The sequence below is a fragment of the Azolla caroliniana genome, unplaced genomic scaffold (genome assembly GCF_043228905.1).
Source record: "Azolla caroliniana isolate FFs.n. ecotype wild unplaced genomic scaffold, voAzoCaro1.0.p SCAF_9, whole genome shotgun sequence".
NCBI classification, from domain to species: Eukaryota; Viridiplantae; Streptophyta; class Polypodiopsida; order Salviniales; family Salviniaceae; genus Azolla; species Azolla caroliniana.
In genome coordinates this window covers 1,743,782-1,814,930 of record NW_028230444.1, presented here as the reverse complement: position 1 = coordinate 1,814,930, position 71,149 = coordinate 1,743,782, and the positions used below count along the sequence as shown (strand labels likewise).

At 35.9% G+C, this 71,149-nt stretch overlaps 7 protein-coding genes and 1 long non-coding RNA gene across 10 annotated transcripts; 3 read left to right on the top strand and 5 right to left on the bottom strand.

The window, feature by feature from the left end:
• The first annotated feature begins 8,663 nt into the window (after positions 1-8,663).
• LOC147859797 (Mo25 family protein) lies at positions 8,664-15,720 on the top strand. Its single transcript, XM_087324999.1, has 11 exons — positions 8,664-8,818; positions 10,695-10,859; positions 10,957-11,075; positions 12,762-12,836; positions 12,938-13,031; positions 13,129-13,188; positions 13,269-13,334; positions 13,609-13,707; positions 13,785-13,829; positions 15,064-15,166; positions 15,378-15,720. Exons 1-11 carry the CDS (start codon positions 8,684-8,686, stop codon positions 15,443-15,445), a joined length of 1,029 nt encoding a protein of 342 aa, XP_087181125.1. The 5' UTR covers positions 8,664-8,683; the 3' UTR covers positions 15,446-15,720.
• An 8,059-nt stretch (positions 15,721-23,779) lies between these two features.
• Positions 23,780-24,488, top strand: LOC147859796 (CDP-diacylglycerol-glycerol-3-phosphate 3-phosphatidyltransferase). The gene has a single exon (XM_087324191.1). The coding sequence runs from the start codon at positions 23,879-23,881 to the stop codon at positions 24,173-24,175; it is 297 nt and encodes a 98-aa protein (XP_087180317.1). The 5' UTR covers positions 23,780-23,878; the 3' UTR covers positions 24,176-24,488.
• Positions 24,489-29,449: 4,961 nt separating this feature from the next.
• LOC147859794 (uncharacterized) lies at positions 29,450-37,496 on the bottom strand. Its single transcript, XM_087324139.1, has 8 exons — positions 35,880-37,496; positions 35,604-35,763; positions 34,604-34,894; positions 34,457-34,518; positions 32,023-34,266; positions 30,759-30,897; positions 30,440-30,655; positions 29,450-30,159 (listed from the first exon to the last, which is right to left on the bottom strand). The coding sequence occupies exons 1-8, from the start codon at positions 37,424-37,426 to the stop codon at positions 29,734-29,736; spliced, it is 5,085 nt and encodes a 1,694-aa protein (XP_087180265.1). The 5' UTR covers positions 37,427-37,496; the 3' UTR covers positions 29,450-29,733.
• On the top strand, positions 34,893-35,523 carry LOC147859795 (uncharacterized). Its single transcript, XR_015530202.1, has 2 exons — positions 34,893-35,149; positions 35,195-35,523. It is a non-coding gene; the product is annotated as an uncharacterized LOC147859795 (long non-coding RNA).
• A 10,541-nt stretch (positions 37,497-48,037) lies between the features above and the next one.
• On the bottom strand, positions 48,038-49,997 carry LOC147859793 (uncharacterized). Its single transcript, XM_087324699.1, has 3 exons — positions 49,842-49,997; positions 48,637-48,706; positions 48,038-48,524 (listed from the first exon to the last, which is right to left on the bottom strand). The coding sequence occupies exons 1-3, from the start codon at positions 49,926-49,928 to the stop codon at positions 48,307-48,309; spliced, it is 375 nt and encodes a 124-aa protein (XP_087180825.1). The 5' UTR covers positions 49,929-49,997; the 3' UTR covers positions 48,038-48,306.
• A 1,455-nt stretch (positions 49,998-51,452) lies between these two features.
• On the bottom strand, positions 51,453-53,803 carry LOC147859792 (Tetratricopeptide repeat (TPR)-like superfamily protein). Its single transcript, XM_087325025.1, has 3 exons — positions 53,373-53,803; positions 52,397-52,549; positions 51,453-52,037 (listed from the first exon to the last, which is right to left on the bottom strand). Exons 1-3 carry the CDS (start codon positions 53,769-53,771, stop codon positions 51,648-51,650), a joined length of 942 nt encoding a protein of 313 aa, XP_087181151.1. The 5' UTR covers positions 53,772-53,803; the 3' UTR covers positions 51,453-51,647.
• A 4,541-nt stretch (positions 53,804-58,344) lies between these two features.
• LOC147859791 (uncharacterized) lies at positions 58,345-60,350 on the bottom strand. The gene is made up of 3 exons (XM_087324934.1): positions 60,250-60,350; positions 58,925-59,093; positions 58,345-58,791 (listed from the first exon to the last, which is right to left on the bottom strand). The coding sequence occupies exons 1-3, from the start codon at positions 60,287-60,289 to the stop codon at positions 58,569-58,571; spliced, it is 432 nt and encodes a 143-aa protein (XP_087181060.1). The 5' UTR covers positions 60,290-60,350; the 3' UTR covers positions 58,345-58,568.
• A 5,016-nt stretch (positions 60,351-65,366) lies between these two features.
• LOC147859790 (CBL-interacting protein kinase 23-like) lies at positions 65,367-70,236 on the bottom strand. Of its 3 annotated transcripts, none has more exons than XM_087324302.1 (14): positions 69,640-70,236; positions 68,821-68,883; positions 68,470-68,562; positions 68,032-68,139; positions 67,848-67,928; positions 67,691-67,744; positions 67,415-67,540; positions 67,206-67,295; positions 66,895-67,023; positions 66,593-66,703; positions 66,376-66,489; positions 66,220-66,276; positions 65,754-65,828; positions 65,367-65,654 (listed from the first exon to the last, which is right to left on the bottom strand). In XM_087324302.1, the coding sequence occupies exons 1-14, from the start codon at positions 69,823-69,825 to the stop codon at positions 65,571-65,573; spliced, it is 1,371 nt and encodes a 456-aa protein (XP_087180428.1). In that variant the 5' UTR covers positions 69,826-70,236; the 3' UTR covers positions 65,367-65,570. The 3 variants fall into 3 exon arrangements, with proteins under 3 accessions (XP_087180428.1, XP_087180429.1, XP_087180430.1); XM_087324303.1 differs by having other exon boundaries at positions 68,491-68,562; XM_087324304.1 differs by lacking the exon at positions 68,032-68,139 and having other exon boundaries at positions 68,491-68,562.
• Positions 70,237-71,149: the final 913 nt, after the last annotated feature.

Genomic DNA, 71,149 nt, shown 5'->3' with positions numbered 1-71,149 from the left:
CCACATACATGGGTGTGTAAGCGTGATAAAGCAAAACCTAACTTGATAGTGCTAAGTTTACAATCCAAAGAGAGTGGATTGTTGCAATTGCTACTAATATTGCACTTGGGTGTAAATTTGAGGGTGAGATAAATACAATTGGGTTGTGGCCATTGAAGCAACTATGAATGAGTTGAGCACTTGTGGGGTCAAATTCCAATGTTGAAGAAGAATATATGAATAAAAGAGTATTTGGAGAAATGTGAACATGACACTCATTCGTCAAAAAGAGGAGTATTATTAAGTATTGGGTTGCTTGTTTGAATATAAAAATAATGTATAATGTATGTGATTTTATAATATTTATAGAGTGAACTCTTGAGGAGACCTAGAGCATACCTATAAAGGTGGGGTAGAGTGGGACACTCAAGGGTTGCCAATCTCATGTTAATATGTAACACTAGGAACTTTGTTGGTGAGGCCTAACATTCTAACTAACTTGAGTGCAATGGGTGGCAAGGGGTTGTGCAGTCAGATCCATGCGTGTTCTATATGTTTAGTTGAACACTACATGCAGTTGCAAGGGAACACGAGGTATCTCCAATATATGAAAATTTCTAGACGTTTTGTGGATGTCATAGAATTCTCGTCATTAGGTGAATAGTCCACACCCAAAGGATATTAAAGCCATGATTGGCTCGTACTTTTTGTCATGGTTTGAGTTTGCTTCCTTCATTTTTGAACGTCTCAAGCTAGACTAATCGCGGATTGGTTCATACATCCAAGTTGGTTTGTTCCCCCACCACATTCTTCTATACGTGCCTTTTCAATGGGGTTATGTTTCAACTTTAGTGTATGTTTGTCTTTCCTTGACTCGATGGCCACTTAGCTCACATCTTGAACAATTTTGGAAACTTGAGTTCAAACATGAATGTTCCTTGAAGAGGCAAATATCCACTCTGAGTTCAATTTAAAAAAGAATATGAATGTCAAACATTTCGGAATAATTTAAAACTAGAAATTCATTCATATTTTGGATTTGTTCAACTATGTTGAGCCCATGACTTTTATGACATCTCAAAACATGGGCAATTATGGTACACGCTACTACTGTTCATGCCGGTTAATCGTGCACAATTATCAACAATAAACGTATTTCATGTGAAGTCACACAATACACTCAATCTATAAGTACAATGTATCCTCCATATATATAAAGATATACATCTAGACTTGAATATTCTGGAATATCCAATGCCATACACATAAATTGAGGCCCTTCCAAAATATCTTTCTCGCCACTTGTGCATTAACAATCGAGATATTTGTCACTAGTTTCTTCAATTATATGCAAAATCCAAGTGATGAACCCAGTAGGTTCTACTATAGAATGTTTGCTCTAGACCTAATGCTCGTTTATTCTTATAGCATAGAATTGCTCTAGAAAATTCTTGTTTATATTTCTTACCTAGAGGGAAGAATGCTATATTTTACTTTTGCATTTGGACCAACTCTAATATGTGCATATGTTATGAGGTGTACCCTACACTAATGCTTATCTGTTCTCCTTTATTAGGAATGGAGGTTAACATTTAACTTTCACTTTAGACCAAGTCTACTATGTGCCTGTATTCCTAACCTTAGTTACAAGTTACAACTTGGGACAATGACGAAATGGTATGGTGCAATATGATTATTCTACATCTTAATAGGAGTTGGAGTTGGCTAATTCGAGATGGCAAGTCGTTTGAAATATTGTACTAAAAATTAAGTCTGAAATAGTAAGTGATGAACTTGAATAGAACATATAGTGCACATATATTTAAGATATTCGAGTTCATTGACTTTACAAGGCACAACTTTATAGGCATTCCCAACCATTTTTGTATAATATAAAGGAGGCGGAAAGGAAGCTTCAAGGAAAAACACCACGTTTCACATGTTGAAAAAGTTCAGTGGTCTAGGTTTTTTTGTTTGTTGAGGTATCCTTTCTTGAATGACAAGCTTGAGATGGTAAAATGAGAAACTCATTAACACAAACGATAGCACATGCATGAGAAGCTAAATTTATAAAGTGAAAAGGCAAGTTTAAAAAGATGGGAGATGAGAGAAGGAGCATTAACACTACGTTTTTCATCAGTAGCTTATGTTGAAAGAGTCCTCAAACATAGTAGTATAATAGAGTGGAGGCATCTCATGAGGCTTTCAAATGGTTTAACATGACCTATTGTACCTCCTCGTCTTTTATCTTTACTTAGAATTCATTAGTTTTCATTGCTTGAACATGAGAACAAGTTGTAAGATTTTAACATTTCTTTGGTCTCATAGCCTATAGGTCACATTGGCCTCTTTAGAGACATTCATACATATTGTCTTTGTTTCCTCCTTTTTGACACAACATACACATATCCTTATTTTCTAGTATAATAGAAATATTTAAGAGACCACTAACACTCAACTATTTTTCTTTGATTCCTCGGGTGGAAGATAATAAGTAAAGTCTCTTTCACTCCTTTTTGTAAAAGATGATGAATTATATAATGCTAACCCATTACAATTCTATGGTCACATGATCTCCACAATATGCTGCCAAGAGTCTTTGAATATAAAACATATATTGAATTATCAGTCAAGAAGTGGAATTCATCTATTGCAAAGAATCACAAGATTGCCTACAATAATATTGTTTGGTTGGAGAGTTGAGCCAATTGCATTAATACAATTTGCTAAGCAATGAAGAGTCAAAAATGGTGAATGAGCCCAAATTTACCCTAATTAACACAAAGTGACACATTTGTCGATCATGCGGAACACAAATTGACACATTCATTTGAGAAGCTATCAAAACCTCCCCTTTATGAGCATCCGTTGGTACAAAGAAGGCCTCAATCTCTAGTCTCTCTTTAACGGACACACGTGCGCACTCTAAATCGACCATCTAGACTCTTTCACACGCACACACACATGTATGTAAATCCACCCCTGTTGAGACATACTCAAATGTACAAAATGCATCACTTTAGAGACAACATGTATGATGAAAATTGTAAGCTACTACATATTTCACCTGAAAACATCAATTACATTGATTTCCTCAACATCTCACAAGCAACTATATTATTCATAAAGTGTTGTTTAAGAACAGTATAAAGTCATTAGGAAAGCATTTAAGCATGCATTCCCTAGAATGTTAAGACGTATATTAAACGATTTCACCAATTATTTATGTGTGGGCTTGTTTTACCTACACATATGCTTGTTACGTATATTTCTTTGCGTGTGGTTTTTAAACAATGTCACAAGGCAAGAGGTTATCATTAAGCAAAATATATTATGCATGCTCTTTGCATTGGTTGGGAAAGATTAATTAATGTATGCAATTGACGTGTAACAAACACATATACACTTTGTTGACTAGCCTTGATTACCCATTTTTACGTAATCTCCATGTGAAAATCGTGATGTTTAGAAATGTAGTGATATTTTATATTAGTAAACAATATAATTCTTTACATTTACAAATCCTAGTCAATTTCTAGCTAGAGTCATTTTGTCCGGTTAGAATGCTAATTAGCGTAATAGTAATTAAAAAACTAATCAAAGAATTGTCTTTCATACTCCATCCTTCTTTGCTACTTATTGAAGCACAAAAACCACATCATCTTGATTCTTAAGATTGCACATAAGAGCGTCAATAGATGCATATGCAAACATACCATTTTATAATCATATGTTGGATTTGATTATAGCCGAATCTCAATCTATCTAGGTAAAGCATAATGGCTTTTTTAACCTTTTCAAGCAAACTATGAATGCAAAGAACCATATATTGCTCATAGTTCAAATATTGTAATCAATACATGTTCGAAAGTTATCGTTCCGTTTTTCTTTCAACATGAGGAGCTAGGTTCCCAAAAGACGGTTTGTTTGGTCGAAGACATGAATCCAACATCTTCTTAGATGGTATGCTTAGCAAGGAGATATTTAAAGAAAATCCAAGGATACATGAAATAGGAAAATATTTGAGGTTTTTGACAAGTTGAAATTGAATCGCAAAGTCATCATAACATCGTATGCAATTTGGTTTTTACAAAGCTTAGAAGAGGTTGTACAGATTTGATTTCATTAACATGAACAAATAAGGATTTGTCCCTCTCCTTCAAAGCACTCTAGGCATCATTATTTTTGCATGTGTGTAACTAACTCCATCCCATTGTCTATGATCAACTTCTAGGTTTTATTTCTCCTCGGGGTTCAAAATATTTTCATAGGCCAAGGAGACAATTAAATATGTTTCGTTGTTCTTAGTGGAAGCAAAGCATTTGTGTTATCTTTTGTACACAATGTGAATTGCCTACAAAAACAAGCACATTCTCCCATTTCACATTATAATGGATTTTATGGAAAAACTCATACTTGATTTTGTAATACGTCAAAAACTACCAAGCACATAGTTAATCTTTAGTGTTTGGTAACTTCAAGGGAAAGAAAATTATATCAATTCTTAGCTTGTTCGGTTAAAGTATATGATTGTCAACCTAAAGGTTACAACTTATGAATCTAATCCCCACCTAGGCTAAAATCGCGAAAAATACTTTTTGTAAACATATGATTGCAAAAGATGACTAGATATTGCGAGTTGAGCGTCCATGCACAATTAAAATGCATTCTAAGTGTAGCTAAGATTATAAACATATATTCTTTCACATGTAGGCAATTATATCACTTTTCACATCCATTGCCTATTGCCTACCATCTTAATCCTCTATTCTTGTTCAATTCTTATACCCTACTTGCTTTCATTGACTTCCATCTATCTCTTAGTCAAGAACCATGTAGGTTCCACCCACACATGTATCTATTTGTTGCCAATCATCACAACTACATGTTATGTTGAATGCAAAGCAATGTGGCCATGAAAGTTTCTAACAAAACTTAGGGTGCCAATCAAGATGGAGCCAATGTGAGTAGCATGTGATAACCATAATTGTCACAAACAATCAAGGGGTTCATCATAAAGGTTGTGTTAGTATGTAGGTTGAGAGATTGTATTGTATTCTAAGGTTGAGAAATTCTACTACATTTTAAGATGGAGAGAGTGTATTCTATTGCAAAGTTTATTTTGATCATGTTGTAGAGTTTTGACCCTTGCCTTGTTGTAAAGGCCCAGAGGTTGCAAACATAGTTGATGCATTGTTATCTATAATGTATAAATTGGGGAGTTCTCTCCCGATATGAAGTAGATCAATGTTAATCATGGGCTATTGATTCATTGCCTTCTTGTTATTTTGCTAATATTTGTTTTTTTTTCTCCAAAAAAACACTACTTTGCATTAGTTAGCAAACAAAGTACATCAAAGACCAACAAATTTCAGCAAAAAACTCACTCTAGCCTTCTCAGTTTCATTTCTTTACTTTCTTCTCTTCTATCCCTTGCATTCCTCTTATTACTTGCCTGAACCCCTCAAATTTTTATGGCATTGCTTTTTTTATCTTCATTTCATTCTTGGTTAGGTTGCATTTAATGAGCCTTTTTGTTCTCTATACCTCAATTTTGTCTCCAACATCTCTCGCCATATTTATCCTTTAACGCATAACTATGGAAAATCATAGTCAACTTTGTTTTTGAATGTGACGACACAAAACTCTCTTGTGCAATTTTAAAACTTTACCCACTCTTTCTTGGAAGCCATCTATCTAAAAATGCCTCAAATACACTTGTTCATTGATCAATCATGTTGCATGTTTTACAATGATCTATCCGTTCTACATATCAATAGAAATTCCTTTGAAAATCTAGGACACAATATTTTTTATTATGATCATATGCATATTCCATCATAAATTTATGTGAGACCATAGTTTCATATTGTAAAATTACTCTAAGTTGCACTTATGTAATCTTTATAACAATGTTATGCATGCATTTTTTTATTGCTCAAAAGTTTATGTATAAGTAATGCTTTGAAAGCCCTTCACGACATTTAAAACTCAATTATGGAACATTGGTTACATAAGAAGATGTTGAATACGAATATTTTTTCGCCTAATGAAGTCTGAATACATTTATCTTTCAATTAAAAAACAAAATAAGGCTTGAATGTCAATCTTTGACAAAATCAATGGGGGTCCAAATACTAGTGGATGTTCTGAGACACTCAAATTGGCAAGCACATTTGGTTGGCTAAAGGTAATTAGTGGTCAATCCCTATGTTTAATCGTCAATCAAGGGATAATAAGCTATTTGTCATGGTAGTCCTTGTGCACAATAACCCTCCGTCTCTTACAACATAGAGATATAGTTGGGTTCTCTACAATGGGATGACTCTACAAGTAAATCTCATTCCTTCACAGAAAGAGATAATTTTCCACCACAAAGAACTAATCGTCCTTCATTATTCGTGGACTCTCGCCCTTAGGCTACCAACCAACTCATTCTCTCATTTTATGTGCCACTTGTATCACACATATCTTATATCCTCTCACATATCTTTATGGCCTTATATACACATGACTCGTGACTACGTTAGATTTTTAGTAACAAATGATGGCACTGAAGTTGGAAATATAGAGTTATTCACTACCTTTTGGTGAGTGGTATTAAAAATCTCCAAGTGTACAAAAAAATGGGAATCTATAAGTGGTATTACGCCCATCTCACGTCGTTGCTAGGGGGCGGTTAGTGGTTTGGCACCCGTCTTTCCTTTCTTTGGTCTATAATTCCTTATGTTTTGCTTAATTAATTAGTTAGACTCTAACAATTCCCATTAGTGAGATCCTTGAATGCCCATATCCCCATGCTTTTATTATAAACGGGGTGTTCTCCCACTCTCAAGATGATGGTCCCCTCATGCTGCCTAACGAGTCAGGTTCTTCGTTGTCCTCAACAATAGATTCAATGAAGTTTTTCGCATATCTTCCCATCTCCTTTTTGCGAAAAAGAACTTTCACAATCCAAAACATTTTGTTCCAATATTTAGTTTTGAACAAATTTAATCGATATTTCGAACACAAAACATAGCTTGTTTCAATACAAATATTGGCAAAATAACAATTATCATTTGAAATGAGCTTGTTACAACACTTTGGAAAGAGCCTCCAAGATTATGCATACCTTGAAGGAAAAAATCTATAACTAGTTTTAATGGGTTAAGCATAAGATAGTTGGGAAGCCAATTCTCCTCGGGATTGGAATGTAAACATAAGGACCTATGGAACTTGGGAATGGATGGTGGTGTAATAGCCTATGTGTTGGGGTATATAAAGGGAACACCTTTAATTACTACATATTGAGACATTGTCCACACTCTATTGGTAAGGCAATGCTCTCTTCATTGGATATGTTATTCAACTACCAAGGGGTGCATCCACCATCATGATCTTGACAGCCAATGGATGCCACGTTTTAAAAAAGAAAAACATATATTCAAGGGACCTAACAATAAGCATTGATATGAGGCCTAGCTACCCTCATAAGACACATTATGTCGGAAGGTTGAAGTCATGAAACACCAATAGTCTGGACTAGGCTTCCATCGCAATGATCATGTTACCTCTTCAAAGCTACTAGTTATCCTAATATCTGTTGGTATGGGATGTTGGTGGTAGGTTGGTTATGTCTTAATCACAACTTGGGAGTGGTTTGGAGGATTGAGTTCTTGTGTCTAATATTTTCACCTTTCTTTACTTAATTTGGTTTAGGGTTTAGTAAGAGATTCTCAACATGTATATGGGTTGAAAGGAAATTTTATTTGGTAGTCTTTGCAACTAAGCTTTGTAAATACTTGGTCTTTAGAGAAGTTTCATTACATGAAGTAGTCTTACAAGGCCTTAGAGTGTTTACCTTGCCATAAGATCCTCACTGTTGTGCTAGGGACAATACCGGTTTTTTGTATTGTTGTGTTGTTTTAATATTACACACTTTTATATGAGAGTGACAGAGAAAGAGGGAGACCAATTGCCTTCATCGAAGCCTAAATGTGTCTTATGAGACTGAATCCTAGGAAAAACATAAGCATTTTTAGGTGACGTTATAATGCATCAATACTGTCATTATGAGGGAATGTTAATTCATGGGAAAGAGGACTTATGAGCAGGTGTAAGTGAATGTCCCCATAATGATAAAGTGGACCAAAGAAAAATGTTTGAAAACTTACATTTCTCAAGGCCATCTTATAAATCAAAGGACATTAGTAAGATTGGAACCCGAGAGCCATAGATTTATGTGACTATTACCACAAAGCTCAAAAACATAAGAAGAAAGAAAAGGTAAGAAGCAAAGAAGCAAAAGGGCGATATGCGTTTTGGCTTAACATGCCCTTTGTGTGGAACAAAATCCCGGTAATAGGAGAAGCTCATGATATCCCTCTCCACAAAGTTTTCGTGTTCTGAAACCCGGCCTAGATAGTCATCGAGCCATGATCCAGGGAGAAGGTATTGGTGCCTCGTTAAAGAAGTGCGAGAGCATATCCTACTCTCGTGAGACCTACCCCCACCAAAATTATTAAAGGAGTACCATCCATTGTTTTTGAAAGGCCAAAATGCAAAAGGCAAAAGGCAAAAGGCAAAAGGCAAAAGGCAAAAGGCAAAAGGCAAAAAGCAAAAAGCAAAAAGCAAAAGGCAAAAAGCAAAAAGCAAGTAATTAAGGAAATATGAATGCTTCTTCTTCTGAGTTTCATGCTCCTTCTTCAGGGAGATATTAGCCATGTCCATGTCGTCCTTCTCCTTCTTCAGCAAGCCCTCCAAGACCAAGTCTGCTTCAGAAATCGTGAAGGCCACCCGCTTTTCTCTGCTCTCTCTCCGATCCTCCTCCGCCATCGCTGCCTCCTCTTCTGAAAAGGTTCGTCTCTCTCTCTCTCTCTCTCTCTCTCTCTCTCTCTCTCTCTCTCTCTCTCTCTCTCTCTCTCTCTCTCCAATTTCAATTCTCTGCGGGTCTATATTTGTCTATATAGGCGTAGGTATCTGTTCGTATGTATGTATTACCGAATCTTTTTTTTTAAGGTACACATTTCCTTACATTGTTGTATCATGGATTCATCATTTCCTTTCAAATTTTATCACCAGAAAATGTATGGGGTTTGATTTTTGTTGTCTTGCTGAAGATCTCTCTTTTTTTTTTTTTGCCATTTCTTCTTTGCGTTTGAATGCACCTTTTTTCTTTTTCATTACCACAAATCAATAGTTTCTGATCGGATTATCTTTCAAATCTTACTTTTCAACCATAATTCTCATAATTTGATTGTTGACTTACCATTTCTGTTTATCCTATTCATCTACATACACCCCAACATACATTTACACTATCCTGCCAGATGCACTATTCATGGCATAGACATGTTTCTAAATCGTATACCCTGATTATGCTTCAGCCACAAATAATACTGACCCTTTGGGCTCTTATCAAGGAAGAAAGGGCCTATTAAAGGAGTATCTAGATTTCGGAAGGCCTTTGACATTGTACCAGGTGCTTGGCTCATGCACCAACTAGAAGCCCGCTGACTCCTAGTAGATATGAAATGGGGAATCTGTGGACCATATAATGTGTTGTTAGAGGTAGTGAGCAACATGATTGGAGTGAAACAAGGATGCTCACTTTCATATATTGATTGGGTGGCTCAGGGGCATGCTGGGCAGAGATAGCCATATAGATATTACTATATGCTATTGACATTGTGCTGATTTCTGACTTGCCGGAGGAACTACAAAGATATCGAGATGCTTCAAAGTTGTTTTTACTGATAAAACTTTGTTGATAAATCTTTATGAAACTAAAGTGATGGTCAAGCATAGGCTGCAAGATCAGAAACAGAATTCTTATTGGGATAGGAAAAGACGGCACTCTTGATCCTAAAAATACTGAGAAGTAACATTTTCAAGCTTTCGAGACATGGGAAGAATCCCAATAGTGATAGAGGCACTATTCCAATCGGTGGCTTGTATCTATTGGCTTTGGAAGCTCCCAAAGGTAGTATTTTCAAAACATAAGATAGAAAAGGGAGGCACTCATTGTTGGTATGCTGACCACAAGGTAATGGAGTATGAAGACCAAAGATACTTAGTATTGTTCTTGTTAGAAATTAAGAGACATGGAGAGAAGTTGAAAGTTAAACAACACAGACACAAAAACTCATTGGGAAAGAACTGTCATAACCTTTTTTAGCACAATTACTCATACAACAAGCCAATCAAAGGTTACACAATTAGTGTCACGACCTTAGCCTTTGAAATGAGTAATCGATCAGACACTAGCAATTTATTGCATATGTCTGATATATCCATTTGGACCACCACCATGTCTCCCTTGTTATTGACTAATCAAGGTCATTATCACCAGACACTGACGGTGCTTTCCTTCCTTTGCAGACCTTTCCATCTTGGGTTGCCCTATGTTGGAGTTCTCCCAAAGGCATAAGTTATTAGTCCATCTAACCTCAGAATTTTATGTGCCTCAGAATTTTATGTGCTAAGAATAACATTCAGTACCTTAGGTAGTTTAATAGTTTATCCATATTTAAGTTTGATATTCTTCTTCTTAGAATGGCATTGCTTTTTTCAAATCCCTGGCTTCCGCTCTTTAAAATAACATATTCTTTCTTTTCTGACTCAGATCTTTTTATGGTTTCTCTCACAAATATTATATGTTATTACTTTACACCATCTAATGTTCTTTAACATATTGCTGTGGTTTGACTAGTTTTAAGTTATTTTTCTTTTAGGTCCTTGAGGAGGTAGAAAAAAACCTTGTTGTTATCAAGCAGATGCTACTTGGTGATGCCGATACTGAACCAAACAATGAACAAATAACTCAGATTGTACTGGAAGTTTGTAAAGAAGATTTCATAGAATTGCTCATTCTGAACCTCCCAATGCTGTCTTGGGACGTAAGTAGATTCTAAACAATTTCGTTCAAATTTCCAGGAATATACACACTTTATATGCTAAAACATTGTCATTATGTTGCTTGTTATTTTTTAATAGGCCAGGAAAGATTCTGTTAATATCTGGGGCACATTGCTGAGACAGAAGGTGGGCTCCAGTAACTGCTGTCTTGAGTATATTGAGAATCATACACATTTGCTTGAATTTCTTGTATTATGGTAAGCTTTACTATATCTTTTGCACTTTGTAAATATTTATTGAAATAATTAAAACAATCCTTAGGGGCCAATATGGCTTCATTTCATGAACCTGAAAATATAGTGGTGACCTAATCGATTGCAACATCATGTCATGCCAAAATGATTTTGGCATCAATATTTCTTGTTTTCTTCTTGAGTTTCATAGTTTTATAATTATATCCCCTGATGTTGGTATTTGATAACCTATTTTTTGCTCTTGACTACATGAGCTTGTATTATGTATAAGAAGATGATTGGACCCATATAAGCTTGAGGAGTACTGCTGAATTAAATGATTATAGAATGTATTTGATAATGGGAAGGTCTTGCATTCCACTTGGAGTCATGGATAGAACTATAAAAAAGCAAGCAATACGTTGCATTGTTATATAGTTAGAAAGAAAGAACTAAAGTAGATATTATTGTTATAAAAGGCTAATTGATCAATGAGGCCAAAGTATCTTTATAAAAGAGTATAAACTGATATAATTATATCTCATCATAAATGTGATAGATAGTGTATAAATAAATTATAAGGAAATACTGAGTGTGTCCTCCTGCGACTCCTAGGTTGGGATGTGATGGCATTTATCTGTTTGAAATAGCGAGCTTCTGGACTAGGTTCCTGAGGTCGTTGCTGTTTCTATAGGTGTCTCTAAGTTGAAGCCTCTAGGATGTGTTCTATTGTGTATTGAGCTCTGGGGGACACACATGGGTGGAGCTGTGGCTAAGAAGAAGTTGGTGATGGTTCCTTTGGCTATGAAGAAATTATTGATGGTCCTGTGGCCATGAAGAAGGGTTACAGTAAAGTGATTAATAAATTTTTATTAACTAAAGGAAGGGGGGGAGCAAGTCTGGGCAGTGTAAGTTGTAAAAGGATTAGATGTCATAATATGGGATGTGAAGAGGCACACCAATGATGAAAGTTGTTGACAAGTAATTGTCATCACATGAGCACTCAAAATGATAAGAGAACAAAAAACCATATTTTAACTTCTTTAAAGTACACAATGCCCCGTGAGAGAAGAAAGCCAGAACATGCTACTCAAAGAATAGAGTTATCCAAGGACTATGTATCCTGATTATTAAAGTTCCTGTCTCTTGTGACAGAGGTTATTTATTTTCATTAAATTATACCTGCGTCTGTGCATGATAATGATCCCTTAAGTGGGAAATAATCATAAAGTCAAGATTTATCATGTTTCTATTGTAAATGTTGGAAATTTTTATTGGAGGATCTTTCCAATGAATTTGAATGCTCTCTGTTTGAGAATTGTGTTGATTCTTGGATTATTTCTAGATTGATCCACTAAAGTATTTCATCCATATTTAAAAGTGATCATCTGGGTTTGTTTGATGTGACAGCTTACATGCTGTACCATCATTTCAATTAAGCATTGGGGCGCTGTTTACTTGGCTATCCTAATGGAATGAATTTATCAGTTGGGAAGTTTAATTAGATAAATATTGGGCGTGGAAAAGTTCCTTGCATTAAATTTCTGTTGATTGCGAACCATGGTGTAATAATTATGTACCACTAGTGTAAACAGTTCATTTGTTCTTGTACATGAGATGTGTTTTTGCATCATCTTTCCAAAAGTTCCGTCTTTTTGTAAAGCTCATACATCAAGGATAAAGGCCAGATTCCTCCATTGTTTATTGCAGTTACCAAAATAAGGAGGTGGCTTTAAATGCCGGCAACATTTTGAGGGATTGTGCTCGATATCCAACTATTACAAAGTAATGCCATTTTTTGAGTTTGATATTCCTTCAAAGTAGATTTTTCTTTAGAAATTCCTTTTTTTAGCAAGTGTTTGTCCTGAACTTGTTTTTATTTGCAGATTTTTGCTTGAATCTTCTAGTTTTGACTTATTTTTTGACTATGTTGAACTCTCAAACTTTGATATTGCTTCAGATGCATTCATGACATTTAAGGTTGGTAATTTATATTTGTTTTCATTTTAATATAAATGGAATGATTTAATTTGACACATTCAACGTAACAAAACTTTCTTGAATGGTTTGATTTTAGGATCTCTTGACAAGGCACGAAGTATTGGTAGCTGAGTATCTTAGTTCCCATTATGTCAAGGTGATAGGCATTTGTACTCTCTCTTTGTGTCCTTTTTGCAAGATATCTAACTAAATTAATGATGATCTTAATGGTCACAGTTTTTCAGTATGTACGAGCGGCTTCTCACTTCAGTGAACTATGTTACAAGACGGCAATCTCTTAAAGTAATTAATAGTGCATCTACACTCCAAGAAAATATATATTTTTTCATTTGAGAGAGGAAAGCAATTATTCACTCAATTAAGAGTTTTCTTCTTTAATGCAACTGTCATGTGAGTGATTGATTTTCTTATGGCCACAGCATTTGGGTGGTGATATCATATTAGAAAAGTCATAGGGACAATGTTTTTCTCAGGGAGTGTAATTGTTTAAACTTTTAAGGGTTTTTTCTTTGATGCAGCATCTGTAATATGTGTGAGTGGTTTTCTTATCCCACAGCTTTTGGGTGATATCCTACTAGAAAAGCCACATGCTAACGTCATGATGCAGTATATCTCAGAAGTTCGAAATCTTAGGACGATAATGATGTTGCTCAAGGTGACATACCTATTTATTTTTTAATTTTGGCTTTTATAGTTGAATATAGAAAATTTTGGACTCTTTGACTGATGCAGGACACGAGCAAAAATATTCAGTTGCTGGCCTTTCATATGTTCAAGGTTTGGTTTTATTCTCTGCTGATCCTAAATGAAAGATGACCATAGGTGTTTCCATGTTACTTCCATGATTGGGGGCTACTTACAAGGTGGTATAGTGCACATATAGAAAGCAAAGCTGTAAGAAAGCATGATGTCATATGACCACAAAATAAGGATTTAATATGTCTCATAGTAAATCACCGAAATAGAGCTTCTATTTATACCAAGAATATTTTCAACCTAAAATAAACGGCAGAATTATATCCATAGGACGAGGAAACAGCATGTTGTGTTAAATGCCAATAATGGCTGAGTGTGTAGTCCATATCTTGCATATAGCACAAAACTAATGGATTTTACCCACTGAATGTATCTTCACATGATATTTTTAGTCATTAAAATGAAAACTTGACAATATTCTACTTTCATAACCATATAATTATCCATAGGGCAATCACCTCTATACATTTCTGTGGCATAATGTCATACTGCCTTGAGAAAACCTTACTGTTCTGTGTCCTAGGAGTAGGCCCACATAGCTTCAGAATTATCTCTACAGTAGGAAGATTTACTTACTGGCATCATAGTAAACATTTACTGCTCTTTCTCAGTTAATTGACATTTTCACATCGTTTTTGTTAAGACTTAATCATTCATCAATCAAGGACGGGAATGGAGAGTGAGGAACTAGGGAAGGGTGGAATGGATGGATAGGTTCAGTAAGATCGGCATTAAAATGATTAGGCTCAGATTGGAATTAAATGATTGGTATCTAAGTTCCCTACTTAGAGAGAAATATATAGCTTTAACTAAGGAGAATTTTTGCAAACTTGGCCTATTTATTACTTTGCAAGTATGTAGAATTAGTTGATGTTTGAATTCATGATGCATCTGACATCACAAACATTGCACATTTAGAGTTAAGTGTTTTGGGTTGTTTTCTGTTTATTTCTCTGAATGCCCCTAGGTGACTCCTTAAAAGAGAGAAACAAGAGATATATGACCATATACTGATCCGAATAGCAGATGTAATTCAAAAGAGGGGATGAATTGACCATATAAATACTCAAATGGGTATTCAAAAAATCAAGAGTATTTTAGGTTTTTCCCTTTATCATTTCTGTATCGATGCAAATGTTTACCTTCAGGGGGAAGGTAGGAAATTAATTCGCAACATCACTAATCTTTGAAGTATGAGTCTTGTGTACTAATCCATTTGCAGAATCTGAATGTTCACTTTTGTGTTCTAATCTAGGTCTTTGTTGCCAATCCCCGAAAGCCATCCTCTATAGTAAAAATCTTATTACAAAATCGCAATAAGCTGTTGGCCTTTTTGGAGGAATTTCATCTTGATAAAGGTGCTCTCCCTTTCTTTTTCTCATCATTTATCTACTTCTTTAAACTTCAGGTATTTAGCTGTGATCTTATATTTGCATGCTACTTAGAATTTAGGGTTTAGGTGTCATGAAACAACTGTGAAAGTGTCATGCATGGATCTATTTATGTTTGACTTTATGTTAAGTAAATCATATATAAGATAGGCATGAAGTTATGCTGTTTGCATTACAGAAGATGAGCAATTTCATGAAGAGAAGGAACTTTTGATCAAAGAATTAGAAGGATTGACTGAATTGTAAGGGGTCCTTTCAGTGTGATTTTGCTGACAAGCCTATACCTGTAATTTGAATATAGACTGTTTGCTGTATAAATGTGTATTAGTCTTTGTATTGCTGGGAAATTCTTGCCTTGTGATTCCTAGTTTGTTTGTTCTGATTGAGAGGTTTCGTTTCAGTCACCTTGGGATATCTTGTCCTTCAGTATTCATGATCACTTTCACTAATATCTAAATTGGGCGTCAATATTGTACAGTCATTATTTGGTCCAATCACTGTATTTTATATTCTTGGTTTCACATGCTGGTGAAAGTCTCTTCGGGGTATGAGATAAGGGAGCATCTGTACACTAGAAAGGTATAGTTTTTTGATTAACTGTAGTTTTCTGTTAGTCATATTTTTAGAGAGATGTAAGCAATTAGGGAGGACTGATTTTGATCGATTTCTAATTTATCTGCCTCTCTTCCCATCCCAACCAATTTATTAGAAGTGGCCAGACATTATCTCCTGTTTGTATGTAGTGGATGATGGTTTATGCTTATAAAGTATCCCAAGCAAATGAGGCTTGATACTAGAAGAAATCAGATGAAGCGATGTTTGTATCCAATGAATGATGAGTCATGGTGGTTATGTGAGTTAACTAGATGTGCAAACCATCAAAAACTTTAGCATGCAGACGTGGTTCACTGCAATATACAGTAGCAAATTTTGATATTTGTTATTTTTTAATCTTATTCCGTTTGATAAGGTTGTCTATGATTCTCTTTGAAATATGTGGTGCTTTCATATCAAGCGACCAATGGTGTGAAGTTCTATACAGGTTAGTATAGTGTCTTGGCCATAATGATGATGATGATGTATGATTCTTTTAAGAATTTCCAATAAGATATTGATGACTAATGTTGACCTAGATTATGTAAAAATGTAGGGATCCATTCTTTCCTTGTAAATTACATCATAGATTGGCATCTATCATCATCGTTTTATGAGGTATAATGTATCTTTCTCATCGGTTGCATTTTGTGTGCTCACTTTGTACTCTCATGAATCACTTATTTTGTACATTATTGTTAGCATTTAGGATTCTCAAGATAGAAATTTCATGTCTATACACCATTAGGAATCTAAGCAATTGCGAACTAAGATAGGCAACTTGATTGAAGGGCTCGAATCTCACCTTATACTATATGTAGAATGTGACGTGTGTGCTCCCTATTTCATCATAAGAGTGATCTTTAAAATACATGAATAACAACTACATAAGAGATTGTTTCATCATGCTTTTTTTGTGTCCCATACCTGTGGTTTTGGCCTTTTAAGGATCTTAAAATATCACCACCATGTCATTAATTTGCTGCTATTTGACACCCTCCAGCATTAGCATTGTGAATACATGGAATTGTAAACAAATGTCAAATTTATCTATTAGAGGCAAAATCACTGACAATTTTTAAATATGCGCACATGTGATTTAAAACTCATTGCTTAAGAAAGTTGGGAGTCATTACCTTATCACTGCTAAGCTGAGGTTTAACCATCACACTGTGATGTGTGTGTGTGTATATATATATATGGGTTTTAGAATTTCCATAATCTCAGCAGGAAACCTATGAGCAATAATATTTGCACATATCTAAGTCTATAATGTTAGTATGAAGACATTGCTTTCATACTTTGTTTTACCAAGTAATTTTTGATGATGGTATCAATACTTTTGTATCATGAATATAGAAGTCTAAGTTTGTAGATTGAAGGGCTGAGGTTGAGGACAGAATTTGAGCTTAAGCTTCATATACTAGCACATAAGTGTGGTATCTCCTTTGATTGAATGGGCGTTTTGGCCATGAAGAAAATGATAGTAATTATAGCAAATCCAAATGGTTTGGAGTAGCCCAAACTATGTCATCAAAGTAGGTCTTGATCTTAAAATTCCTTACAATTGGAGAACCTTCGATGAAGTCACTTATTTCAACATTCCTTACCACCTTCAAAGCCATCATTCATAGTAAAAAAATGAATATTGAATAAAACATATCGATTACTCATATGGTAAGCACATACACATTAAACATATGACTATCCAATTATATCATTAACATTTACGAAGCAATTTATAACCTATTGTCAAAAATCTGTTGTTCTATGTCAAAATAGAGAAATTATATTTATTTACTTGTGGTTATGGTGAGGTTCATGGAGGCTATAAAGTTTCATAGTCATATGGTTCATTCTTCCATTTCCTTGTCTTCATTTATATAAATTAAAAGTGCACCCAAATGAGTCTCATGTCACGTGTGCAAGACAACCAATGGTATATAATGACCTCTGACTTCACATCAAGTACGAGAGAAATATCATGAGAGTACTATGAGTTAGTTGCTAAGTACCTAGTGTATGTGTTATTTCCCATATCTTTCCAATGAAGGGACAAGTCTAGAGACAAAAAATGTGGGGCAACAGACAAAAAGGAAGAGACAAAGATATTGTGGCCACCAATGTTGCCTTTTCACGGCTAACATTGCCTGTCATGAGAACGGTATTCCAAAAAAATTGCCCATCAAATGACGGTTTGTCAAAAATATTGCCCTTCAAAAAGTAAATACATTGAATATTCGTACTAAACAATATATTATACCCTTATCCTTTGCATCTTTCCAAATTTCATATAGACAATCCCATTGTATTTCTTCAATGTGTGGTCCATTCAATGAGACTCACATTAAATCATCTAAGTGTTATATATTCAATGGATTTCTTTTCATCTCTTTGATGAGATTTTGCTTAGAGAACCCTCTCTCACACGAAATTGTGCTAGATGGAATAACCAAAGTAGCGTGCCATAATTTCATCAAATGAGGGAAACTATCTTGTCAATCCTTCATTTTGCAAAACATACGCCAAGCTTCATGCATAGTATAGCCTTCACAATTTGAACGTAAAGTGTCAACAAACCTATAGAGTTCCATTTCACAAGCCTTTGCATCATGTAAAATTTGAAGACATGCATTGAAATTTGACATCAATGATCAATTATAACTTGTGTGTGTGAGAGAGGGTGGGAAAGAAAGAAAGAACAAAGTACAACTTGATCAAAGCAAAGAGCTTGAGAAAGAAAGAAAGAATTACAACTTGATCAAATCAAGGGAGAGAGTGAGAGAGAGATCAAGAAATAAGTAGAAGCAAATGGAGTGGATGTAGCTCAGTTGGTAAGGTTGCCCAATGGAGACTAGGTGGTCATGGGTTCAACCCCTACATTCCACAATGGCATCTAGAGAAATAGAGATATATATGAAGTATATAATAGAGAGGTGAGGAAATTGGGTTTTGAACCCAAGACACAATGCTTGTAGTGTTATTGACTTACCACTAGGGTAAGCTAATTACAAGAGAGAGAGAAAGAAAGAATGCAAGAAACAAACAAACAAAAGAGAGGAATGGGCTAAAAATAAAACATGCCCTAAGTTTATTTTCACACTATGCATATGTCCGGGCACGTCTTCTCCTTTATCATATCACATAACATATGTTTACACATTTACCCTTCTCAAATAAAACTATATGCTATAGCCTATGAATTGTAATTTGTAACTACTAATACATGTACTATTGTTTTGGTCTTAGCAAATTTTGACGGTATTAACAAATTTTAAACCCTTATTTTTACGTTTTTATAAAATATATGCCCGTCAAGATTGACGGTTTTATTTTCAAATTAACCTTCATATAAAGTTAAATTTGCCGAAAACGGTCAAAACGGTCGTCTAAAGGCAACACTTGCGGCCTCTATAGTGTAAAAGGGCTAAATGGTATGAAAGACTTTCACTTTTAAACTTCTTGATACATTTGTCTCTTTCTTTTATCACTTCTTTAGATGTTGGCTTCATGATTTACATTGTAGCATCAAAGCTCATAAAATTGGAACGGAAGTTCAATCATTGTGATGGGCTTGGCCCCACCTCTTAGAAATTGCAATAAAATTTTCATGGATGGTATCACCACCACATAGGTAGTGGCACATGTTGAATCGCCAATGGGATGGATGAACACTTAAATAACAATGTGACAAAACTTGCCAAATCTTAGAGATGCAACCAATCTTTCGAGCAATCGAACTTTGTCTGAAACAATGAGTACTATCTTCTATTTGAAAAATGCAAAATAAACAATTTCCTATTGCTATTCCACATCTCTTTAGAGTTAATCACAAAGGCAAACCCCCAGTCAAGACTCTTCAAACGAAGGCCTTTGCCATAAGTGACAATTTAGAATGCAAATATGTTTCAAGATTTGCTACCATTCATAATTGGAGTTACATACATTCCATTCTTGTTCAACCTTAGACGTCACACACACACACACATGAAGCTTTAACACTCATCCAAATCAAACCCCAAGTTTTTATCTTATATTTTTGAGCTTCATTTTGTGTTGAGCATGGTAAGCCTCAATTCTTGAATAAGACAATGTGGTGGTTATGGAGGTCTAGTACTTTTTAAGTTTTGAGAACATAGGTTAAGTCTATTCATTGATAGATTTAATTGATTATTTAAGAGATTAAAGTGTAAGAGGATGGTTCACTATACTTTGTTGACATGCTCAAGACTTAAAGTGATATTATAAAAGGAAAAATTGCACAACATAAATTTGCATGAAAAGGTAAAATGCCAACAACTAGTAACAGTCAAGAAGATACATATAATGATAACAAGAATGCATCAAGTGCAACCGCATTTTAAAATGTGAAAGATATGTGCTACAATGATTCAAGGTGTTCTAATTACACATTTGGAAATAATGATTTATGATTGTACGCAAGTATATATTGTAAGTATGGGAAACAATGTGTTGGGCTAACAATAGAGTGGTGATGTCGAATGGGGTAGTTAAGAACTTGAAGTATGTGTGGATTATAGTTGGAGTCAACAAACATTTGTTATTAGTTGGTCAACTTGTCGAGAAACAATTTAATGTGGTGTTCACAAATGATGGTTGTGAAATGGTTTGTGCCAAAAGTCGGTCGCATGGTTTTTGGGGGAGAATGATTAACAAAAGCATTTGGTTGCATCTAAGCAAAGCGATTTTTAGGTGTGAAATAAAAAGATTTGACCATGCAAATGAGCGAAGATTAATCAAATTGATTGTAAACGACATTGTGAGAACTTTGTTTAGGTTTCAGATGAAGTCAAAATTATCAATGTGTAAGTCGTGTTATAAAAGCCAAAATCACAAGTATAGAGTCAATAAGAGACACGTTGTTTGAGGTTCCTCTTGAATGTTTGCGTGCATGTGTGGACCATCATAATTAAAGTAGCCTATCCTTTGAATATTTGAATATGGCAGCACTTCTAGAAATTCTAGAAAGAACCTGTCAACAATTATAGGTGGGCATAAACTTATATTCGAACACCTCACATGTGGAAATTTTCTTAGCACGAATACAATTTTAATTCTCAACAACTGACAACTCACAGCTTATATCATATCTTCAAAAAAATAAAATTCAAACAAGTTCAATTGTATCTCTCAAAAATGGAGTGCCACGACACGATCCTCATTTCTTAATCCCAAAGCAATTTATGAGCACTAACTCTTGAAGGGGCAACCTATCAACAAAGTTGAAAAGTCTATTCTAAAGTACTAACGTAGTGTTATCTAGAAACACATGCTCTTGAATTAGTTGAAATGGATGGACCTATTTGAGAACGATACGAGTATTTCTTTGTTGGTTATATTTCTTCTATTCATTGTGCAACATCATCTCCCACTCAAAGATGACCATATGTCATGTCATGGGCTTTGTTGTAAACACGCATGATGCAATTTTTTATTTATTTATAAAAAAATACTTCCCATTAGTTAGGTAGAGTGTCTTTACACTCCAATATGTACAACAAACATGTAATCATAGACATTCAACCGCATTACCCCAATATATGTTTATCATCCTACACATGATATAGTTAACATCGACAATCATAGTGAAGAGATACAATGTATGTGAGTAATGAATTAATTATCGTGCAAAGATTAACAATATATTTATTTTGGTGATGCTTTGGGATGCTAAGTTTTTGATATAATATTATGTGGTATCCTCATTGTGGATGAATCCCGCGCAGAGATGAATTTGTGGTTCACTAAGAGGGTGCACATTCCTAGATAAAAAGAATGCATGTGTGGGGCGTCAAGTTTCCAAGTGTATTCTAAATGAGCCTTACTATTCATGCTAAAGAAAACAAAGTATTCAATAACCACATGGGCACGAAAATTAGGAGTGCGTTGTGCAATATAGAATAACTCCAAAATAAAAATAGCAATAATTCCATTTACCATAAGCTTTCCACATAGTGGTCTCATGGACAGGATAATAAATTCAATAAAATTGAAAGTCTTAACATTAGTATACCTTAACGTTATTGGAAATTGACAAATGAAGATCGTGTGAATAACAAAGCACTCGATGATTCGAATATTTTAGCATAGACCAATCTTGACCATCTTATTTAATCCCAATATCGATAATCCTCAATGCGTTTTCAAGCCAGATTGTATGATCGCATGTTAAAGGGCCATGCTATCACTCCACTCTTTTTGCTAAGTTTTTGGTAGTGCCGCGTGCATGTAGTATAGAAACAAAGTGCCAAACATGAAATGATGTCACAATACTCTTGTGATCTTTCTTATTTCCCACCCACCTAATTGAATCACTATAACCAAGCAAACGTGTGGTCACTGTCATAATGTCGATAGAGTATGTAGGGCAAAGCATAAATCTTTGAACCTCTTCGCCTTCTCCAAAATTAGATGCTTACCACACTACAACAGATGTATTTCATTGAGTTAGGTTCATGACATCTTGATGGTATGCTAAAAAGGGAAGAGAGAACATGAGCAACTACATTGGAAACCCTTCCCATGAAATGGAGCAAACATAGATCTAAATTTGAATACTATTGCAATCACATTATCCATGCTTACCCAAAACAACAAGGGTGTACTATCACATTAATGTGCACATAGTCACACCTTCAAAATTGCCTAACTGAATGGTTGGCTAAATATTGAGGACGAAACAAATAGCATATTTAATATAGTAGATGGCTTCATTGTTATTAGGGCTAATAAACTAGTGTATTATGTGAACCTTAGATGCACTCGTTCACTTAGTAATTGAGTTGAGGCTATATCAGCTTACTAACGAGCACATGAGCTAGAGCTCCCATCATTGTAAGCGTGGTTCGATGGTATGCCCTATTGTGATATAAAACTCTATATTCTCTCCATTGTGTTTCTATATCGATTAAACATGGAATCTCTATATTTCCGCACGACGCAAATAACACATGATACAAGAGTTGTAGAGGGCTAGTTACTGAAAGAGAGATTTTGATACACTAGAGTCGAGAATGATTGCGTAGCAGACACACTAGTGTTTTGCAAAGAATGGGAGGGTTCAAAATGGAACACTTGGTGAGGGCAAAAAAGGCCACATGACCTAAGAGTGAAGAAGCCGAAAAGGGATGGATGGGGGGTGGGGGTAAGCTGCTTGACAACAAGAAGTAGTATAAGACAATAGGAGGCTACGATAAAAGATGGTGAGGCATCAACGAGACTCTCAAGAAACTCTTTCGCTCTCTAACTCTCTTTCTCTTTGTCAGTTTGTTTGTCTGCTTCTATCTATCTATCTATCTATTAATATATCTTGGGTTGTCTCATAGATCGTAATCTATCTCCCGTGGACGTTAAATTAGATATCTACGTATGTCTCCCAAAGAGGAGATATAGATGTCCAAAAGGAACCCGCCCCCCCGCCCAAATGTGCCCCCTCCCCCCCCCCCCCCCCCCCACACGCACACCAAACACATCTTTTCTTCTTTTCTTTCTTTGAAGTTCCATAGTACGTAATATACTCGAATGCATTGGCAAACATTTTTCTCATACGAATGAAACCGAATGCGTATGTTATCAAAACATTCTTATCTGTTTATTTATTTATTTATTACACTTTTTACCTTAACTTTCTTACCTGAAATATTTTTTTTAACCTTAGAATAAATAATGGAATTATGAATACAAAAGGGTGTTTACCATACTCGAAATGATTGGAAACATTCGCGAATGGGAATGCACGTATGGTTCATACTATGGTTCAGCCTTTGAACACACTTTGGATTGGAGAAGAAGGTAAGACTAAAAAGAAAGAAAAGAACATGTCTTCTTCTTCTTTAAGGATACTCTGTTTCTCTCTGTGTATATATATATATATATATATATATATATATATATATATATATATCTGTGTATTTTAGGGTTTCTCTGCGTTTTTCGACATTAATCAGGTCCTCCCCATCCTCCTGCAGAATTTCTGAGCTTTCTCTAGGGTTTTCATCTCTTCCTTCCTTCCCCTTCCCTCTTTTCTCATCGTTATCATCACCGCTCATCAGAAATCCCGACCCTATGGCTTCTCCCTTCGAGAGCAAGGATGGATTGTCGTGGGCCGATCAGTGGGACTACAAATCAGACGTTTCCTCAGATCAGAAGAGAAACGGGAAATCTAATGACTCGGAGCAGCAGAAGAAGGACAGCAAGATCAATCTCTCCGAGTATAACCAGAAATTCAAGTCTGCCGCAAACACAGGTATGGATAAAGCCAAAGTTGTGGCTTCCTCTGGAGCTAAGAAGGTGAAATCAGGTACTGCTTCCGGTTTCCAGTGGATTAAAGAACAGTATAACAAGACGAAGACACAGAAATGACCATACGTTTCTTTCTTTTTCCCTCCCTCTCTTTCTATTGGGAGGGATTTGTCACTTTATCTTTAATTAGTGATTCTTTCTAGATATGGCGTACAATAGATTAAATGGCAGTAGGATCACAGAAAGAATAATCGTTTCCTTCTTCTGCTTATTTGATGTCTCACACTGTTTCCTCGAAAGGCTTACTTTCTACCGTAGCTTTTCTTCTTCTTTTGAATCTACCCTTTTTTTCTACACTGCTGGTGTTGTATAATTGATTATTGTTGACCCTTGCGTTTGGGGGTTGATGGAATAGAAATATTCATTCTTTTGTACTGATTCGTTGGTGTTGTAACTCAATTCTTTTTGTGCTAATGTTAGTTTTTCTTCTGATGATTCTTTTGTATTGATATTCATTCTTCTTCCTAGCAATCCATTGAGATGATATTCTGTACTACCTCTCTGATTGAGATGATTATTTTTTAGTATTTCTTTTAAGTGGCTCATCTTGATATGAATTCAGCATCAAAAAATCATCTTAAACTATGGTTTTGAATCAATGATGTGTTTGTTGCCATTCAATTTACAATCTGAATCATGCCATGAATTATGTCCTTTATTTTTCATTCAAGGCAAGATTGACAGAGAATTTTTTGTGATCCAGCGAATTATTATGCTTTTTTCCTCAGCATAATTTGTCGTCTGGAAACATTGAATGTTTTGTTTTTGGGTAGTCTGTGTCATCCATTTCTAGGTATATGTAACTGATCTTCCGGAACATTATTGATGAGTTGGATAATTGTGATGCATTCAATATGCATCAATTTGTCTGAAACAAATTCCCAATTCTCATTTTACAATATATATATATATATATATATATATGAAATTATAAATCTTTGCTATGGGTTATGACATAAAGGGTTCTCTTTATTTCTGAACCTGTGATTGTCCCCATGATTCCATTTCAAATCAGTGAAATTTGTTCCTGCATTCCTTGAGCATGTTGGCTGCAAAAAAAAAATGTTTTTCTTTTTCTGTCATTGCTGTTAGTAGTACAGTATTGGCACCAACTATCATTCTGTAAATCTGGTGTTGAATTCATTGCAATCCCGGGCAAAACTTCTCCTCAGAGATTAAATTGCCTTTCTTTGTTTTCAAGACTATAAGATTAACATAATTGCATCGACTCCGTTTTGACATCCCTGAATCTTGAAGAGAATTGTATTGTACATTCAAGATCACTGAATTAGTTTTCTGCACTTGCTTGTTGCACACAGTTTGTAATATTTTGTCTTGATTATTTTCTTCCAAGAATGTAGTCGAATTTTGTCATTGCTGTTAGTAGTACAGTATTGGCACCAACTATCATTCTGTAAATCTGGTGTTGAATTCATTGCAATCCCGGGCAAAACTTCTCCTCAGAGATTAAATTGCCTTTCTTTGTTTTCAAGACTATAAGATTAACATAATTGCATCGACTCCGTTTTGACATCCCTGAATCTTGAAGAGAATTGTATTGTACATTCAAGATCACTGAATTAGTTTTCTGCACTTGCTTGTTGCACACAGTTTGTAATATTTTGTCTTGATTATTTTCTTCCAAGAATGTAGTCGAATTTTGTCATTGCTGTTAGTAGTACAGTATTGGCACCAACTATCATTCTGTAAATCTGGTGTTGAATTCATTGCAATCCCGGGCAAAACTTCTCCTCAGAGATTAAATTGCCTTTCTTTGTTTTCAAGACTATAAGATTAACATAATTGCATCGACTCCGTTTTGACATCCCTGAATCTTGAAGAGAATTGTATTGTACATTCAAGATCACTGAATTAGTTTTCTGCACTTGCTTGTTGCACACAGTTTGTAATATTTTGTCTTGATTATTTTCTTCCAAGAATGTAGTCGAATTTTGTGACTTCGTTTACATTTGTTGTCATCATCATCCCAGAAGCATGACTATGGTGGAATTATTGAGGTAGTTCATTTCATAAAAAATCACTTCAACGGAAGAACCTTATTTGATTGATTTGATCACATGTAAAAAAAACAAAAAATCTCGAGTGTTACACAAGTATCTTTGATTGATCTGATCACGAGTAAATGAAAATTTGTCTTCACAAAAAGTATAGCATGTTTAGGAACTCATCTTTACAGAAGTATGTTATAGATTGATCATTTATGAACTCATCTTTACAGACGTATGTCATGTATTGATCGTTTATTCATCACTATAGATTGATTTAGATTGATGAGTTGCATATAAAAGCTCATCTTTACAGAAGTATATTATATTGATTGATCAGGTGTACAAACTTATGTTTGCAGAAGCATATTATCTATTGATCCATTCATTAGATCACGAATAAGAACTCATCTTTATAGGCTTGTATAGATGTCGATTAGTTCATTCAATCACATATAGAAACTCATCTTTACAGGAGTGTATGGAGATCGATCACTTCATTCCATCACATATAGAAACTCATCTTTACAGGTGTTAATTGATCAAAAGTATAAAAGAATGTCTTTACAGGAATGTATTTGACACATTTTGACGTCTCTCATCTTTCAAAATCACCTATGGATACTCGGCTTTACAGATGTATTAATTGATCCAAGTATAAAAGCACATTCTCACAGGAGTATATTTGACGCAATTTTGATCATAATTGTGGTGAACTTCATTAATGGCTTTCGCATTCCTTGCCCATAACTTTAATTTGTGTTCAAAACAGAGGTAATGTGGATTGCAAACAACAAATAAATGTTTTTTTATGTTTTTTCCTTCAAGCCACACTATAAATAACCTGCATTGAAATGTTGCTACATGCATGTATTTCATTCATCACTTCTTGGCAATGGTGATTGCTTCAGAGAACATTCTATTTGCTGAGAGAAGAGTGTGGTAGAATTGGTTGAGAGAATAATCTTAGGAGATCCTCTAGACTTTCATATCTCAACTTGTTTGGAATTCAGATCGTTTCGACCGACCCAACCCTCTCAACTCAACACGATCTTGATGCATTTGCATTGAATATGTGAAGAAGCCATGGAGTTGCAATGAATGGAGCCTTTCGCTAGATCGTTCATTTTATATGAACATTGGATATGCGTTAGTAGTTGGTACCTTTTCTAGCGAATCTAGTGGGTCTTAAATTTGAATGCCTTGGTTTACATGAATGAAGCGAATTGAGCTTCAACTATGAAATGTGCCCCCATTTCCATGCTGTTTTTTCGTTGATTTACATATGCTCAATGTGCATAATAACATTGAATCGTTGTCTTATTTATCGGATATAGATAATTGATGGATCGATTTTTCTGACTTGTTCTTGGGTCAGATAGCTTGAATCCGATTTGTGCAATCGAAACATTACATTTGTGCACTGTTGGTTTCGATTTCAACTCTCAAAGGGGAATGTGTGCTTGCAACCATGCCAAGTTTTCGTGAAGTCATTGGAATGTAAAGTGAAATGTCACGGGTTGTGGGGAAAATTTAAAAAGAGGAAGAGAAGGAGTCTTACAACTTTCTATACATTTGGAAACTCTCAAGGGGTTCTCTATCACACTGTGTAGTTGGCCAAACCAAATGTATGAAGAATGGAATTCACATCATTAAGTAAATACTTTCCATGGCCAAATGGAAGACAATGTATTACATACTCCTCTAGAGTTTATATGCTAATTCTTGTAGAAATCTATACATGTTTTCGAATTGTCAAATTTGAAATTCGTTTTGGGCATTTAGTGAATGAGGGTAACATTTCTCAAGCAAAGGTTGACTCTCAATTTGGATCTTAGACCCAATTTATTTCCAATGTTCACACGAGAGGGAAAGGCAAGTAAGTATCGGCCAAAGTTCCACTTACCACTACTTCAGTACGTTTTTGACACCAACCCAACACGTCCCCAAAGTTACCTTCCACACCTTGTGACTCAATCTTTAATCATATGCTTGTGTCTATCTTCCTATTTTAATGTCCACACCTCTTGCCAAAATCTCAAGTGAGATATTGTACACAGAAATAGGACATATCACAATCATTCACTTTCAAGAAATAGGGAGATAATTTTCGAATTTAACACATTGCTTGATTTACACATGATAGAATGACACCTATTGAGCTCGATACCATGGTGAGCTGCTGCTTTTCGTGAGCATCTCAAATAATCTAAAATTTTACTGTGAGTTACCCGTCCTTCTCATGACATTTTATTGTAATTTTTAAATGCTTCATGCAAAATGTTCAAGAGAACTACAAACTTGTAATGTTGGTAGCCTATCAGTCATCACATCATGCTTGTGATGATCATAGAACATGCAATCAATGTTGTGGTAATAAAAAGAAGTGCAATAAGTCGTTTTCACAATATCATCATGCAACAATAAGTATGGTAAAAAGAGAAGACATATAGAAGTCATTCTATCCTATTGAAGCCTTACACCCTGTTTTCAACGTTGGGACAACCATACTTGAATAGTAGTTCTTGACTAAGTACAATCTTACTCATATTTAACAAAATTGGAGACCAATTGAATGCAATACATGTAATAATGGTCCAAAAGTCATTTGGCAAAAACTTTCTTTACATGATGAGCTCACACATCATGTAAGGTCAAAAGACATCGTCAAAATTAGTGCTTTATAGTTGTTGCCTATTGTCTCCACATTGCGGTGGTGTGTCATATTGTTTAATCTATTGAGAATAAACTCTCGATAGCTTTAAAGTGGCTCTGAATGTGAGGTGAAGCAACTTATGATGGGTGCTTGAGTGTTTTTGCCAATGAATCCATTTCTCGCCCTAAAGAATTGTAACTATTATATAAAAGTTAATAATAGTTGGAACTCGAGGCTCTTGTAACGTGCTCTATAAGCCACATATTCTTTTCAAATGGTTTATTATTTTGTTTCCTATTTTGTTTCAGTGGTTTTCAAATTATTCTTAAACCAGCCTGTGCGACGGGCTCAACTAGGGAGAAATTTTGCTTCACCTCTCACTTATATATGGCCCATAAAACTTAATAATATGAAAATGGTGGCGTAATCGACGAAATGAGCAACATCATAATTTATGTGTATGTGATGTAGATAATTGAGAGCAAAGAGGAAAATAAAAACAAAAAAAGTTAGTGCGTCAATTTTCTAAATGTTAACAGTAAACTAAAGGAGACATACAGAACCGAAATAAAAGAACGAATAAGAAAATGTGTAAAAGGGTGCTCAAGTGAATAAGTATATGGTAAGCAAGCTAACTCTTCATCATGAACTTTGACCTTGACATCATGATTGGCAAATATTATATGTATAGAAAGTAAGAATGTGTGTTGTGAGCCATAATGGAAAAGACTTCTACTTAATAAGAATTGCACACTTCACGGGAATCATAACAAATCTCGAAGGGGTAATTACAATATGGTATAACATACGCTACCTCAATGAAAGCGAATGTATTGGGGTGTACAATGTTACAACTGATGAGTGCATATTAACATCTTGCAAGAATGTTTCGATATAAAAATGTGGTTATAACTAATGGTAAAAGAATTGAAGGCGTAAGTTTTCTAGAATTTATCTCAATGGCTATGAACACCTAGGTTTTGCAAAGCAAGAGCTGCAAAGACTCGCTCTTCAATGTCATAAGGACTACCCGTAGCTGCAATAGATCGCAACTGAGGTTGAATGGCTTGGGCTAGTTGTTTTAGGTCCTCCGATAACTTCAATATGTCGTAGTCTCTCACACGGGATTGGGGCCTACTAGTTGTACTTGAGACATTATTGATTGTGAGATGAGAAGTTAGCCATGCTACCACCAAAACACATGCTCTTCGTACTTCGCCCCCTAGGTTGCTTTTCAACCCCTTCTCCAATGCACACGACACTTGTAGCCCTCGTTTATGAGATATCAACGCTTGTGACACAATCTCATCCCAATTGCCAAGAAAAGTGTCACTCTCCTCTTCCTCACTTCCATAGAATGACAATGACGATGATGGGTTATCCTGAATTAACATTTAAAGATGATTTGTCATTATATATGTTTGTCCATTAAATTAGATTTGAAATGCTTAGACATTAGTGAAACAATTATTATTATTCATCTAGGGATGTGTCTAAGAAACTAATAAATGGTTGCTATTCTTGTAGAGACATTAGATTTCCTTGTTAAATTGTTGCATACCAATAAAAAAAGTATTACTTGATTCCCACTTTTATATTGTAGTATCCTCAATGTTGTAGGGTTTTAAATAATGAAAAAGTTTTTCCCAATAAATAATTTACCTTTGTTGTTCGAATTTGTGTTGTTCTATAAGGGCTTGCTAGTCCGGCCTTCTTCAAAAGCCACGATTCTAGTTCGTGTTGTGAGTGGCTCGATCCAATATGGCAAAGAACATGAGTTGCATTCAAACATGCCTCTTTATTGGTATCACAAAGTAGAGGTGCTAACAACGCATCAATTGCTTCTTCTCTAAAAATGTTGTACCGTTGCTCATCCCCCTGGTAAAGTGTTAACCATAAAAATGATTGGGTTGGAAAAACGAACCAAGAAATGGTGATAGAAATCATTAAAATTGTTTAGGTTTTGGGTTAGAAACTATACCAAGAGCAAATCCAATTGTAATAGAAGCCCAGATGCAAGAGGTTGATTTTCGGGGGGTGCCAATTGAATATATGACATCAGATCATGCATGCAATTGAACATATCATCTCGAGGTAGCATCTCTCTCATGTGTGATATCCTATTGTGTCCCAAAAAAGCTTTTACTTAGTATGAACACAACAATCCTTGGTTCTGGATATCAATTACAAGTAGTCATTATAACAACTACGCGACTTTATTCACACACCAAAGACAATGTGGTACAAAAATAGTATCTTGCTTTCAAGCTAGTAGGAAATAAATCAACCAACATATAGATAGTTATAGTTATAGATATTGCTATAGATGTAGACGTTGATGTTGATGTAGATATAAAACGCATGGCCCATGGGTTGGTTTGTGGCCAAATCATGGGAGGTTAAAAGCATGCCATATGTCCATGATATGATGCCTAATGGTGGGTCAACGTTATTTACTTGGGCCCATAAGTGAACCCCTTTTTCCTTTGCCAACAATGGAATACCACATACTCCAAGCGTATTGTTGCACACACAAACACGTGTTATGAACATGAGTTTCCATATATTAATATGATTAGATTTAAGGCCCCCCCCCCCCCCCCCCCCCTTTCCCCTCTCTTTTTTCTTGGAGTAGACCTAAACATACCTCTAACCTGAAGGTCGTTTTTTTTACTCTAGAGCTATGAAGGAGTATAAAGCTAGAAGAAGAATCACGACATGTTTAGCAGATTCATTGTTGTACGCACAAGAGCCCAGATGGATGTAGCTCAGTTGGTAAGGTTGCCCAATGGAGACCAGGTGGTCATGGGTTCAACCCTTACATGAAGTATATAATAGAGAGAAGTGAGAAAATTGGGTTTCAAACCCAGGACACAGTGCTTGTATAAGTGTTAACAACTTACCATTTGGGTAAGCTAATTATGAGAAAAACAGAGAAAGAAAGAAAACGAAAAAAAGTAGCGAAGGTACCCTCGGCCAATTAGAAAATGACCGAAGCTGGAAAAAAAAGAAAGCACGAAAGTTTTCGGAACGCCCCATGGTTCCGGCCAGAAAACCAATTGTGTCATGTGACACAAGTTAAAGAACAATATCATTTTTCAACATGGATAAGAGGGGCGGAGGGGGCTAATTATGTAATTTGAAGAAAGTAGAGGGCCAAATTATGTAGTTTCAACGAAAAGCAGGGGGGGGGGGGGGGGGGGGGGGGCTAGTTCTGTAATTTGCGAGGAAGGTAGAGAGCACACCTGAGCGGCGGGCACAGCACCTCTGTCGCAAAATCTATGGCGATCTCAAACGCAGCGATGGATGCAGAGGAGCACCGCTGAAGAAGATGAAGCAGTGACGCAACCTCAACTCTCTTCACCACACACATCCTGAACGATCCATGCTCCTCTTGTTTCTGCTTCTGTTGTTGTTGTTGTTGTTGTTGTTGTTGTTCTGTATCATCATCGCCATCACCATCACCATCATCAATGTCGCCATCAGATCGAATGCACGAAGTAAGAATGAATGCCACCGCCATTCTCTCCTCCACCAGGACATCTGTGCTTTGAAATCTCTTCGTTGTTGTCTGGTTGAAATCCATTAGCTTCTCCAGAAGAAGCAATAGTAGGGCTCTCTCTGAGAGGAGGACATGTTTGCATGCTTGCGTTCGGCTGATGCTGTCCGCTACTTGTAAAAGATGAGCTATCATCCTTAGAGCCAAGTTATGGTTGTGATCCGATGATAGTCGGGGTGTCATCATCAGATGATCCTTGCTCGGATTTTGATCCGGGTTTGAACTTTGGAATAATGGATTTTGATGCAGCTCACTTGGATACGGTGGATTTAGATGGGAATAACTTTGATGAGGATCCATTTGCGGATGCAAACTTTGATGTGGATCTAGCACTGGTTTAATAAGATTCAATTCACTTTGTGATGGACTTTGTTGTAGATCTGGATGCAAACCATTTTGATGAGGGTTTGTATTATGTAGGCTTAGATGATTTAGTTTACCATGCAAACTACTTTGATGTGGATTCATATTACGTGGACTTCGATAATTCGAATTACGATGCAAACTTCCTTGATGTGGATTTATATTATGTGGACTTAGATTTGGATTAATATGAGACTTTGATGAATCACTTCGATATGGACTCTGTCGCCTACTCGCTTGAGGTTTCGGCGAATTAGACCTCGGCCGTGTATTTGGGTGAGATTTCGGGGAATTCAGCCTTGAAGGGGGATTCAGGTGATGATTGAGAGGAGATTTGATTGGTGAAGAAGGGTTTTCGTACTTGGAGTTTACATGAATGTTGCAATCTTGTTTAGAGTTGGATTGATATTGAACTGCTACTAATCCTAGAAGAAGAGGCAACAAATGGGGTAGGTGATGGTCATATGTTTCTGCATATCTTCCGGGATGCAGAAGATGAAGTAATAGAGCTGCTTCTGGAAGCCTCGAAGTGGGTTGCTTCAGAAGGTTGGACAACGCTTGCAGAACTTGTGGATCATCTGATGAAAGTTTTCGTTCTGTAGAAAACCCTGCACCTAATCCTGATTTTAACTCATTACTATTAACTTGATTGGTATATATACGGGCTAGTGGCCGCGCAGTATTTATATTGGATAATATTTTTCGATTTGCCATTGTTGTCGATGAGAGTAGACACAATGTCATTGTTTGCACTTCTTGGAGCTCTGATACACCCAACACATACAAGAACTCATCTATGAGCTCATCAAGCATATCTAGGTGGCTCGAATCATCGACTTGATCTGTACGAACTCTTAAATTCAACCACTCATGTGTGAAGTTGAGAACAGCTTGCTCACACTTAGCAATGGTAGGTGCCATGTTGGATGACCGGCCATTGTTTGGACTTGAAATTGACTTTATACGAGCTGTGGCAACGGCATCCTCAAGCTTCGTAGCCATCTCTTTGATTGTATTATAAGCTTCGTAGTCATTAGGATTGGCTGAAGTTGAAGCTTTGTCTAGAGCAGGAGGTACTCTGACATTGAATTGTGGTTGAACATGACCTGAACTAGATTTCTCAAGATTCGGTGATGTCTGTAGATCATGCATGGTTCCCAATGGTTGGGATGGGTCATCCATTGTCAGTTTCATATTTCTCGGGCCAATGTTTTTCAGCGACATATTTTCTTGAAATCCATGCTTCAGTCTGATTTGCTCAGGTTGTGCTCTACAACACGCTGGAAAGTTATCTCTTCTCGACTTCACAGGCTGACCTGTAAATTCATGGTCGGACTGTGTCTGCCTCCATTGTTCCACTCGTGAGTGGACATCTGGCCTTATGCGCTGCGTGTTCACATTCTGTTTGGTGGATGGTCGATGTTGTCTCGATTGACCTGACGCCATTTTAATTTCGGTGTCTTTTTGTTGTCGTAATTCTGGTCTATAATTGTGATTGCGATTATTTGTATGCACCCTTGCTGTCTTCTTCTTGCTTGATTTTTCTCCTTTAATGCTCAATGAGGTCCTGTCACAATTATGTCACGTTTCAAAAACACAAGCTATGGAAGTGAAGTTATTATAACAAGTATGGAAACATGAATATTGCATTCACTTCCAAGAACTTTCTCTCTCTGAATTTTTTTCATATGCCCTCAGTTGTACTCATCATCATCATTTTATTTGCAGTAAAAAAATTTGAATGAAACTAAGCTTACTTAATGCATTGATCTCGATCTCCTTTTGCTTTTAATGTGTTGCTAGTTGAATATTGTCTCCTCTAACAAGAGAAGGAATTCAAGTTTTAGTTCAAGCAAAAGTAGAAAAAGCAAGAGATAGGTGATTAAGTATAAATTTGAATTCACCTGACCATGTTCACCACTATTGTGTTTGGTGGTCGTGTGTAGAATCGCCGATGTTGATATCGGTTCATCAAAGTCTGAGCCAGAGCCACTAGTCTCTTGCTGTGTCATTAGGTCAATCAAACGTATCGAATTGCTATTACGAGCTTTGAGTGGTTTCAAGTGTTGTGCAGACAGTAGCCCACTTATGTTGCTTGAGGCACTGTGCCTATGTGGAGATAGGAGGGTTTTCAAGACTGTGGAGCGGCCTCGTGTCGATTTAGCCCGCCCAATCAATCGAGCATCATTGAGCATCTACCATTAGGGGGAAATAGTATATAAAAACTATGCTTCTCATTCTCTCACATAAAATTAAGCATTATTTTCTGATCAAACTTTGGTTCTCCAATTTATATGGACACCTAGTGCATATGTCAAGATCCTCTCTCCCTCTCTCTCTCGCTCTCTCTCTAACAAAGAAAGTGTATATATTGAAACTACATGACAATATAACAAACCTCAATGTCCTTAGAGTAATGAACAACTAATAGAAAAGGTAAACCCTAAAAGGTGCTCTTAGACTAGCTGACTTAAAACTGCAACTCCTCATCAAAGCTGCACACAAAGCTCAGTGGTTATAAATCAATTAATCTTGTGATCCTCCATGAAGACCATGAAACAACATGCTTGTTTCTTGTAATCTGAATGTCCTATAGATCTCCATAAGAAAGTGGAACACTGCCTTACATGATGGGGAGGGTAAAGTTCTGGTTACCGGTGTGAAAGCTCATACCAAGAGTGACAAAATTATCTAAATTAGCAATGCCCATAGTTGTAACTTAACAATCCAAATGGGCATTTAATGAATTTTGTGCCTCTCTCTCCCCTTGATTTACAAACTGTGAATTGATTGACCTCAATTACATTTACACAGTTACCAATCATTCTCAATTGACTCGTATATAATCACATTACTGACATTCCTAGATGAGTAGTTAATTGCCAAACTTTGATTTTAACTCACATTCCGCAGTGGGTCCAGAACTTCAGGGCGGTAGACTTTACTACACATTCGAAGCAAATTTACTTGAGCAGATGTAATATTGTTTGGGGCCTTCTTAGTAAGCCTAAGTGAATTGGTACTAGCTTTCACATGAACATCCTCCAACGTATGCTTATGTCTCCTGTCAGGACATCATCACAGTAATTAAGCTCAAACATCCTTGAACACACATGAACTACTTAATATGTATAGTCATATGGATTAGAATCTAATGCATCACATAATTAAAAGACTTACATTAGACTTGACTCACTAATACTCTTCTTCAAGACTTTATTGATCCTGCTAGGTTCCTCACGATGATCGACAAATTCCGTTATCTCATCACTCTCTACCCTCTTATTACGCCTGGTACGTCGTCGATGCAACTTTAAAGGTTCATGAGAAGAAGATGGGCTTGGGCTCCCATCCCGAAATATGTAATGCCCTATTCGATCTCGACTCATTACATTCTTTTCAGTCATGCTATAAGAGCCCATAGTTTGATATGTTTCACCTTGCTCATGATCACCATCTTCATTCACCTCTACATCTGATACCGCAATGAAGTTATTTTCGGGTCCCGACATCGCGCTCTCAGAATCATCGACATAGTTAGCGATGATATCTTGATAGCTTTTCGCAAATTGTTGGGTGCCATCATCTAACGATTGCTGGTAGAGATCACTCAAGAGATTGGCTCGCATTCGGATCATCTTGTAATCCGATTGCTTCAACATTCTCTCGAACTTCTCGCTAATGTCGCCAGTCGAATGTTGTTGGTTAGTGTCCACAAAACCATTTAAATTTGGCCCCACATTTATGGCATTGTTCGCTCCGTCTACGAGACCCATTGCATGCTTAGCATTGAACAGGGACGGGGGCGACATACAATCTTGATGGTGCTGCTCCATTGAATTGCTACGGTCACTTGAGATATTATTAGATTTGAATGCCGGCATGTTGTAACCCTCGGCATGGCCATGATGGATGCCATGTATGCTGTTTTTCTCTCTTCTATACCATGCCTCGACATCGGAGAGGTGTGGCCGGAAGAGTTCGTCCCAAAGCTCTGGTGCTAATGTCGTCCTCACGCAGTTAGGGCACACCACGAAAGCTTGCAAGATGTGAGATGCAACTTGAATCCTAAGTGACAAACTAGGGTTATAGCCATTGTTCTTGTCGGGGGCCGGAAAGACATTGCCACTTCTTCTTCTTCTTCTTCGGAGGCTCCACACTAGGGCCATGAAGAGATGGGCTGCCGCCACAATGCCGGCCGAGTTGGGCACCACTCGGGGGCCATTCCCACATATATTTGGATTGGGAGCATTATTCTTGAGGCGATCTTTCAGGGAATCGGTGAGGCTTCGGAGCATTTGCTCGGCTTTCTCGAGATGCTGATTAAATTTGGCCGCCTTGGCGGCCAAATGGGACACATTAGTAGTAGTAGTAGTAGTCGTATCGACATAACTGTGAGCGGCTTTCTCGATGTGCTTGATTCCCCATGTCATGTAACTGAGGATTGTATCGGAGGTTTTGAGGATCGAGCGGCCTCCTCCTCCATCGATACTAGTCTCATCGGAGCCATTGGAGTAATTGATTGCTGTAAGGCAATTGGATTTGAGGAGGGCAAGTTTCCGTGTGTCGAGGAGGAGGGATTCCGCATACGAATCGAGGATGGAGAGCACTGTGTGGGGGGGCAGCAAAGACCTCAACATATTGGTGGGATCATCAATGTTGTTAGTATTAGGATTGGCATGGGTATTATTAATATTTATGTGACTAAGGCAATGCAAATCCTCCATTAATAAGAAAGAACGAGAATATGTTTGAAAGGATGAATGTATGGATGGATGGATGGATGGATGGATGGATGGATGGATGGAATGGATTGGATGGATGAATAATTATGTATGTTTTCCTTCTCACAAGATGCCATTAAAGCTGACACCAAAAACCTCTCTCTCTCTCTCTCACTCTTCTCTTTCCTTCTTCTTTTTTTACCACAACATTAACTGCACACTTACACTGGGGCCACACTTCTTCTTTGTATTAAGTGTGTCATGCATACACCATGATGTATGTGTGTGTATCAATATGTATGTATGTATGTGTGTATGTATGTGTGTGTGTATGTATGTATGTGTGTATGTGTGTATCAATATGTATGTATGTATGTATGTGTGTATGTGTGTATGTATGTATGTATGTGTGTGTGTGTGTTATCTGTGTAGGCATAGCAATGGGCCTGGTTTCGGCTCAAACCGAACCGAACCGATAAACCGTGGCTTAACGGTTTATAGGTTCGAAAATAAATAAACGGTTTGGTTTGGTTTAGGGATATGTATGTATGTACGTATGTATGTAGACATGGGTTCATCCTTACAAGTTGGAGGATAGAAGGAAGAGCGGGCAAGGATTTGAACAACCTTAGCCAGATAAGTGTAGTGTAAAGCCATACATAGTTCTAATGTCCACACCCCGAGCTTAGCGTGGGTTCGAATCCCCACCACATTACCCAAAATTATCGACAACGACAAACACTTTCCGCCCTTTTTGGTTTCGCCACTTTGGCTTGTTTTGTTGCTGCAATGTGTACACACCCTACCTTTAGCCAAAGCTGGCGATCTTCTTTTTACGAGTCGTGCTACGATGGAGCCCATGAGTTATTATATGGGGAATCATGGAATATTAAAAGGTAGAATCCCTTCAATTACCCCCGAATATATATATCAATGCCCAAAAGTTCTCTAAAACTCGTCACAAACTTGAAAGTAAAAAGAAGATCGCATGGAGCCTACTCAACCACAACATTTCGATTTGCCCGACATTTCCAAATTGTAGCAAATGCACGAATGTTATTTATCACCTTAGGTGCAAGAAACCCTAGTTGGACATGTACTTACACTCCCTTTATCTTTTTTTCATCTCCATGCCACACGTGCATTCCTTTCCGTCAACTCGGAGGTGTGTGGAGCTTTATTGTTCATACCATTTTATAGATGCATCAATTTGTTTTTGGAAGCTCGTTGCAAACATATGAGTGTTTGCACCTTTAGGACAACAAAGGCATTACCATGTGTATGTCCCTTTCTCATGATGGATACATGATAAACCGATTGTGTATATTTCTATTACTAAGTGTAAGGTATATTCACACACACACACACACACACGCAGTTCCACAATAAATTGCGACTACCTAGATCGAGAACATACCATCTAGTTAAACTCACTCCAATTTTCTTCCATATTGGAACCCGTAGCTTCTCAAGTGCATGTGCCATACCTTTCCTCAAAAGCAATTCCCCTTTGAAATCCTCAAAGGTAAGTTGCTTTCCTCAAATGCAACTCCCTCTTGATATCCTCAAATGGAAGTCCATTATTTAAAGGCAACTTCCTCTCATTATTCACCTTGGATAAGCCTAAAGTAATTATAAAACGAAGTAGTTCGATAGATCTTGTGAATAAACTGCTTAACACAACCATGGAAGGCATCTTGCAAGTGGAATGTAAAGTTAATACAATGGATTCCAAAGCGTTCAACATCTCTAGTTTAAAATAGTCCAAACACTTAACAATAGTATTAGTCGTACTTAACAGTGGCAATATTTCTCAAATATATGTAGAATTGTATTTCATACCATTATTATATGGTAGATTAGCAAGTGGTTCATCAACTAGCTTTTCTTGTATAATTTTAGATAGTAGCCTACATTTGGAACTAGTTGATCGTTTAATAGAACAAGAAGATGATGTCTCTTTTACACCTGGGATCAACAACATCACCCGTGTCCAACATCAAATGCCTCGTAGAAAAGTGAAATGAATGATATCTTACCATATTGGAAAACAAAAAAAACATCATATCATATTCTTGGTGGTACCGACATTGAAAGTATAACTCTAAAACTTATGTATTCAATGAAGAAGGAAAAAATATCATATCAAGATTCACTCTTGTTGAAATATTGAATGACATATGGCTGGAAAAAGTGGGCACAAAAAGGCAAACTATTACCGCGCTTTACATGACCAATCCATAATCATAAGCCTTTGTTGAACAAGGTTTCATTTGTATTGTATTTAGGTCATTGGTTTTCTTTTGTTAATTATAAATTTAGCCTTTTATTTGCATAATCGGAGTAATTCATTAATTTATAATTCTTTAAGCTTTCATGTGACCTTTGTTTTGCATCTATTTGAAAATCATTTTTTGTATAGTTAGAATCATGATGACTTGAAACTTTCATACATGCTATTCCATTTACATATGAATTAAAATTTGTCTTGGTGTTAAATGTTTATTAATCAGTTCTTCATTGGCATGAAAACCAATGGTTATGGCGTATTGATCAAATGACATATAAGAGATGAAAAGCATCGAGTCCCTAGAATACATGTGTAGTTCCATGGGTATTGGCCACCGTCGAATTTGGGAACCACCCTAGGATTCTAGGCCATTAAGCTCAAAAAAAAGTTAATAGTTATATTCTACTTTGAGTAGTTCACCACTCGCCATTGAACCTAGAGATTGAAAACAAAACAAAAGCTCTTTTTGTATGTATACATACTTATATCATAAATGTTGATCCAGGCATCAAATTGAGTTGTACCTTGGTCCTTACTTGTGTTTACATAGTAACTCATGGTCTTTAGTTTTGTGAACCATGAATCAACAATTCAAACTTCTATTGTCATAAATGGAGCCAATGCAAATTAAAGCTCCTATATTAATTGGTAATCAATTATTCTTCTTGGCAATCACTTAATTAAGTTTTGTAGTAGGTGGGCTACTGTGCTTTTTACCAACCAATGTATAATGTCCATATTTTTTAAACTCTAGAGATACTTTTCACATTACACTCAAAACAAAGGGCATCTTAACTCTAGAGTCTAAACTACGAGATATACTCTACAGGTTATGTAACATGCATGATTGTCCTAGATGGTACCACATTAATAAAATTTGGGAAACATTGTCCCATGTTGGGACAATGTTTAGTTGGATAAGCAATAGATTCAACTAGGAATTGGGCATTTGATGTCACCATGATGCTTCGATTGATGTATTTATTGCGCATTAAGTGTTTTAAAAAATTTCTTGTAAGCTAGAAAGGTTTTGAAGATTTAATGATCTACGAACCTTGAAACTTTGAGTTTTGACCAAGTTAAGGAAAGCACATATTTTTTTCTCGAGGTCACATAATTACATATCTTCAAAGCCTAGAGGCTATAGTAGAAATACTGTCATATTGGACTCAAAATGAACAAAATCTAGGGTATTACGAATCTAATATGTAAGTACTATTCATAGTTTTAATTTGAGCTTGTACTGCATTTAAATCTCGACACCCATAGATATGAACTTGTACTGTTTCTTTTTATTTTTGTACGAGTTTGAATAACAAGATTATATTAGAAAATGAAGTTTCGTAAACACAAAACATCTACATAATGCATACCATTATAAGAGTTTCATCACACCAAGAACTATAATATATTCATTGCAATCATAATTATCAAATTTTCTTAGGATGACTTAGACCAAACATGAAAACTTATGAATAAATATGGCCCGCAAATCCATTTCAAAAGAATCCTTTAGAAAGAAGAGCTTACTGCAGCATATCACGTTCTTGTTTCTAGGATACAATAATGATAACTTCTTTACAAAGCCTTAGGAAACAAAATTCAAAGGTAAGTGTCAAAATCTCCTATGAAGATCACCTTAAACAAGAAGCTTGATGCTTAACATTGATTTATTTCTCCAAAGACTAAATTTGATGCGGATGTTAGTGTCAAATAACTTTTATGTACATAAGGTGAAGCTTTTTAAGCCTTTTATAAGTTTGGAGACAAACAAACAATAGTATACATAAACTAATCTTTCCTATTACTACCCTAATGGAAGTATCTTATTCAAGAATCAAGCCCCAATTATGATATATTCAAAAGTTTTAGGCTATTCCCCACTATTATTAAATTGTAGAGTTTGAGTTAGTACCACGAGTTTATGTCGGGAAATTTCCCTAAAACATGATAAATGCTTTTGATTCCATCAATTCATTTACAAAAGAGAGATTTGAATCGTATCTCGCCGAATTATACTATGCATTGAAGAAGGCAAAACAAATTGCATTGAGTTAAACTTGAATACATGCAGATATGATCATGATACTGTGATCAGGAGTTGTACACACATCGTATTTAATATTTCCCCATCCCGAACTCTAGAAGCTCTATAGTTGGCTAAACTTTCAATTGGAGTTTAACTTTCCCATCGTAATACCATTTGTTTCTTTCTTGCAATTCTTCTGTTGATCCCCTTGTGTTTCCATCGCAAGCACCCTTTCAAACGTAACACAATAGAAATGGTTGAACATGACGATTATCACAATGTTTGATCCCCTTGCCTTTTCCACCAGAATCAACCTTTGAAATGTAACCTAATAGAAACTTGTGGACATGTGCACTATTACAATTTTCAGACATGTATATTCATACACCTCCTCACGATTCTGCCATCTCAACTTAACTTGCTTGATTATCTTGAACCATCGATTGGTATAGAGCCATGACTTGTTTAGATTAAAAGCATAGGTGCAAGGGGTTAAGTCAATGTTATGACAAGTTTGCAACTACATCCAACAACATATATGAATTAGCCTTATCCAAAAATTTACATGCTTCTAGAGGTATGCATGTCTAACTTATGGCAAGCTAACAACTTGCAACCAATTGACAAAATGAAGTAAACTTAGAAACAAAATTATAGCCTTTTAAAGCAAGTGTTTTATCACTTTGGCATTTTTGTCGCACACTGCCACGCTTGGGATATAGTTAAATTGAGTTGATAACTATGCAATGAAAAATGTGTATAGTTTTTGTCAAAACAAAATGCATAATGTACTCAACATCGATGAGAACGAATGCCATGTTTGGATAAAAAGGAAACATATATTACCAAGAGTGAATCATCATGATATTGCCACCCTTTTTTCTATTTGACTATTTGTCATGTAAGGACACATTCATGAATTAACAAAGTTTGTATTAATTTTCTTTGTTCTTTTACATTTTTGGAATTTAGGAGTTTGTTGAAAATATTTGTGTTTTTTTACCACAGATTTGAAAAGCTTCGGACATGTGCAAGGATAGTAAATGAGGTTGAAATTTATAAATTTGTCTATAACATGTTTGCTTCTTTTACCACATATTTAAAAAGCTTTGGAAGTGTGCAAGTGTCGTCGTGAATTAGGGTGGAAATCGTATCATATTTTTACCGAATATTCCTATGGTTACCCAACACTATGTTGTACGTAACACAATCGTGACCTATAGAAGCGCACACACACACACACACCCGAATTTGATTCCCCACCTTCCATTATCGAGCTATAATTGTGTTGCCACATATCGAAGATATTTGATGCGATAAATATGCCAATAACGAAAAATTAATGATGTGATGTGGAGTTTGTCTATGTGTGTGTACTTCAAGTCCGCTTGTTATACCGTAGAAAGGCTTCCAGCTGCCATTATGCATATCAAAGTGATCTATTAAAGTGAAAGTGGTACTTGCTTTTCCAAATTGTACATGCAAAGGAGTGTTGTCTCAAGTTTCAACCAACTAAACCATTGTTATTACAAATATACTACCCTATATTTACCGTGATTCGTTGTCGCATGATAACCGAACTGCCAACTTACTCGTGAACTCCTTTTAGCGCTTTGCGATTTTCTTTGTCTAAAAAAGCTCTCTATGTCAACAAATGATTACAAATAAAATATACATTTCATTGATTACATAAAATACCACACGACTTTCATTCAAAATTATTTACTTGCAAAAAAATCCTCAAATTTCGAAAGTGGAATATTGTGGAAAACTAAATCTTTTGGATGATATGCCATCTCATGGTTTTGTAAAGTAAAACTCCTCTAAATAGACCTTAAGCATAAATGTTTTTATATACCAGTTTGCAACTTGTATGAATATAAAGTAGGCCACATATAAATACTTAAGGAATTGGGTTGGTGGTGGACTTTGTTCTACTACATGCAACCAATACACATCAATTTTGTTATCCACAAATACTTATTACCACTTTGATGGCTAGAAATATGATGGGATTTCCCAAATGAAATTTGTTAAACCGAACTGATTTCCACTACCAACCCACGCGAACATTTCATCCTCTCTTATGATCTAACACATATGGCATATGTGTTCTTGTTGATTTGTTTCAACTAGAGCAAACAAGTGAGTCAATATGGATTTCTCGTTTTCTCTTTTTAGGGAGTCAAACAAGAGGTCAATTTTCAAATTTTTTATCAAAGAGTTGGTTTTCTTGTATACATGGAATAGGTGTTTTTCAATAATCTCTTAGTTGAGTGGATTGTTTGGTGTCTCTTGATGTGTGATATTATGTATGATACTAAAGTGTTTCACACGTGGCATGTCCAGTTGTGAACCCACTCTTTGTTGAAGACAATGTGTATTTTTTAGAGAGTAAGAGATGATATTCATGATATGTTATTGTCCTCAAAAGGATAGAAACATGACCTACAACTACCATAATGCCACATGTAACTCGAGTAGTTGCTTAATATCATTCCCATGATTAAGTAAAGAGCATTGAGTCCTTCACATCATAATGTAAGATGCTTTTCATCTTGATGTCCTTACAACAAAGTGAATGGATGGGACCTTCTCTAGCTTGCTTTTTCCATTTGGTTTTCAATGCATCTATAATGTATGATTCAATATCTATCAGGTGTTTTTTAACCATTATTATGGACTCAACTAGAATAGAGGATTTAAATTTGATTTCTCTTCCATGTTTTCTATTTGCATTCTATGGTTGAATTGGTAGGAATTGTGTGTTTATGTCTCTTACTTTCGTAACATACTCGTTGACCCTCATGTGACCTCCTAGTTTGATGCATCTCACCCTTGTTTTGAGATCATTTGTTCAATATGGATGACCTATAGATTGGGGAAGATAGAGAGAGGATGAGATTTCTAAGCACTTAATTAAATTTGGGTTCTTCCACATTAGTGATAAGTAGTATGTCGAATTCACACTATTTATATACTTCGAATGGAAGAATGAGTTTGTGATTTGTATTTAATGTATTTAACTTGATGGTTTCTATATGTTTCATGAGTTGAAATAGCACTTTAAGGATACTGCACTTGAATTGGAGGATTGAAACAAGTAGCTAGTTTATTAATGTTTAGAAAAATAAATGCATTAGTTTTGGTTGATCTTTTCCTTTGATGAGTATCGACCAATTGAATTGTGAAAAGAAATACGCAAATCAAGATCACATCAAAGTATACATTTCCAAAGAGTCTCCAACCATATATTCCTGGCTTACCATCTTGGTGACCATGTGATATCTATTTTTTCTAAAAACGAGAAGGAAGTATTTTCATCGAATTGATAACCATCATAGTATTGAGTATATCAATGTTCAAATGTTCAATCATCATAGAAGAGAAGCCTTGGGTTTTATTAGAAAGATTTACCTATGTTCAACAGTTTCATCAATATTTGAAGGAAATAACATGCACACTAGATATCAAATACAAACATTTTCGTTTATGGAGTCCATCTACTTTAAAATTACTTTGTAGCATGACGTTGAGTGGCATGTCCCAAAAAGGTGTCACCTATCACTATAGGGGCCCATGTGACACAAACATTGGTAGCCAACAAGGGAACATTGAGACTAGGTCTTAATCAAACCAAAAACAAAACGGAATTAGGGCCAAGGCCACACACACATACCAAGAGTGAAGGTTAATTTATAAACATGGGTCTGAATTTTGTATGAATATTTGATGATATGTTCTACTTGTAAATATATATGTATTTGTGTGTTTATGTTTGTATGGGTATATGTTATTCCTTTAACAAGTGAACAACCAAAACAATCACAAATTTATGATACGCTTAGGGATCCATTTTTACTCTCAAACCCACAACTTGATGTTCATAAAGCATCAACATTACCCACAACGTTTATGGATTTGGCGATATTCATGATAAGTATTGGCTAACCTATCACAATATTTTCAGGGTTAATCAATTGGCCTTCTACCCCTAGTGAACATGGGCACTATTTTTCTCATAGTTGAATTTGTATGCCTTCATGAACCTTCCTAAGTTAGTGTGTTCATCTTTGGTGATGTTTCCAATCTCCTTGGCTTGTCAAGAATGAATTGGGCAATTAAAACATAATGTCTTATTGTCATTGTCGTGTACAAAAGCATTGCCTTCTTTTTTGGGGGAATATTGATATATTAATTACATTTTATAATGACCTCAATGGCGAGTGGTATATGTTAATAGTAACTTTGTTGTTTTAGATTTAGACCGTTGCTTTAGGCTTGAACTTGACATTGTTAGTTGTTAACATGGATGTTTTTTAACTCAACATGCATCGATTTCAATGTGAATAGTCAATATGATTATTATTTTTACTAGATTTAGATTCGTTGTTTTAGAGTCACATCGAAAAGCTTTTACCCCTACACCGACATAAATTTATACATTTTATTTGCATGTAGTATTCTATTGGGTGAACATCTAAAGACAATGGTTTTACATTATGATTACACATGGGCTCAATTTGGGTTCTCACTCTACCGAACCCAACGATTTACACATAACAACAACTAAACCAAACCATTTAAGAGTTGTCAAGCATTTAAACCAAACCGTTTAAACCCAGGCCTTTCAAACCAAACTGGTGAGGGACAGGTGAAATCCAATTGTTTAAGGAAAATTTGAAACTAAAACGAACCCCTTAATCACAAATCTAAACTAGACCATTTAAGTCAAAATTATTTAATTTATTTTAAAAAACATTAGAGTTAAATTAATTAAATAGCTAAATATAAAAGTCTATAAAACTAATTAAAATATTAAACCATTGAGGAAATTTAAAAAATCAAGTAGAAACCAATAAACCTTAGTTTGAGAACCAAACCAAAGTGAAATCAAACCATTTATTCATCATGGAAACCAAACAAAATGGTTTAGTAATATGTGAGAACCAACCAAATGGTTAATGATTTTCAAAGTTCACAATCTATATGCTGAGTTACATTTGTTGTTGCAAGACTACATGTTGGACCACTTCAAAATACCTAATATATAATTGTGTATGTGAGGTACTTTTATGTTTTAGATGATCTATTATACCTTAGATTTCATTTATGAACAAATCTTGTTTGACCTCAATTTATTGCATATAACAATTTCCATTACATTGATCTATTGTAGAACTAAAAATGTACAAATTCAATGTTTGGTCAATTGTTAACAAGTATGCAAGCAAGGCAGCTTGAATTCAACTAAGATTCTTTATAGTTTAGAGCTTGAGAGCTCCACCCTTGCTCGTGATTGTACCGTGTATGCAAGAGTATGCTTTTGGAGTTCATGGTTGTATCGTACACAGTACATGGTACGTCAACAAGGTTGTAACTAAATATAGTTCATTTTAATGACATTTCATCAACAAACATGAAAACTTTTGGAACAACTAAAAACCTTTGCGTTAACATGATTCCAATGCATTTTTGGACGGAGAATCAGTAATATGGAAGTAATTTCTGAAACATTTTATTTCGTTTAGATTGTGGTGAAGTTGTGGTTGTCTTTCCTTTCTTGAGAAGGATCAATTTGAAAGTGTGATGGATGATGTACCAATGGTTCGATACATTATTTTCTAGACGAAAACCTCAAGTTTTCCAATGAATCCCGTAGTAAACAGATATATAAGTGTAAAGTCTTGATTAACACACAACAAATAAATCTACAAAATCACCTTGTTTAGTCCTATGACCTGATCTGTTCTTTATTCAACTTGTATGTCTTTTTTCCTCTCCATTTTGCGTGATATGCTGAGAAATTTGTTGTGAGCATAGGATACAGACTATCCTACACAAAAAGGACCTTCACAAACTACTATCTGATTTACAATAACATGTAGTTTATTTCACACTACAATACTGGAATCCTCCAGATCCTGGTAGACAAGGAGCCTTGTTTCCTACCTTCATAATTATTATGCGGTGTAGCCCAAAACACACATGTTTGGATCTCCGTATTCCTTTGATGGAATTGAAAGAAAAAATTGGAGTCACCAAAAAGAATGATGCAATGCAAGATAACCGTGAAGCAATTTGAAGAAACAAAATCTCAATGCCACATGGAATGTGTCCAAATCTTTCACACACTAAAACACATTTCAGATCACATCAACATGGTCATTTCATCCACAATGCATGTGATAAAAATATATACAGGAGTTTCCATAACTTTCCTGCAAGACCATCAGTTAGGCTACTACAGGATTTGAATCCTCATACCATTATTTGGGATTAGACGGATTACGAATAGAACCTTTTATTGTAATTTCAATCACCAAATATCACATAATCTGGGCATCCATACCAAGCAACCGACAAGGGCAGATAAACATGAAGGATGATTCCAACCTTGAGATAAAGAATGTATTCAATAACATAAAGCCAATCCACTGCCACTACATCCTCAACTACACAACATCCGCAACTATGCAAAGCATCACTACTTCTTTTTCCAATAATCACGATAAAAAAAAGTTACAACTTTAAGTAGGAAAATGGTAATGTTATAGAAGAATATTACATTTCTTTTGTCAAGGGGGCTTGTGAAGAAACAATGAAAGCTTCCACAAATCCCCAACCATCCACATCTTCTGGCCCGATCCAATATCCCGACCATACGTATTGCCTTGAACCCTCTCTTCTTATCAAGCCACACTTAGAAATCACAATGAAATTTATTGGCGAGCAGCGGGGAATTCGTGAAACATTTGAGACTTCCAATCTTGAAGACGTAGCTGAAAAGAGCACTTTAGATTTCTCAATCCAAATCTCTTTATGTTTTTGTTTTTATGTTTGCATTTTTTAAAACTTACTCTGTTGAATTCTCAGGATTCAGTCAAATCATACCTCCAGTTAACATACTTGATGAGAAAGGAATCTGCATTGAGAACCTTGAACCCTGTTTTAGGACAGAAACCTAAAACAAGAAACCACTATTGAGCATTACTCTAAGCAAATATCGTCAGAACAATTCATAAACGATCATTCCACATCAAATTAGAAATCTTACCTAAAAATAACCCTATCGGTTATGTTTCAAATCAAGTTCTATTTTACCTTAGAATACCAAATAGAAGTTGATACTATACAGATGACATATGTGGATATACATGGAATTATGAAAGTAAACATGAAAGACTCCAATGAAATAAGATGTCATAATGAAAAACTTCTTCACAGTTATTCTCTGAACAACGTTAACTCATTACATAAGTAGCATGCTCTACATCATCAAATTCAAGGGTGCATTTCTTTATTAAGAACTCATAAGATAAAGGAAACGAAAAACAATACCCAAAATGATAGGAGCGATTACATGTGTCCAATATGTCCCTTTAACTATGGCTCATCATCTTATTCCTTCTGGATAAACATTTATTTTTCATAATGACCCAACAACTAGTTATATTGAGCACAAATAGTACTCTCAAAATATACATACTCCCAGATTGTTTTATATGCTGAAGTCTACAGAACCAAAACCATAATACACTGATAAATATGAGAGAGAACCAAAACCCCAAAAATGTGCTCAATTCCTATACATTCCTTGTCTTTTTCGATAATTTCCAATGTTGTTTTTCTTTCAGTTAGGCTTATTCGTAATCAGAGGCAGTTTTCATCCGAATGCATCAGTTTATGAAGATAATTCGGGATAACCGGACTTAAAAAGATATGCGTAAAGAACTAGAATTATCCAAAAAAACATGAACTTTTTAGCTTTTGTGTCCAGTACATTGAATTTTAGTAGAATTTTCATTTCATTTTCTCTATCTTCCTGTCTGTCTTCCTCTTTTGACGGTTGCTTTACTTACATGTTTATTTTATTTTTCTTCTTTCTGTTTCACATTCACCTGTATCAGAAATCTAGAATTCTGAGGTGTGCAGGAGATGCACAGTTTGAATCTAAGCCTGAGTTGATACTTTTTTGGCATCATTCATCCCAAAATAATGCAAAACAAGCACATAAACACAACTAACATTAAATTTTACCACAGGTCTTGCATCAGGATTGAAAGAAAAGAGGCATGAAATGAATGAACTTAAAATACCTGGTTGCATTTGGTAGAGATGGGGGAAGATGGAAGAGGAAGGATGAGGACCTGTGTGCAGAGAGACTTCATCTCTCTCATGAGCATCAAAATACTTCAGACAAAAAAAAAAAAAAAAAACAGCATGAAATATGTGAAGCTTTGTTTTCTGTTTCACTGGATATGTATCTATTTTCAAGAATACAATTTGTAACCCCCATCCCCTAAGTTTTCACTAATTACTCTGTGCCCCTCTACACCACACTAACTATTATTGTGCTTCTCCTACTACATACATACTATATAGTCAAGGGGTATGTTGGCAATTTTTTGAATGTCCAATGGTTCCTCCCTACAATGAAGATCTCTCATCACCCTTGTCAAAAGGTTTTTGTTCTTTCTTCCTTCCATCCTTCCTTCCTTTGAATGCCGACAAATAGGAAAAAGTGTATGTGTTGCAAATAACTACTCGCTACAACTTACCACCATACTACATGGACATATTTCCGACCAAATGTTTTCTATCACGGGATCAAAGGAGAACAAAATCCCTCGGGAGCCACGATGAACATCACGTTGTTTCGAAATAACGCTGCTACATTGGATTCATACCCCTGATGACCTACCCGCGTAACTATTCTCGTGGGAAATAGTTCATCGAGATGTTGAGAAATGATTGGTTTCTTATGTTGTTTCCATTATGAGGAGATCCACGAGAGATTATGGTACTTTGATAGATTGTGGCAAGCCCTAATGTTATATGAAGAGATGTACATTGTTGAGGACTATGTAGCTAGAAAAATGGGCATACTTGGAATGAAATGAATCCATGGAATCTTGTGCTAATACATATGAGTATGACGAGAAATTCTCATAGAGGGAGCATTGTTGTGAAGCAATGATGAATGAAGAGGCTTAAAACATTAAAAAGGATCGTGTGCTATACATATGAGTAAGAGAAGAAAATCTCATGGAGGGAACATTGCTGTGAAGCAATGAAGATTGACGAGGCTAAAAACATTAAAAAGGTATTGCAAGAACATTTCTTTATTCAATCATAATGATGGCATTAGTAAATGAGATTTCTCTATCATTTAGTCAACAAAAGATCAAGTTTGACATTGAACGTCCAACAAATTGACATTACAACTACATTGATATTAGTGGATTGAAATCAAAATTATGGCAATACCACATTGATATTCATCATCAGAGAGTTAAAGTGAATGCCACAATTTGAAGAAGATTAATGATACATCATAGTACATACAATTAAGGCTGCTTGAGGACTTTTGATTTTTAGAGCATATGGAAGAGATCTGTCCAATTACAAAGTTAACAAAATAATCATAATCCAATAGTCACAAGATCCATTATATGCATGATGTTTTGAACACATCAATCAAGCCCCTAAGTTACAAATAGTAAGCAAATAAATTTCAATCACAAAAAAAGGAGCACAATGCATTTTGAACCATCACAATGTATGCAAATTTTGTCGAATTGGCATAAGAAACATTGTATTTGTCATTCAATACAAGCCTCAAGTAGGATCAACAATAAACATTGATTGGAATCTCATATGAGTTGAAAGACATCGAAAAGCATCATTTAATTGGAAACAAAAGAAAATATGAAATGAAAATTATTGGCATTATTCTAGTTACAGTTGTGGATGTATTTGAGATGCCAAATGATAAAAAAATAGCCCAAATTTGAAATAATGAAAGGTACCTCAACTTCACATTACCTTATACATGAATGTTATTCTCAACATTTTCCTTTCTTTATTATGTACAGGTAAAAATACATTACAACATTGACTACTTAGTCTTGGAACATCAAAGAGATCCCTACAAGGGTTAGCCACACCGTGAGTGCAACCCAGAAGTATGGACTCCGTTCCCATCGAGGAGGTTTCCACACTAACCAATCATCCAAATAATCTTTCGTTGGTGTTGTTTTCTTCAATGATTTTGGCCTCCGTTCTTTATACATCTTGCTCCATGTTCTCGCATTAGTGTCACCAAGAAGTGGTATAGAAACCATCTCTTCCTTGGATATCTTCAACTTTGGAGCTTCTAAAATGTATCGCAAATCTTTTGCTTGCCGCCTGACAGACATACTCGGATGGCTGTCCTCCAGCTTCTTGTACAATGCAATGCAATCCTTATATTTTCCATTCGCATCATAGGCCATCGCTAGCCATACTTGAACCTGATTTGGGACATATAATAAAGTCAATATAATACCTCTTTTAATGTTATATACCTATGTGCAATGGAGATTTCTGTCCAGTAGGTCAGGTACAGTACCTATAAGCCATAGGTAGAGTGTTCAAATCCCACCCCCCTACTAAGATAGCAAACAACACACTAGGTGTAAAACAAAATGGCATGCATTGCCCCTTACTGGCCAATGTTAGACCATAACTATGATACGACCTTCCCAGAGAGAGAATTTACATATTACTTTCCAATCTACCATTTCAAAAACAATGGATTGCCTTTTTAAGTGTCTACATAAAAAAATGAGCTAAAATATCAAACCAAAAAAAGGGTTCCACTCATACTTACTTCACCTCCAAGATGTGAAGCAGCTGGAACGTTGGTTAATGCCGCTTCAAGGAGCTCCACAGACTTATCATACATGCCTTTTTCATATGCTCGTTGACCCAATTGAAACATTTTTTCCGCTTGCTTCCGCCTTTCAGCTTGTTCCTTTGCTCTCTATACACATTTGTATGATAATTTGTTGTAAGGGGAAAATACAAAACAAAGAAAGAGACGAGGCACTACCAACAACAATAGAGTAACCAATGTCTAGAGCGAAACCTTACAAGTTTATTTAACACAACGTTTTCTCAGGTTTACATAAATATGAGCACTCCTAGGAATATCTTGCTATTACCTCGAGTAATTTTGCCATTATGAGCACTATTCCTCTCATCTTCCTTTTCAAATAGATTGAAGCAAGTGAGCCTAAAATTTCTATCCATTTTGAGTTTGTGTTTTACCTCCATTCATGACTCTTCATCCTATTTCTTATGAGCTTCATGAATCGCTTGTATATGACTCACCAATTATGTGTAAAATTCATATGCAATACCAAGCTTGTTCTTAACGTTGCATTGGGTTTCAAAGATCCACTTATATCTCTAGTAGCCATATCTATGCAATGCTGAGCTTAATTCTAAGCCTGTATAAGGATAAACGTATCCACATAAGTAATATCACTCACATGCCTTCATATGAAATGTGAATACTGCAATGCTTCCTGACTGAGTAATTTTTGCTTTTTGTTTTTGTCATGACCCTGTATTAGGTCCAAAGATCAAGTGAATAATTATAACTAATCACAACTAGATCAACATGACTCCCAATTTCTACGTATGCAATAACTTATTGAAGGCCTGACTTTTCATTATGATTCCAACTTTCAAGGATCAACTTAATCCACATAACTGGTTACTAAACCAGTTTCGATGCGTTCAAATGCAATGCCCTATGAACCATTAGAACAAGTTTTCTAAGAGAGAATCAATGTAGTTACCTTTGCAATTTCTTCGCTCAGATCTCTAGAGCCTTCATCGCCACTATTCTTCTGTTTCTGTTTCTGCTCCTGTTCATCTTTAAGTTTCTTGGCCTCAGAGATGAGCTCTTTCATGTCTTCTATTTCTCCTATCTTCTGTTTACCTTCAGGTTTCTCCCAGAAATTCTCTTCTTCCTCGCTTTGAGAATCGGACGAGGGCCGAATACACAAACATACCTGTTTCTTCACTGCAGGAAGCTTCCATGGCAGAGCTATGCGGATCAGATCATTGTTCTGTCTATTCTGCGGGAGAAAAACTGGATTATGGTAAATGTGAAGATTGTGGGAGTGGGTTCTCGAGTTCAGAAGGAAAGGAGGTCGGATCGATGGGTTTTGGGGCACCCCTGTTGCCCAATCCATTGAAGCTTCTGTGAACCATTGAATCTTATCTATCTATTGCTTTGTTTAATAATATCTATCTCTCTCTCTCTCTGTTTTTGGTTCCTTCTTTATCTCATGTAACTCTTCAAAACTTGTGAAAAGAATGGCTTTCTTCCTTCAAACTTGTAAAACCTTTAAAAAAGAACAAATAATAATAATAATAATATTGTGAAATGCACATAAGAGATCAAAACCAGTCTACTTAGCTTCTTACTTCTTAATCAATTTATAGTTGATACAACGGAACCCATTTGGGTTGGCTTGCCTAAAAAGGGTGTGCTAAAAGGGTGGGTCATTTTGGGCACACGTATCCTAAAAAGGGTGTGCTAAAAGGGTGGGTCAACTTGGGTACGTGCATCCTAAAAAGGGTGAGCTAAAAGGGTGGCACAAAGGAACACATGCACACCACATTTCCCCCCTGCGAGAAACAAGAGATTGAGGGGCATGAGTGACCATGTGTTGTCCTTGCCGGGAACTAGAACGGTCCTCGCTGAGAGTTGGAACACGAACACCAACGAGCGTGAGCAACCATGTTGTCCTCACCGAGAATTGGAACACGAACGAGTGAGTGACCATGTGGCCCTCACCGGGAACTGGAACACGAACAATAGTTGGAGTGAGCGGCCATGTGCGGTCCTCACCGGAGACTGGAACACAAACGGGAGTGAGCGACCATGCGGCCCTCACTGGGAACACGAACACGAACGGGAGTGAGCGGCCATGTGCGGCCCTCATCGAGAACTTGAACACGAACGGGCGTGAGCGACCATGCGGCCCTCACCAGGAACTAGAACACGAACACCAACGAGAGTGAGTAGCCATGTGTGGCCCTCATCGGGAACTCGAACACCAACGGGCATGAGCGACCATGCGGCCCTCACTGGGAACTCGAACACGAACAGGCGTGAGCGACCATGCGGCCCTCACAGCGAACTGGAACACGAACACCAACGGGAGTGAGTGGCCTTGTGCAGACCGCACCGGGAACTAGAACACGAACACCAACGGGAGTGTGAGTGGCCTTGTGCGGCCCTCATCGGGAACTAAAACACGAACACGAACATGAAAGAAACTAAAAAATAGAGACAATGAAGCGATGTTGATGATGAAGCGGTGGATATCGGGAGGCCTAACTAGTGAACTAAGGTGGTGCTAATAGAAGAGATACTACTACAAGAGTGTCGGTGATGGTGGTGAGGGCGATGCTACCTACGAAGCGGAAGAGGCGGATGCTTGGATGTGGGGGACTGGTACCCCGCTTCTCCACCAATATGTGAAATGCACATAAGAGATCAAAACCAGTCTAGTTAGCTTCTTACTTCTTAATCAATTTATATTTGATACAACGGAACCCATTTGGGTTGGCTTGCCTAAAAAGGGTGTGCTAAAAGGGTGGGTCAACTTGGGTACGTGCATCCTAAAAAGGGTGAGCTAAAAGGGTGGCACTAAGAACACATGCACACCACAATATCCCCTCTGTTTTTGGTATTCCTCCATGATACCCCTATATACAGTTTCTGCTATTCCCACCACATGCCCCCCCCATACCAAGATTTCCCTGCTCGATTTGTCCGAAAAGAGAGTAGCCAAGGGCAAAGGGTTCAGTTGAATTGACCATATAATCAATCCCTCAAGAGGTGTCGTAGACCACGGGCACCTTGAGAAAACAACCAGGGGTTTTTAAGGAGTCTCCTGCTTTTGGAAAGGTAACCAACCCCTTAGGGATACATATGATACACCCATGCTCAAAAAATCAATGTATTGCCTCTAAAATCCCTAATTGTGTGACGAGCGATAATCCATGTTAATCCCCCCTCATCCTATGCATGTGATGATGAATTGCCTCAATATTTCCATCTTGAGGATAGAACAATTGTTAATGGAGCTCACAACAGAACTATGAAAAATTTCAAACCTCGAAGGGAACTAAGTGGTGAACAATGAGATATAACATAGTCATTCTAGTGCCTTAAGCTTGTGGTTGGATGGGTCTTTATTTTGTTCTATAGACACACAGATGGTAGGTATTAGTACTCTATGTTTGTTAGATGTGAAATGGGGAAGCCGCCTAACGAGATTGTGGCACATGGATAGAGTATAAGCTCGGTTACCATATCAAGGGGTGGCTAAAATAGCAGCCCATAGTAAAGCCTAGAAGAATTATCAAGTATTCTAGCAACCTGAAGCTGATCATGCATTAGTGCCAATGGTAACTACCTTATTGTTGGTAGTATCAAATGTGGAGATGTCTTCATATGCCAACAACAAATCTAGAGGTCCATTTGTTCGATTAATGTAAATCTATGATTTTTAAAATGTTAAAGAGGAAGAAAGTGGTTTTCTTCATAACAATAGAAAAGGGAGATTTACACAATTGTGTTCATATCCCTCCACATTTCAATAACTTTTTGAAAGTAAAAAAGCATAATTATCACAAATTGAGGATGATATGATTCCATCATTACCACCGGCAAATTCGTTAGAGACAAAAGGAAGATGCAATCATATCCTTTTACCACACACTTGGAATGAAGAGGATTCACGTCATAATGATGAAACATTCCATGAGAATTTAGTGGGTTCCTTAGGCACATATTAAAGCTATAAATAAATTGACCTTTTAATCAACTTTCTAATCTCATCAATACTCGCAACATTATCTACGTAAAATTCTCATAAAGGTAAAACTTTCATGCAAAGCACTTAGTCATAATTTGCTAAAATTATTGTATGCTCTACAAGTAGACCACATAAGAAACGAGTCACTTGACTGTTGTGGGATCATGAGTGATTGTGCATGTGAGACTTTGATTTACCTTCCTCTTGAAACGATTGTCTATTACTTTTGATATTTTGAACTAGTGTGCATCACATATATCATTCAACATTCAATATTGGCTTTGAAAAACGGTGAGAGGGGGGGAGAAGGGAACGTGGTGGGGGCCAAAGCCAATGTTAAGAGTCAATCTCATATGTTTTGACAAACATACATAACAAAATTATTATGAAGTGAACACATAACATTGCAAAGATTAATGTTGATGGATTAGAAATATTATTGGTGAGATTGATTACAAAAGGCACATTATTCTTCTTCGAGGGAAAGAATATCCTCATCCCCTTCACGTTGATAATTGACTTAGGTGAATGAGTTGCTCATAAACGATGGTAATCGTGGACCGCGGCCGTATCTTTGTCATTGTTGGTATTGAGGAAGCAAGAGTAAAGGTGTGACTGTGAATAAACTCATTTTTTATTTGTTTTCTCTTTATTACTTTCCATCACATCTTCATATTTGGTTACTTTTTGGTCGTTGTTTGCACATTGATGTTATTGGCAAATGTTGAATACAACTCCATATTTATTGGGCATAAAGAACAATTCCATCCAAAGGTTCACATCTAACATTTTAGTTGTATAAAACTAGCAATGTGTTGTTGGCCCTAACAACATAAAGTTTTAGGTCTACATAATTATTGTATTGGGGGATGTGGATGCAAACCCTACGCAATTGCTTAATGGAGCATTGTTATCATTACTTTTAGTGAACACAAGTATATAGAAACGCAATGCTCCGATGACAGATTAATCTCTCTAGCTTATTCCAATTTAAAAGACTGGTCAGCTAGCCCATTTGATTCCATGACATTATTCAACCTAGGTAAAATCAAATGATCACTAATAAGCATCTCCAAGATGTTATCAATTTATGAAAAATAATGTTGGCTCCATTGTGGCCTTCACATAACTTTAAAATAATCTAGACAATGTGATCTTGCATATAAAGAATAGTTGTGATATGATGTTCGTGACATATACAACAAATTAATCATCCAAGCATTGTTATGTAGTTTTTTATTGGTATGGAATACTTTAGCTATTGCTATGATGTACTCATCTACACAATTAGCATTTATTTTTGTAACAAGAATCAAAATTACAGTAAAGTATTCGAACCTTTGTAGTGATTCTCAATCATTGGTTTCTCTCTCTTCGTTGGTTTCCATGGTTATCAATACAAATTTGTTTCATGTGCTAGTTATATCCCAAATGGTCACACTGAAGGAAATACAATAACTATATGGGAATGTTATCATGTTGCTTCTGGGACACGGTGCAAAACGGCTCTAAAACAAGTATAGTTTGTGGTCGCAAATGCATGTGTAGCAGATGCGAGAGATCAATCTTGTACACACATGCACATGTGCAGAATATGATGCAACCTTGTGAATCTTAAAATGCATTCATACTCCAAGGAATTGAATACCATACAACATGTGCACATCTTTATTTCCAAAGTGCCTCATGCCATCGTTAGCCCTCACCTCCTTGTAATAGAAGAGACTCAAGATAAACTTGAGCAAATCCATGGAGTGGAGTTTTTACTTAAGCTAAAGAAGAGAGATGTTTAAATGTAGATATCTTCGGAATTCCATTACTCAAATTTTTGCTATCTAGCATATTGTACCCAAATTTTGGTAACGAAAACTCTTTTATGAGAAGAGGACGAATAATTTAACTTTTTTTAAACGTCAAGAGACTAGTTAAGGTATACACAAATTATCACAACCAAATTGAAGGCATATCTTATTACAAAATTGAGTGAGTACAATAACTTGATGGTTAAATGAAATATTCTCGTGAAGTAGAAGCTTTTTGTAATGGCTATCTTGCGCTATTGTTGGTTATGTCCACACTGCAAAGCCTATGACGTGCGTGATATAAAAAAAAGCCACCTAACATTTGATGGCAAAAAACACCTCTAACATTTGATGGCTACCTTGCTTTAATTGTATCAAGCCTCAAACCATGGGGTGTAGTAGCTTTTCTCATAGCATCGCGCCCATCTCCATTGCCATAAGCATAATGGCTCCCACAATCATTTGAATAGATTACATTAGTGTTGTTACGATCCTTGTAATTCGGAACATTTACCACAACTATTGCTCGTTGTTTATCCATCCGTTTGCCCACATTAGGAGTGTCATAGTTACCTTGTCTACAAATTGTTAAGTAAAAACCAAAAGGCAATCTCTAGAAAAAGCAAGAATTGAGCTTTAATTTTTTTCTCCTCCATCCCTCCTAAATGGATAAAAGAGTGCACACACACAAAAGTAGCTTGTTTAGGATACAGATGAAGTTGATTCCCATAGTAATTATAATATGGATTCTTTGGGTAATCCATACTATAATTATTTGGGTAATTCATATCATAATTGTTCGGGTAATCCACATGATATGGGTTCTTCGGGTAGCCAATATTGTCCATCCCCATATTATCGATCGACTTACTCGATGAGGCTGAAAAAAAACAACCATCATTATAAAGTCGAACTAGTATGAAAGAAGCTTAGATTAAAAGGGAATGAAATTCACCATTACGAAACATGCAAATATGTATGTATGACGGCATCTTGAGAGAGAAACTAGAATGAATGAATGTAATACAAGAATCCTATACACATTTATCCAATGGGTCGAGCCCTCGAATTATCCAATGGGGCAAAAGACGATCAAACTTGTAACATTCGACCTATCCATGAACTTTTTACCTAGTGGATGATTACAATTATTCATAGGTCACACAAAGAATCGAGATATCCTTCACTATTCAATAGCAAAATTTAACGGGCGATATTTTTGTTGAGTAGTACATAAACACTTATGGAAAAGGACATAACGATCCGATTGGGGTCATGATTAGATCATGATTTTACCCATCGAGAGGGGCGTAAATTAGACGACAATATATACACACTTTAGTAGTTTTTTTCCCCCTACACATGGCTAGCCACATTTAGCTTGTTAATCATTATTGGGATCCATAATTTGAAACTTCAAATGCATGTCATCATCACCGATGGCCACGATTATGCACCGAAGACATCTAATTAGGATATACAATAAATTACATGGCCCTTAATGACTCCAATGCAATCATATCCAGAATTTAGCTTGTTAATCTGTCGATGGGATGGATGATTCCGATGAAAAACATTAGAAATCATTCATCGTTTATATATATATATATATATATATATATAAAGGAAGGGATTAAAATGCGAATTAGAAAGACAGAAAAACGAAAGAAATTGAGGATGTGAATTAATTTGAGTACCTGATTGGATCTCTGCTGCTATAAATCTGAGTATGCACCTCTTTTGCAGAGATGGTGGTCTCACATTTAAAGGATAATATATGGATTCATTGAATTAAAATTGACTGGAGGTTAATTAAAATGGAATTGAACCAGTATTTCATGGATTGTTGAACATTGAATTAGTTATTGTTAGATCTAAACAGAAATTTTTATGGGAAGCAATTGAATGGATAAATAACAAAAATTAAACAACCCCCCCCTCCCCCCCACCCAAAAAGAGGGGGCGGCTGAATAATGCGAGTGATTTGAAAGATGAAAAAAACAAAGATGGGGAATTAAATGAAGAAGAAGAAGTACCTGATTGGATCTTGGGGGAGCTAAAGAAGCAGAAACACATAGTGGCAGCAGATTGAATGGCCTGGCGTTTGATTTTCTCTACTCTGTTTCTGTCTGTCTGTCTATCTATCTGTCTGAGTAAGTCAGGCAATCAAAGATCGGATGGGCTTTCTTGTTTGTTGCAGAAGAGAGAGAGCCCTAAATTTCTTTTCGCCCTCAGGTCTCTCTTTCCCTGTACTGTCTTAATCAATCAAATCACAATCACAATCACTCACAATTAAATCAAGTAATCAGCCAATGTTTAACTCATTTGAAGAGAATATTTCCGTCTTAACAGGAGAGACAAGAACACCATTTCTTCTGAGGGGTCCCACTTATTAAAACCTTCAGAGATTTCGCCTTCAGAAATGCTATTGACATCCTTTTTCTGGATAATTTTTTTTATACTCTTTTCTTGTGTATTTGTATCCGAAAGTTCCATGGAATCTCTACTGAACCATTAACACATTCATCCTGTGACCATACAAATTTATGTGAAATTTACACATTTCAATTAAAAACTTTTAATAATGTGAATACAAAACTCAAATTTTAACTTTATGTGAATAGCAAATTGTGAAATTTAAAGCAAAGGTCTCTTAACACTCTTTCAAATTCTTGTCTTCTAGTTCTGTCATTGAGACTTCTTTCTTTTGTTATAATTGTCATCTTTTTGTCGAAATCGCCATCAAATCTCCAAAGCTTTGGTTGTGACACGTGGTAACTACAAATGTCCAAGAGAGCTCGTAAAGCTTGGGACAATGACACTAACTGAATATCCAACTACGCATCAACAAAATGGGATTTCCTGCCAACGAATGTATAATTATTTCTTACATTTGCCTGGAAAATTTTGTTGGATTAATCTCATTTTATGTCTGTGGATGGATGCTTGATAAATCCCACAATAACGTGTGTAAATTGTTGAATATTAGAAAGACAAATATCCCCATGAAGAAGTTACACCATGGGCATTGACTTGTCTCGTAAACTCCTCCACCATGATCCCATATCATGTTTACAGTTATCATGACCAAGAAAAGAAGAATTAAATCCCAGTGGGTTTGTCTTTCCAATAAGGGGACCTAAAACCATTCATCAACTACTTGAAATGTGCATTCCAAAACAACCTGAAAATGATATGATGATTCAATCCCCATATATACTTGCATAATCAAAAACTCTAGCAAAAATGTCTCGCCGTGCATCATGTATATATGTGATCCAAGTTTACCTTTATTTTTATTTTTATTTTCCATAAAACATATGCTCCATTGGTATTAAAATTAAAAAGGCCAAAGACACTATACAAATAGTATAAAATATTGTTTCATCTCTACAAGTATATATCATCAAAGAAAAGACCAAATATAAGCGATGATGACATTTGGCTGGTTGACAAGTTGACCTATATTGAAACGTATAACCATCATTAGTTACATTGATCCAAGTCCATGCATTATACCTTAACACCTCCACCATAAACAAATCCCAAAACCCCTCATTTGGGGGCATCCATCGAGCTATGCATTGAAGTAGATCGACACCCACCTCAGAGCATATATTAAAATCACCTAACAAAAACCCTACTCTTCCATGACGTAAAACTTGATTTAAACATCTCCAAAGATCCATATGCTGCCCTGCAACATTTGGTGCGTAAATACTAACCATCCAAATCCTTTCTCCTTCATAGTTAACTTCAACCACTAAGAATCGACCATTTACGTCTTTTTGAACCGCTATCGATAACAATCTATCCCTCACAATAAGAATTACACCTGAATAAAGTCCTCCAATGACTCCAACATAAAAGACATGGCATTGTTTATGTTGAAGAGAAGACCCGGACTTAGTATAATCCTTATGTTCCATTGCACATAATATATCCCATGGACTATTAAAAATACTTTTCTTTCATGTCTCCCTCCATGCCCTAAACCCCATCATCTTACGAGAAAAGTCATGGCTTTGTCTTTTTTAACAAATAGAAATTGTACATATTAGAAGATGCGGTAGAACATTACATCTACATCTACATCTACATGTATACATATGTACATGTAGTGTGAAGGTACATATACATGTCTATTTACATGTAGTGTGTAGGTACATGTAGTGTGTGTGTGTGTGTGTGTATGTATGTATGTGTATATGTATGTCAACCAAACACACGGATACCTGCTTCAATGGGCTAATTGTTAACGTGTACAAAACAAGATTATGTATGTATGTATGTGTGTATGTATCAGATCAATGGGCTTATTGTTAACGTGTACAAAACAAAAATAATAGCAAGAAAAGCAATTCAACCAAGATATTACCCCACTTTTATATTCAAAGTTACAATATAGGACCAATACAAATTGTGCAAAGCTCTGAATATCTTGGCCTTGATTTTCCATCGGAAAACAAGTGGAAATGCAATAAAACTAATACTCAAGGATGGGCAATGAGATTAATGTTATTCAATGTTATGGTGGTCGAAGTGTTGCTTTTCAAAGTGCAAGTATGATGTGGGTGAGAAGTATATTGACTTGTTAGACGAGAATGATAATTAAGTGTCATACTCAAATCTCCACCAAGAAAGATGATGAGGTGCATTATTTTCACATATAGAGTGTTTATTACCAACTCATTACCCTGTTTCTTCTGAAGGAGTCACATTAAGATTATATTAGCATATACTATTGGATCGTTGATGTCTTCCCGTGGCATGATATGGTTTGCCATCACTTAACAACCCTTCCTCGTAAACGATAAAGAATCTATTCTATTCTCTATCTCTCTCATACTAATATATGTTATAGGACACTTTATCACTTCCCTTGGCATAATATGGTTTGCCACCATTCATGCCCCCCTAGGTTTTCGACATAAAATAGCTACGACCAATTAGAATTTGGAACCATAATATTTGTTGTTTATTTCGCTCATTTTATGTTGGTAAGTCTAGTCATGCCACGTGTCTTCTACTTTAGAAGAAGCACACAATGTGTCCACGTTACCATGAGACTTGAAATTCATTGTGTATAGCTACTAATAGCATTCCATCATCGTGTTCATTTGATTCCTCAAATTTAAAATTTTCATGGTTGATATGAGTGGGTTAGATCCGCAACACATCATGATTCTTGTGTGTGAAGTATTCCACTTATGACAAGCAACAAAATGTGGCAATGCATGGCCTTTACTCTTGACTAGGGGAACTAGACATCTAGTTGCCTACTTACTAAAGTGCCAAAGTATAACTTAATACATGATTAAAAAAAACTATAATACATTTTTGTTTGTGTGACACAAATAATATATATGTAGAAGATAACATCTAGCTGCCTACTTAATAAAGTGCCAAAGTATAACTCAATGCATGATTTGAAAAAAACTATAATACATTTTTTTTGGGTGACACACAGTAATAATATATAAAAGATCAAAAATAAACTCTCCAAAGTGGTAAAAGATCAAAAATAAACTCTCCAAAGTGGGTATGTAATGAACATATGCAAGATATTACACAATGTAATGCAATAAGATATTGCACATTATCCTGTCATCAACATACTCCATGTTACTAATGACACCAATCATGAAGGAAGTCATTAGTGACACACATCATGTCACTAATGAAAATGAATTAAAGAAGGTCGAAACATTCTCCTGAAACCCTCATCACACAAACTCACATAGTCTATAAGAGTTGTATTGTTCCGAGCATAAAAGAACGACAAATTAAAAACGTGTAGCCTCTTAAGAAAGCCCAAAATTATGAATGTTGCCTTCTTGAGTACCTTTGGAAGATATTCATATGGATCATGTTTCCTAATGCATTATAACATGAAGGAAATGATAAGTCAAAGTATGGCAATTTAAGAGTTATTACATAAATAAATATTTAGCTTTCTCCCAATATACATACATATTGTGTGTTCTTGGAAAAGAATGTTTATTACCCCTCTGCAATTTATAAATGTGTATATAGTCACATTGCATAGAGATTTTGCAAATTTTGCATGGCTATTGTCATTATCTATTGTATCTCAACACAAAAGAATCACATTGTGGTTACTAGTGTGTGTGTGTGTGTGTGTGTGTGTGTGTGTGTGTGTGTGTGTGTGTGTGTGTGTGTGTGTGTGTGTGTGTGTGTGTGTGTGTGTGTGTGTGTGTGTGTGTGTGTGTGTGTGTGTGTGTGTGAATTAATTGAATGTTTCCTACATACATAGGACATGAAATTATAAATGTACAACATGTTAGGTGTCACCCAAGACAACGGAACTGTAGTTGTTACGAGCATAACTGTAACCGTAGTTCTCTAACATAGTATAAATGTTACACATTTATAAATGTAACCGTGGTCAATAGAAATTGAAGTTACACATTTATTACTCCTTATTTTCAATGCCAAATCCCAGAAAAATTTTAATTGAAAGTCAATTTAGCACCATATTGTGTTGCTTAATATTGTTTTGATGTATAAATGTTGCAAGGTTAATATCAAAGAATTCATTTTGTAGGCATGTTTAGCGTTAGCCATGCATGCTCTGTTCCATGTTGATTAGATAGGACAATATGGAAGTTAAAACCAAAGCATAGGACATTATTTCATTTAACAATGTCTAGCTTTGGAAATACCTTCAAAAGAGGACAAGTTGCACATAGTAATGGACAATAGATATTGAAGTTACACATTTATGACTCCGTATGTTTTCAATGCCAACTCCCAATAAAATTTTAATTCAAACACCATATTGTGTTGCTTAAGGTTGTTTTGAGGGATGTTATAAGTTTGTAACAGAAATATCGACAAATTTATTATGCAAGCATGCTTAACCGTTTTGTTTTGTCTTGGATTTGATGGCCAAGTACTTGCATAGTAAGAATCATGATCTTGAGATTGTTTTGAAAGATGGATGGTTTATTGAGATATAACATTGTCATGTTGATGTTGATTGTGATAATATACACAAGCTCAAGATGAACACTGGTAAAGAGTTCTATGGCTAAAGAAAAGACGATAAATATTATTGCCACGGAATCTTTGATTACATTACTACTAGGACAATTATATTATATTCTTGTCATGGGAGCTGAAAAACATTGAGAACCATCATATAATGTATACATATTGAATCAATTCCCTGATGGATACAATACAAATTTCAATAGAATTGATAGGAGACAATGTCGAGCCTTTATATGAAAACCTATTAGGACACTAGTTTACAATTTAGACATGTTAGTTGCTTTCACATGATGGGTAAGGGGATGTTTGTCTTTTCATATAAAACTACTTGTTGAAATTGTTATGCCTTCAGCTCATGTAAGTTTTGTTCGGCATCACTTCTCCACACAATATCCTTCAAACCCAATGAGAAACTTTGATAGAACTACAACATTCAACCAACAATGAGTCTTTAACTATCACACATTAAATGTGGTATCGATCAAAGAAAAAGAAATAACACAATTAAGAATGTTTGAGAAACCTTATGATATTCCAAATTATCGCCACTAGCTTTGCGTAGTTCTACCATGTAAAATGAAGGAGCAACCTCAAATACCTTTCAAAAAAACCAACACATCACAAAATTCGTTAACAAGGCCATGTATGCACACATGTATTGGATGTATTGAATGGATGAATACATGCATGATTGATGTGTCCATCAGGGATACATGAATGTATGTATGCATGGCTGTATCTATGTGTTTCCATGTAGAACATGGAGGCATTTGCATGGCTTGTGTCCATGGAGAGCATGCCTGTATGCATGTGTTCCCTTAATGCATGGATACATGAATGCATGTGTGCATACATCAGTGTGTGGATGTAAAAAACAAAATCAGTTTGTTACGAAAATCTTTATCGATGTTTCATATCCTTTTCATGCACCTTGTATGGTCATTTTACTATTGAGGAAGATTTATTTATTTTGTATATGTATGCCTAACCTCAGTTGAGATTGATAAATGACCTTTCCTCCCTGTCCTAGGCCCCTGCAAATTCATCTACAACACAAGAAAAGGAAAGAGAAAAAGACCTTCAAGAACCATCCCTCTTAAACCTCGGAATTGTATAGAATAAAGCTCAACTTACATATAACTGACCTTATAGTTACACTTGTGAACATCAAATCCTAGTGGTTTAGCTGTCTCCTCCATCTTCGATATGATCTCAGGTGCCGGATGCTTTGATGCGAAATGGATATGTTGCCTGAGATTCTAGCAATAAATGGTTTGGTTATGAATAAGTGAGCCTCAAGCATTATACCCGACTTGCTTAAATGATATCTTCATCTGTTAAATACAAATCATAGATACAAACCACTATATCTTCGAACAATCCTGAGAGGTCCAGACCCTTGTTGAGGGAGATGATCTCGAAAGCATTCAATGTTGTAGGTTTTGTCACTCTCTCTTCTGTGACAAGAGTTGCCTGAAGGTGACATGGTAATCAAATTAGATATCCTAATCTAAAAGAACTTTAACCCAAAATAATTTTAGAGTGTGTGGAAAAATGTTGTAAAAATGTATATCTAATAATGCTGATGCCTATTTTTTTGCTCCAATGATTTTTTTTAACTCTAAAGGTGATTCAAGAAACAACTAGATTATTTTGATCCTCACATTTGAATCATCGAAAACATCATCTACATCATCAGTGTTAATATTCCCATTCCCAAACTCAAGATGCTTGATTGGCATGAAACCTTTTAGAAACCATGGATCTTGAAAGATTTGAGCTGCAGTAATTCGCTACAAAAACCATGTTAAGAAAAAGAAAAAATAAACAAATTAGAAAAAATACAAATAAAACAAGAGTTTTTAACATCACATAAAAAAGTATTGTGTTTAACGTAACTTCATAGATCTTATCTCACTCAAGTTAAGTTAAACACAATAGAAGAGAATATAAGGTGTGATTAAGAAATATTTACATTCTTTGGATTCGGTGTCAGTATTTTAGAGATCAACTTTTTTACTCCTGAAGAAAACCATGCTGGAAATGAGAAATCGCCTTTATAGATCTGTTACCAAATGAATTGTCACAATTTAGAGAAGCAAAAAAGTAACCCCACAAAATGAACAATTTAGTTTTCTCTCTTGACAATTAAAAAGTGTTGAATCAGAACAAAAATAATAATACCTTCTTATACAAATTTATTAGATTTTTATCATCAAATGGTAAGTAGCCTGCCAAGAGAACAAAGAGAATGATACCGCAGGACCAGAGATCTGCTTTGGCCCCATCATACCCTCTATTTACAATCACCTATAAACATTTTCAACTTTCAATTGAATTGATATAGGCATATAAAAACATAAATCCAACTTTTTGTACATCATCAACGCACATCTTTTTTGTTCTGTTTTTTATTCTTTTTGCTTCTCTTTTGTTAAACCACATCTATGAAAAACATACCTCAGGTGCAACATAATTCGGGGTACCACATGTAGTGTGAAACAGCCCATCTTCCTGTGGCCAAATAACTAGTTAGAAATAATACAAATACTCTTCCTTAGTTAAGTAGTGATTCCATGACTGATCTTGATTCACACAAAACCATAAAAAAACTAACTCGGCAATTATGTGACAATGCGCTTAGACCGAAATCTGAGATCCTTAAATTTCCAACTGAATCGAGCAAGAGATTCTCTGGCTGAAACAAACAAGAGAATGCAAAACCTTTATCAATATGCATTAGAGAGTATATTAACCAAATAAATATTCTCAAATGACAGTTTCTTTGTCAACTCCAAAACCTTAAGGTCTCTATGATACACGCCCTGGTTGTGACAATAATCCACAACACTAATAAGTTGTTGAAAATACTTTCTTGCCTCATCTTCCTTCAGCCTCTTCTCCTTATTCTGTTTGAAAACATGGATTCCTGCATTTCAGTAAGATATGATACAAACACAAGGGGGAGAAAGAAACGCTTCTGAATTTTTTTCTTTATTTCCTCCAAATGCCCCCATATTTTCATTAATTTCCTTTAAAATGCCCCTCAGTCAATCCCAAAATTAGCTCTAATTTATTATGATTGGTTTATCTCTTGTTTTTCACTCTCCCTGGAGTAGAACAAGTGTTTGGGTAAATAGCAAAAATTTGGAGATATTTCGATGAAATAAAGAAAAGATCGGCGGTATTTTGGAATGGCCTACCTACTCCCCATGAAGGCTAACAAAATTAGAAATAACATGTAAGCATTTGTAACTTACAATTTTGTTGAAAAGTTCGCCTCCAGTAACAAGTTCCATCACAAAATAGATTTTTCTCTTGCTAGCCATTACCTGAGATGTACCAAGGAATAGATATTTCAGGGCTTGGATCTAGTTAAAAATATTTGACATCGTAAAGATTAGGAAAAATATTTGGCACTTCAAACATTCTAGGATTAGGCTAATGCATAAATATACAATCACACAATATACTATTTATATTTTGTGTAATATGTATATAGTGACAGAGTAGCCTTGCTGCTACAACCCACTGAGCTCCATCCAATCAGGATAATGACTGTAATTTACGATTTGTGTGCCGCTACTCACTTCGTAAAGATGCACGACATTTGGATGCCTAGCTAGCTTCATTGTGGATATTTCTCTTTTGATCTGGCACACACACACACACAAAAGAGACTTCACATTATATAATCAAGTAGGAAACAAGTGATAAGTATCACAATAACAATTGACTCTTCGTAGTTTGTGATGGGAGTTGGCCATTTTCATAACATATATACATACATATCAAAGAAAAACAGCACCAATGATCCCATTTCTCTACAACTTAAAAATATAACTTTTGAGACATACCAATCTCATCAACCATAAACATTCAAGAGTGTGTAAGAGAAAAAACAATATAGAAACCTTTTGTTTTTTTCTGTATGTTTGTTTGAGGGACATCAGAACTTTGTTGTTCTATGATGATCATTCTTCCATATTTAGAGACAACCTAATCAGCACATATGATTTTATTATGCTATCACGATGATCATTCTTGAATACTTAGATCCGACCTACTCTACAAATATGATTCCATTGTTCCCCAATGATAAATCTTCAGATCCAAACTAATATTATACACATCTGACCCAATTGCCCTATAACCATGGCCATTCTTCCATGCTAAGGTTCCAATGAAATCTACACAAATATGAAGATCTAATCCAATCTAATCTAATCTAATCTACAAACAAACAAACTGTTGCATGATTATAGTATTTACAGCAATTCTAGAAGAAAACCAAAAAACCCAATTGAGTATATGTGGATCAAATTACACCAACAGTAATAAGTCATTATATATAGGAAATTTAAGTAGCTAAAGTTTTAAAAAATGAAGGAAAAATGGCAATTACACACCTGGTCTACCATCTTACACTTGAAGATCTTCTCCTTATCAATGATTTTTATGGCAACATGTTGGCTAGTTTCCATGTTCTTAGCATACTTAACCTTGGCAAAGTTTCCTTCACCTAAGGTTTGACCGAGCTCGAACCTTCCCACTCGGGTCCGGCCGCCTGATCTCGAATTACTCTTATCACTCATTATTATTGATAAGCGGAAAATATCACAAATTCCTTTGAAGAAAAAATGGAATCATTATCGTCCATTTCTCTCTGATCAATCACTGTTGTCATTCAGTTAGTCTGTGTCTCGACTCTGTTTTTTTCGATCTTGTAATGTATTAAGAGGGCAAATCTTTCCCCAAGAAAACTACAATTCTTTCAAGAGAAAATGAAATAATAGCTCACTGCATGGTTGTGAATAACTCTTTCATCATTCACTTTTCTTCTACTCCATTGTTATCGACTATAGTAAGATGAGCAGAGGGGGAAATCTGACCAGTTGGAGCCAATACATGATCTATACACATTCTTGCCTACCTGGCTATACCCAACTAGCTATATTGAGGAAGGAGGAGAAGAAACAGAGCAGGGGGGAGAGAAGAGAAATAGATTTGTGGGCGATTTGTTATACATACATACATACAAGAGATAGAAAGAGAGAAAGAAAGAAAGATTAAAGATTATTCTCTCTCTGATTCTCTCTATGTCTATCTATCTGTCTGTCTGTCTGTGTCTTTCTTAACTCTTAACCCCCCCTTTCAAATTTCAAACTTTCTCTGTTCTGGTTCTGGTTCTGATTCTGGTTCTGTTCCAGGAAAGGACAATGGATCTATTCAAACATTTGATTTGTATGTATCTCTACAATATGTAACATATACAACTATATGTATGTATGTACATACATAGTATATACACATTTAATGTCTTTAACTGCTACTAATGTTTTGATTCTTGAATTCCTCTCTATATATGCACAAACAAACACACAAACAAACAAAACATTCTTCAGTAATCTCTATAAAACCGAATCGATCATTTCTTATGTTATATACATCTATCATTGTCGACACCTAGAACTTGGTCACGGCCATTTCTTATGTTATATACGTCTGTCATGGTCGACACTTGGAACTTGGTCACGTGTCACGACTCACACGATCTTGTTGTTGTTGTTGTTGTTGTTGTTTGTTGTTCCCGCCCGCCCGCCTTACCTTGCCCTGCTTCTACTCTCTCTCGGCCATAAAAAACCCCATTGACCCACCCATTCCCATGTCAACAATTCCCTCTTTCAACCAAAGCTATCTCGACTTGAAGGAGTCCCTGCCATTTGTTCTCTACTTTTTATGTTGGATGTGCTTAACTTGTTCCTCCTATCCGTTTGTAACCTCGAAAGCCAGACATGGATGAAATCTCGGTGTGTTATCTCTTGCTTCACGACAACCTCGCTCACTCACTTCACACACTACCATTCTTATGACTTGCTCCACACATTTCCATCTGAAACACACACACACACACACAAT

Excerpts from the sequence above, each read along its gene's own strand:
- LOC147859797 (XM_087324999.1), top strand. The coding sequence starts at position 8,684 with ATGTCCATGTCGTCCTTCTCCTTCTTCAGCAAGCCCTCCAAGACCAAG. Across the intron at positions 11,076-12,761 it reads CTTGAATTTCTTGTATTATG|TTACCAAAATAAGGAGGTGG; the intron begins GTAAGCTTTACT and ends TGTTTATTGCAG. Across the intron at positions 13,335-13,608 it reads CAAGACGGCAATCTCTTAAA|CTTTTGGGTGATATCCTACT; the intron begins GTAATTAATAGT and ends CTTATCCCACAG.
- LOC147859796 (XM_087324191.1), top strand. The coding sequence starts at position 23,879 with ATGGCTTCTCCCTTCGAGAGCAAGGATGGATTGTCGTGGGCCGATCAG.
- LOC147859794 (XM_087324139.1), bottom strand. The coding sequence starts at position 37,426 with ATGGAGGATTTGCATTGCCTTAGTCACATAAATATTAATAATACCCAT. Across the intron at positions 34,267-34,456 it reads GATCGAGATCAATGCATTAA|GACCTCATTGAGCATTAAAG; the intron begins GTAAGCTTAGTT and ends TAATTGTGACAG. Across the intron at positions 30,898-32,022 it reads GTGCTGTGCCCGCCGCTCAG|GATATCACACATGAGAGAGA; the intron begins GTGTGCTCTCTA and ends GGGACACAATAG.
- LOC147859793 (XM_087324699.1), bottom strand. The coding sequence starts at position 49,928 with ATGCTCATGAGAGAGATGAAGTCTCTCTGCACACAGGTCCTCATCCTT. Across the intron at positions 48,707-49,841 it reads TCTCTACCAAATGCAACCAG|GTTTCTGTCCTAAAACAGGG; the intron begins GTATTTTAAGTT and ends TTCTTGTTTTAG. Across the intron at positions 48,525-48,636 it reads ATCAAGTATGTTAACTGGAG|CTACGTCTTCAAGATTGGAA; the intron begins GTATGATTTGAC and ends TGCTCTTTTCAG.
- LOC147859792 (XM_087325025.1), bottom strand. The coding sequence starts at position 53,771 with ATGGATTGGGCAACAGGGGTGCCCCAAAACCCATCGATCCGACCTCCT. Across the intron at positions 52,550-53,372 it reads TGAGCGAAGAAATTGCAAAG|AGAGCAAAGGAACAAGCTGA; the intron begins GTAACTACATTG and ends AAATGTGTATAG. Across the intron at positions 52,038-52,396 it reads CTTCACATCTTGGAGGTGAA|GTTCAAGTATGGCTAGCGAT; the intron begins GTAAGTATGAGT and ends GTCCCAAATCAG.
- LOC147859791 (XM_087324934.1), bottom strand. The coding sequence starts at position 60,289 with ATGTGTTTCTGCTTCTTTAGCTCCCCCAAGATCCAATCAG. Across the intron at positions 59,094-60,249 it reads CTCCCCCAAGATCCAATCAG|CCTCATCGAGTAAGTCGATC; the intron begins GTACTTCTTCTT and ends GTTTTTTTTCAG. Across the intron at positions 58,792-58,924 it reads TATGGGAATCAACTTCATCT|ACAAGGTAACTATGACACTC; the intron begins GTATCCTAAACA and ends AACAATTTGTAG.
- LOC147859790 (XM_087324302.1), bottom strand. The coding sequence starts at position 69,825 with ATGAGTGATAAGAGTAATTCGAGATCAGGCGGCCGGACCCGAGTGGGA. Across the intron at positions 68,563-68,820 it reads ATGTCGTGCATCTTTACGAA|GTAATGGCTAGCAAGAGAAA; the intron begins GTGAGTAGCGGC and ends GGTACATCTCAG. Across the intron at positions 67,929-68,031 it reads TGTATCATAGAGACCTTAAG|CCAGAGAATCTCTTGCTCGA; the intron begins GTTTTGGAGTTG and ends TGTTTGTTTCAG.